Raw genomic sequence first — 72089 nt, forward strand, 5'->3', positions numbered from 1 at the left:
CGAGGTATGTGAACTTAAAGATCCAGTGACAAATAATATATATATATATATATATATATATATATATATATATATATATATATATATATATATATATATATGTATCGTGAGGGGAAATCAAGGCACTGGACGTGCAAGAAGGGTAAGACAGCACAACATAAACACAGACGTGTGCGTTGTTGAACGATGAAAGAGAAACCAAATATTAGATTAATTGAATACATAAAGGATATAAACCAGCTGAGAGAGAGAGAGAGAGAGAGAGAGAGAGAGAGAGAGAGAGAGAGAGAGAGGTCCAATAACCACGAACTCTGAAAGCGAAGTAAATTCCGCTCAGATAAAACCAGTTCTTCTCGGTAAGTAATCAGTATGACGGAAACATGGCTCAACGAGAAATTGAAAGATGAAACATGAAACCCACACGACGACCGGGCAATCACAGATAATGAGATATTGGAAGACAATATTGAATACCAAGTAATGAACTTGGCGAAGCCTAGGGCCGATCCGGGAACGGTCGAACTAAAGACCATCTTCTTGAACGGGATGAACACACCGAAACTAATGATGTTTCTGGTGAGGCAAAATATGGATTAAAGCGAAATGGAAAACATCCACAAAATGGCAAATGTGACACCAAACATACAGAAGGAAGGACATAATGTAATACCGAAGCAACAGCAGCAGTATAGGGAAGTCTGGTTGGCCTCAGACGCTGCACTAGTTTCTGAAAGAGCCATAAAGGCACATATATCAGAAAACCTGATCAAGAAAACTTCAAGAGGGAAGTCGTACATGGCTATGTACTAAGAGACAGGACGCGGAGCCATTAAATAGTTCATTACAACACCATATATCAAACGTTGCTGCCAGGAAAGAAAATGTAGTCTTTCATCATACTACTACGATATCTGACGCTGCCTATAACAGAATTTTACTGGAAAAAATACCGAAACAAAACAGTAAGTGTAAAACAAGACGTTAAAATAAGATGTATTAATGTTGTTAACTAAAAGATAATTCAAATTAATAGAAAATGCTGATGGAAATCTTCTATCGGGACTAATAAAAATATTAAGCTTTAATTCTTTTTACAATAATGATGTCAGATATCTACAGAGAACGTACAGGTGATGTGTGTGCTCAGCGGTTGGAAATGGAGGGAGGGAAATGATATCAAAGAGATAACAAGAAATAGATACAAGTCTACAAACGGGCAGAAGAGAAGCCGATGAATTCAAAGATAAATCTGAGCAAATGATTCATGAAAAGATCAATAATTACTGGCAATGTAAACGTCCAATATCAGTGTTATGATAATCACAACTTTCACTAAAAGAAAAGTGAAACATAATAAAAATGTTCAATATAAACGTTAGCAAAGTTGAATACCGCTGTGACGTATGGCCGGCCACCAGCCCAATGGGCTCCCAGGCAGAACAAAATCTAGGGTTCGGAACCCGTGAACGATCAGGATAGACTGACAGAACTCGAATTTTACAAAATAAAAAGAAATTTTCGATACATTTTATTCTGAGCACAACAACAAATCAGAAGGATAAAGGACATTATTGTGAGATGAAAAGGGTCTCAAACAATAAGAATGACCAAGTTGGCAAGAATGCCATGTCGTATACCAAAAATTCATAAATAATAATATTAATAATAATAATAATAATAATAATAATAATAATAATAATAATGATACGACAGCCTGGAAGTAAATAGAAACATTCACGGAACAACTGCTTGAAGTCGGTCCTACTTGAATCCAAAACTGGCAGTTGTGTTATAACATGGCAGCTAAAACAGCGTAATTCATCAAGCTAGACGCCAGCTAAGCGTTACCCGGTACTCCTGCCTCTTATAAGTTAATGTCTGTAAATAACGCCACATTTCCTGGCTCATCCCCTCACGCTGCGTTAACCATCATTACACTTTCTTCATTACCCCTGACATCATTACGGGATCCTTATTTACCTCCACCATTAAGCCAAAAACGTAAAATAAAAAGAAAAACAATTCAACACAGTCAAGCTGACTGCGACAAAAAACTTATTCGAAGCTTAAATTTTGTTGAATATGTTGTGCCATCCACCATCCAAGCTGAACACAAACATAAAAAATATATTCACTATTCATAACTCGGTTAATGCACGAGTACAATGTACGTGAGTACAATGCATATATAAATTGCACACCGCATTGTAAGAGTAGTACACTGCATTGTAAGAGTTTGTACACTGCGTTTTAAAAGTTAGTATACTGCATTGTAAGAGTTCTACATTGCATTGTAAAAGTTAGTACACTGCATTGTAAGAGTTAGTACATGCAATGTAAAAGTTAGTACACAATTATTACCTCTACGTCCCAGCTCCCGGCCCGGCGTACAATGTAAATATTTAACATGACAGTATATTGACGCCATACTACATAATCCTAACTGTGATGCAATGACCGGGACGAGTTACCAGCTAGCAATAAATGAATGACCCACCCCCTCGAACCACAGCTGGGGCTGTATTGTACGTTCTCGCCACATTATTAATTATCAGTTACTGTGAATACCGTTGCCAGGAGACATGACCTTTGTGTGTGATAGCGTAATCAGTTATCAGTTATTGTTCAAAATTAGTACATGGCGTCCTGACCTCCTAGCGGCCGATGATTCAACTATCACTCACAGGCTAGGCTTTCGAGAGGACAAAGCCGACCCCATTAGCCTAATTTTTGTGAGCCATAACTCCAATAAAACCAATGCATAACTTTAATAAAACCAGTTCATAACTTTAATAAAACCAGTTCATAACTCCAATAAAACCAATGTTTTCCTGTACATCAGTAAAGTCAAAAAATGCCTGATACCTCAGTACTGGCGTCTTGATTACTATGACAACAATGGTCCCTCATACCACTTGCAGCACCGGACTTGTGGTTCTGAATACTAATGCCATCAATCCACTGAAGTTCAATATACCACTAGAGAGACAACAGTGGTCCATAAACATCACTGAAGTTAAGGCAATGACCACTTAGGAAAAAGTAATTGTTTTTTAAACGTATTCTGCACCGAGAGAGAGAGAGAGAGAGAGAGAGAGAGAGAGAGAGAGAGAGAGAGAGAGAGAGAGAGAGAGAGAGAGAGAGAGAGACCCACCACCATCACCGCAGTGGTCACAAACACCACCACTGGGGCGTATGATAACTCTTTCAATCAGTGGTCTCTAACACCACATGATCACCACCACCAGTCAACTCTAACACTACCACCACCACAGCACATGACCACTACCACACCACTATTTATGACCACTAACCCTTGGCTTCACAGCAACATGTCACATTAACTAACAACACTATCATCAGTTAAAGGGCATTTGACACCAACGCCACCACAAGTCAGTCCCTTGCTCCACTGAAAACGAGGTCAGTGGTCCTGCACAGCGTAATACACCACAGCAGTGGTGCCTGACCCCAGCAGTGCCCCATATCCACTGGTACAACACCTCTACCACTACATAAGCAGTCCCTAACACCAGTAGCACCACATAAGCAGTCCCTAACACCAGTAGCACCACATAAGCAGTCCCTAACACCAGTAGCACCACATAAGCAGTCCCTAACACCATTAGCACCACATAAGTAATCCCTAACACCACTGCAAAGGTTCCCACCACTAAAAGCACTATGGTAGTGGTCCTTAACACTGGTTGCACTTTAGCAGTGGTCCCTAACACCACTGGCACAACAACAGCGGTCCCCAACACCAATGGCATAAAAGCAATCGTCCCTAACACCAATGACCAGTGGTCCCTAACACCAGTGGTAACACAGCAGTGGCGCATAACACTACTGGCACTAAGGCAATGGCTCCTAACACCAATAGCACCATTGCAATGACCCCTAAATCTTAGCACCACAACAATGGCTTCTAACACCAGTGGCATTATTACAACATCTCCTAACACCAGTGGCACCACAGCAGTAACTTCTAACACCAGTGGCATTATTACAATATCTCCTAACACCAGTGGCACCACAGCAGTGACTTCTAACACCAGTGGCATTATTACAACATCTCCTAACACCAGTGGCACCACAGCAGTGACTTCTAACACCAGTGGCATTATTACAATATCTCCTAACACCAGTGGCACCACAGCAGTGACTTCTAACAACAGTGGCATTATTACAACATCTCCTAACACCAGTGGCACCACAGCAGTGACTTCTAACACCAGTGGCATTATTACAACATCTCCTAACACCAGTGGCACCACAGCAGTGATTTCTAACACCTGTGGCATTATTACAACATCTCCTAACACCAGTGGCACCACAGCAGTGACTTCTAACACCAGTGGCACCTCAGCAGTGACTTCTAACACCAGTGGCACCATTGTGGTGCTTCTTAACATCAGTTGTACCACTGCAGTGACTGCTAACACTAGTGGCACCTGTATGGAGACCACTGCGGCACCAGTTACAGCTGGACTACACCACAAAAACAGAAGTTTATTGATCTGCAGGTGTGAGTCAGAGCAAGCGGCCCCCGGCATCTTGACGCCAGCACCACCTGGGCCACACACCCACCTGGGCCACACACCTATGTGAGCCACACCCACCTGGGCCACACACCTATGTGAGCCACACCCACCTGGGCCACACACCTATGTGAGCCACACCCACCTGGGCCACACACCTATGTGAGCCACACCCACCTGGGCCACACACCTATGTGAGCCACACCCACCTGGGCCACACACCTATGTGAGCCACACCCACCTGGGCCACACACCTATGTGAGCCACACCCACCTGGGCCACACACCTATGTGAGCCACACCCACCTGGGCCACACACCTATGTGAGCCACACCCACCTGGGCCACACACCTATGTGAGCCACACCCACCTCACCAGGGCCACACATCCATGTGAGCCACACCCATCAGGGCCACACACCCAAGTGAGCCACACCCACCTGGACCACACATCTATGTAAGCCACACCCAACCCACCAGGGCCACACACCCATGTAAGCCACATCCACCTGGGCCACACACTCATGTAAGCCACACCCACCGGGGCCACACAGCCACCCGGGCCACACGCTCTGCTGAGCCACACCCACCTGGGCCACATCCTGCTGAGCCACACCCACCCGGGTCATGCACCCACCCGGGCCACACACTCCTGCTGATCATACCCACCCGGGCCACATACCTGCTGTGCCACAATCACCTGGGCCACACCCTGCTGAGCCACACCCACCTGGGCCACACAGTTGAACCATAACCACCTGGGCCACACACTTGAATCATAACCACCTGGGCCACACTATGGCGGATCAGACATCCAGATGGACCGAAAACACACACAGGTGGGCCACTTACCCAGATGGGCCAAACACATGTGAACCACTCATCCAGGTGGGCCACACATAGGTGGGCCACACATAATTGTGTGTGTGTGTGTGTGTGTGTGTGTGTGTGTGTGTGTGTGTGTTGCACGGGTAGCTACACACACACACAAGGTACAGGTTTCTCGTATAACTGGAAAAACAGGATCCAGGAGATTGACCTTGACAATGACCCTAGCAGCTGGTGGACCTGACCCCAGGACATGACACCTGTTGACCCTGGGCTGTCAGGGAGGGCCGGGGGTCCTCCCCAGCTGGTGGACAGCTATACCTGGTCTTCATACAGCACCAGCAGCTGTACCTGGTCTTCATACAGCACCAGCAGCTGTACCTGAGTGGAGCTGTCATTAAATCGTCCGTTATTTATGGTAATAACCTGTTCAATGTTTTTAAGAAACAGATCATTTTCAAAATCGTCCATTAATGACATTCTAGATTTTCCGAGCAACTGGGCAGATGTTCACGTTGATCCAGATGTTCAGCAACAGGAAGTGTACACATCAATGGTTAATTTCTCCGTTGAATTATTGGAACTGTTCTGTGATTTGTTCTCTACCACAACGGTGAACACGTTCCGTTCTGATTTGTTCTCTACCACAGCAGTGAACAACTGTACCGTTGATTTGTTCTCTGCCACAGCTGAGAACAACTGTTCCGTTGTGAATTGTTCTCTGCCAGTCCTGTGAACAATTGTTCAGTACACATACTAAGCAAGAACTCAAGGAGGTTCACAGGTGCTGTTCTCTACAAGATTAAACTTGAAATCCTGGAGTCAGTTTGAATATATATATATATATATATATATATATATATATATACATAATCTTTCACTTCATGAACCTACGTATTGTAATCTTTCCTCTTATATATTTCAGATGCAGGATCTTATGTAATTTCGTGGTGAAATAATAATAATAATAACAATACTATTGGCAATAACAATAATGATAATAATGATTATAATAATAATAATTGTCAATGAGAACAATGGAGAAAAAAAAATATCAAATAGAACAATACAATAACATGGCCCTTCAGTCACAAACTGACTTTATATTTTTCATTAATATTTTCTATCTTATTCCATGGACACCTAATGTATATATATATATATATATATATATATATATATATATATATTTTTCTGTCTCCCGCGTTTGCGAGGTAGCGCAAGGAAACAGACGAAAGAAATGGCCCAACCCACCCCCATACACATGTATATGCATACACGTCCACATACGCAAATATACATACCTACACAGCTTTCCATGGTTTACCCCAGACGCTTCACATGCCCTGATTCAATCCACTGACAGCACGTCAACCCCGGTATACCACATCGATCCAATTCACTCTATTCCTTGCCCTCCTTTCACCCTCCTGCATGCTCAGGCCCCGATCACACAAAATCTTTTTCACTCTATCTTTCCACCTCCAATATGGTCTCCCACTTCTCCTCGTTCCCTCCACCTCCGACACATATATCCTCTTGGTCAATCTTTCCTCACTCATTCTCTCCATGTGCCCAAACCATTTCAAAACACCCTATTCTGCTCTCTCAACCACGCTCTTTCTATTTCCACACATCTCTCTTACCCTTACGTTACTTACTCGATCAAACCACCTCACACCACACATTGTCCTCAAACATCTCATTTCCAGCACATCCACCCTCCTGCGCACAACTCTATCCATAGCCCACGCCTCGCAACCATACAACATTGTTGGAACCACTATTCCTTCAAACATACCCATTTTTGCTTTCCGAGATAATGTTCTCGACTTATATATATATATATATATATATATATATATATATATATATATATATATATATATATATATATATATATATATATATATATGATGGAATTATAGTTATTCTAAACCTTAATAACAGATTCAAGATAATGGTACAAGATAACAATTTAGCGGTTTTTATTGAAATAAATAATACAATATACTTACGACCTTATACAGCCAAAATACAGTGTCCCAGAGCGGGACGCCCAACCAGATTATGATGAGCTTGTTAAGTAATCTCTTGTTGTCCAGTTCTCATCCACTGTCTCCTTCATTCTCTCAGATACACGAACAAGTTCTACATATCATCATTGTTTTACAAAAGACAAATTATATATCCATGTTTTATTCAGTGTGGTACAGAAGTCCTGTTGTATACACAAGGTCTCAGGGGTGACAAAATAGACATAAAATTACTCTAATCACTGGGGTGCCCGCCCGCAGCGCCCCTGTGGTCATGCAGGAAAGTAGGTGTAGAAGGACGCTCAACTCAACAGTATATCAACTGGTAAGTATATTGACTTACAAGTATGCTACTAACAATTTGGAAAAATTATTAATGGACATGCTGTCGAGCTGTTATCAAGCGTGTTCCTTTTTGGAGCACATCAGTTGATTAGAACGTTAACTACAGAATATATTGGTTAACGAGGCTGCTATTATTCAAAATAAACGTCAGCTAACGAAAATGTTAACTACCAATCATGTTAACCAGCGAATATATCAGGCAGTAAGCGTGTTAACAGTTAGTAAGGAAATTAACTAACATGCAAGTAACCATATTCATTAGCAGGCAGGTAACACAACAATCATGTCATACAGCCGGTATGTTCAGCGAGCATGTTCTATGACGAACATAATTGCTAGGAAGCATATCAACTAGCGAACAAGAAAGCATATCAACTAGCAAACAGATCATTAGCGAGAACATTATCCAACGCATGCATCAACCAGCGAGCATGCACCCAGCGAATATTTCACTCAGTGCACAAATTAACCAGCATCTAACCCTAACGAGCATATATTAGTTGACTGACGCCTGCTCTTACCTGAACATCTCTCAGACGCCCGGCCGGCCGCCACCTCTGTGATAAGAAATCAATTAAATTCACATTAACATTGTGGCGATCACGTACATAACTATCACGTACCAACTCTGACTATCGTGACCACGTACACACACCCACTAGGTACACACGGTATGACCATGTACACACATTATGTACCATGACCATGTCGTCTCCTATGATATCGAACCACAGATCTACAAAGCCAGTGTTGGCGTCTAATTGATGAGAGAGAGAGAGAGAGAGAGAGAGAGAGAGAGAGAGAGAGAGAGAGAGAGAGAGAGAGAGAGAGAGAGAGTAATTAAAAAAAAAAGGTTCTTTTAACATCTGGTCACATACCAAACAACCATCTGGTAAGTTGGCCTTACTGGTCGTACTCTAAAAAGTACGGTACAGCCTTTGAGCACTATGGTACAGTCCGTGAGCACTACGGTACAGTCCGTGAGCACTACGGTACAGCCTTTGAGCATTACGGTACAGTCCGTGAGACTACGGTACAGTCCGTGAGCACTACGGTACAGCCTTTGAGCATTACGGTACAGTCCGTGAGCACTACGGTGCAGTCTTTGAGCACTACGGTGCAGTCTTTGAGCACTACGGTGCAGTCTGTGAGCACTACGGTACAGTCCATGAGCATGACGGTACAACAGTGGCTTTATGACCTGACCTTTAATTGTGTTAGGTGGGAGGCCAGATCATCGTACCCAAGTGTTGTACCGTCAGACTGGTGGACCGTACCCGGACCGTACCGTGATGTTCAAGGAACGTACCGTCGAATTCAAGAGATCGCCGCAGTCCTGAGAGAGCGTACCGTCTTGCTCAAGTGGTTAACAAAACTTCAAACTCATTTATCTGTACGAAAACAAAAGTTATCGTTCGCATGACGGCATGCACTTAAATAAACCCTTCTTCAACAATACCGATGCCAACAAACAAGTCTCAAAACACAAAATATGTGTGGTCTTCCAGAGAAAATTTCTGGACGAGTCTACAAAGAAGTTAAACTTACCATTAATCAAGCTGTTGTCTAGTTGGCCGCAAGCAGGTAATCCGTAATTCACTAAATGTATCAAAATTATACTAAAGTATTTATTTTCAACACTAATGAAGGTTCACTTAAACGGTCACAGCCCATGGCTCCCCGTCATGTTCAAATTTTCCGTGCACTTTGTTTCTCTCACGAAATAACGCTTACAAAACCGCTGGAGCACGATATTATTGGTCGCCTGAGACTCCCTCAGGGCTGCTGGGGTTATAATATTGCCTGGCAGGTGAGGTAGGAGAGCCAGGAAGGGGGAGGAAGGTGAGAGTGATGGGGTGAGGGGTTGTGTCAGCAGCGGCGGGGGCGGATCTCTGATACCCGAGTCCCACGGCTGGCCCGCTCTTGCCATCTGCTGGGCACTGTTTATTTCCCTCAGGTCAGGAAGGTGTGTGTACCTGGAATTTCAATTTATGGATGAAATAGACGAATATAATTACTCTTCCAACTTACTGAGTGCAGTAGAATTACCACATGTTAATCTCACTCTGCTTAAAAATGTTTCAATAGACCTGTTGCTATGAATTATATAAGTATACTGATACTAAGCTTCACTACAGCCATTTAAAAACATTTCCTGTTTCATCCATGAGTCAAATATAGTGAAATCTAGCCCAACATTAGTCAAATTGATGTAAATACAAAGACAACTGTTTTTTTCCAAACAGTTTTGGCAACTTGTCTCCCTCCAAGCGTGGCAGCCCACCATCCTGGGAAAATCAAGGAAGTCGTAATTCTCTCTATTGTTAACGGAACAGACTCGCACGAGCGTTGTGGGCCGCCCCAACATTATGATAAAATACTATGTTTTGATAAACTTTATCGTACATACATACTACATAATACTAATGCCTCGATTGGCATTTTTTTTTTCTAAATATTTCATAGTCATTTCAAAACTAAACATTTAGTATATAAATGATTGTGGAGTAAAGGAAAGTTGCAGAAGCACTACACAACAATGTTGCGCTGATATGTCCAGGGCAGTGCACCTTACGGGTCAGCTGCTGCTACTGCCGGTGCAGGAAATGGGCAGGTGAGGCAAGAGTCCCGTTGTACTGCTGCAGGAGTGGAGGAGCTGTTGCCCTAGATCTCGTGATTATCCTGCGGCAAGGAGGCGTTGTGAGGCCCTGTAGTGTTGCGTTGCAGGATCAGAGGCGTTGACGAGGTTACGTGATTCTGCTTCAGGAGGAGGCGTTGACGAGGTCCCATAATGCAGCTGCTACAGGAGAAAGAAGGCATGAACAAAGTTACAAGGCTGGACACGTTCTTAAATACAGTTGTCCGCACCTGATGTTAGTAGCCTAGCAAACAATTTCGCGGGCGGCCGCGTACAGTCTGTCAGAACCGATGGCACTTGAGAGATGTGAAAAATGAAGGCGTCCGGGAAGGGGCTGTTAGGGGACGCGATAATTTCCCCATCTGAGCCGTGAATTATTCACAATGCGGCTCTAAAAGCCTTTGTAGTGAGGCCAGGGAGGAGGAGAGGGGGCAGTGGTAGCGTCATGCAGTTCCAGGTCCTGACGCCAGGTGACCCTCATCACGAAGGCTCCATCAAGGACCTTGGCTCCGGCCCAGTGGAACTCTCCAGCGACGTCGAGAGAACCTGGGGCAAACGGAAATGAATATTTATGGAATTTATATAGAAATATTTCTTTGATCCATAGATACTCACAATACGATACTATTTACACAGTTAATCCTAAGCATTGGTCACGGCCGATGTAACAGACACATTCCTATCAATAACCGAGCAACATTTTCTCCAGCATAACGTTACGAACGTCAGGTTTAGTGTAGAAGCATAACTGAACGTCAGGGTCAGTGTAAAGGCATTACTGAACGTCAGGGTCAGTGTAGAGGCATTAGTGAACGTCAGATGCAGTGTAAAGGCATTAGTGAACGTCAGGGTCAGTGTAGAGGCATTACTGAACGTCAGGGTCAGTGTAGGGGCATCACTGAACGTAGGGAGGTAGTAGAGTCACTTCTGAACGTTTGGAGCAGTGGAGAGACATCACTAGACACCAGGGAGGGTGCAGAGGTAATACTTAAGAGGGAGGACAACAGAGGGAGGTGGGAGTGAACCTTGTCATCAGTGGCCAGACAGGAGTGAGCACCCCAACCTCAGAAGCACTGCTGAGAAGCACTGCTCAGAAGGAAAGTGTAGAGACAGTAGTGAACATTGTACAGACAGTAACGACCCACAGGGACATTGTGCAGACAGTAACGACCCGCATGGACACTGTACAGTAATGAACCACAAGAATATTGGACTGATTGTAGAGACAGTAGCGAACCACACGAATATTGTAGAGCAGTAACGAACCACAGTGACATTAGAGGCATTAACGAACCGCAGGGACTGTATAAAGACAGTAACGAACCACATGGATATTGTCAGACAGTGACTGAGAGGCAGTAACGAAGTACAAGGATATTTTTGAGGCAGTAACGAGCTAAAGGGACATTGTAGAGGCAGTATCGAGCCGCGGGTATTGTAGAGGCAGTGGCGAACAAGAGAGGCAATGTAGGGGCAGTAACGAAACACGGGAACATAAACGGAGCAATTCAGAAGTTATCGTTAATCCCTGGGACGGTGGTAAACAACGCAGAAGCAAGACGACGCTGTGTGACTACAGTATTCCACTGACGTTCCTGGACAGGAGAGACATGTGGGGCAATAGTGTCAGTGGCGTACCCCAAGGACAGGGGAGAGGCGTCTGTACCCGAGGCAGAAATGACCGGACCCCAAAGATAGAGTTTGGACCCCAGAGGCAGTGTGGTGACTGTGGCAGCGAAGCACATGATGATAGCCACAAGGAGAACCACATTAGAGGCTCACTCTGTCTACTTATCTGCTAAATGTTACGAAGATTTGTCACGGACTGTTCTCTCTCTCTCTCTCTCTCTCTCTCTCTCTCTCTCTCTCTCTCTCTCTCTCTCTCCACTAGGTAGAAGGTGGTAGGTAGCCATCGACCAGGGAGATATGTTACCGGTACTACCCCCACTTGGGTATCTGGAGGGTTGGTGAGCCAGCACTCCAGTGGTTGTCAGCTTTCACTCCTTTGGTCCAAGTAGCTGTCTCCATTCTGCCTCACTCACACATGAGCCTCTGGCTTTCACGGTCCGCAGACATGATCATTCCACCTCACGTACCTCACGACTCGTTCTTACTAAATTTGTCGTAAATAAGTTTGTCCTGAATTATAGCATTTTCGAGCAGTTTTACTGCAATTAACAACACGTAGCAGGAAACGTCAGTCGAGATTGTGACATTATTTGGCCTTTGGCCACCTATTAATTACTTTCAAATCTGTTCCTAAATATTTGATGCGATGTTCCTCGCTACCAACTCCCCTGGCTTGGTCAAGTGCGTCCAGTTCCTCAGTCTGAGAGACAGCCATAATGTACAGTATACTCAGGGCAGACAGTCTGGTCTGGTGTGGCAGAGTAACTATGGCGCTGTGCTTCTTGCCTTTGTCAATAGCGTCAGGCACGACTCCTACCTACACTGGAGGCCACAGGTGCATCTTTTAAGGGAATTAAACTTGCAGGATGGCGGGGTCCACGACATCATGGGGTCACAAGGGCAATGCAGTCTAATTTTCGGACGCAGTCGTGCTAACAGTCGTGTGTTGTCTGAAGGTGTAAAGTCAAGTGTGTGGTAGTGTCACGCCCGGTACTAATGTGTGGACGAGGCTGTACGTTACTTGCGTCAACAATAACATCCAGAAGGATATTATCAATTGTTTTTTTTTTCTTCACAGTAGATGCTATTGACGTATCTTTGTGTCTTCATCATATCCGTATTCGCTTTGAAAGTACGATAACGACTAATTATAAGTTGAGTTCCTCCGCTAATATCTGTACGTGAAGACACGGCCGATAACAAATTGGAAAAATAATTAAGGGATTACGTAGCGGGTCACGAAGACCAAAGAAAAATTGACTTTTGTAGTATTCGCCTCATGATTCAGGTTATATTTTTCTTCTGGGGGGTTGCAAACCCCTTAATATCAATAATGAAGTTTTTTTACTTTTGCGAAATACGTTGTCGAGCAATTTTGTACGATAATGGGCTATTTTGTGAGATTTCTAATTATTGTTAATATATAATAAGGTGATCCATGGGCAATGACAAGACCAGGCCACATTTGTCAAGTAATGATACCTCATACCCTAACAGGTCGGGCACTGATACCTCATACCCCCCAGGGCGGTCACTGGTACTTCATAACCCCCAGATCGGGCACTGGTGCCTCATATCCCCCAGGTTGGGCACTGGTACATCATAACCCCCAGATCAAGCACTGGTACCTCATACGCACCAGGTCGGGCACTGGTACCTCATACCCCCCAGGTCAGGCACTGATACTTCATACCCCCTAGAGCGGGCGCTGGTACCTTCATACCCCTCCAGGTCAGGCACTGTTGCCTCATACCTCACAGGTCGGGCACTGATACCTCATACCCACCAGGTCAGGCACTGATACTTCATACCCCCTAGGGCGGGTACTGGTACCTCATACGCACCAGGTCGGGCACTGATACCTCATAACCCCCAGATCGGGCACTGGTAACTCATACCCCCCAGATCGAGCACTGGTACCTCATACCCCCTAGGTCGGGCACTGGTACCTCATACCCCCCAAATCGGGCACTGGTACCTCATACCCCCCAGGTCGGGCAGATACCTCATACCCCCCCCCCCCAGGTCTGGCACTGGTACCTCATACCCCCAAATGAAAACAACTTGCCGCTGCCTATCGTTGGCCTTATGTAAACAATTCATATTAATCGTTTAGTGGAAAATTGAAGGCCAAAATTTGATAAAACCATCAATTGAATATTTTTTTTTACAAATTTAGGTTTTCATTTTTTGGAAACCGAAATTACAGTGGGATTTTTAGTGCCAGAAGGAACTAGAAGAAATCATGTGATTATCAATTACTGTCTATCAGTTCATATTCTTACCACCAACATATCTCTTAAACAAAATAAAAAAATTATCTAAATTTCTTAAAGATTGATTAGTTTGTTGAAGAATGGTTTCTGAAACATATTGCCACCTTCCTTCTTTTACTACAGGTCACTTTCACTATCTTTCCTTCATCGTCGCCTCTGGTTTTGTAATCCACTAAAGAATGGCCCAACCCACCCACATACACATGTGTATACATACACATCCACACACGCACATAAACATACCTATACATTTCAACATATACATACACAGACATATACATATATACACATATACATAATTCATACTAGCTGCCTTTATTCATTCCCGTCGCCACCCCTCCACACATGAAATGACAACCCCCTCCCCCTCGCATGCGCGCGAGGTAGCGCTAGGAAAAGACAACAAAGGCCACATTCGTTCACACTCAGTCTCTAGCTGTCGTGTATAATGCATCGAAACCACAGCTCCCTTTCCACATCCAGGCCCCACGAAACTTTCCATGGTTTACTCCAGACGCTTCACATTTATTCATCATACTTAGTTGCTGTCTCCCGCGTTAGCGAGGTAGTACAAGGAAACAGATGAAAGAATGGCCCAACCCACCTACATATACGTGTATGTACATAAACTCCCACACACGCACGTATACATACCTATACATTTCAATGTGTACATATGTATACATACACAGACATATATATATATTTTTTTTTTTTTTTGCTTTGTCGCTGTCTCCCGCGTTTGCGAGGTAGCGCAAGGAAACAGACGAAAGAATATATATATATATATATATATATATATATATATATATATATTATGTAACAACTAATTCATTATCGAAAATCCAAATTGTAAACATTTATCATCTCTACATTATCTATAGCATCTTGCAACCATATAAAGTTGATATAGCAAATGCCTACTCTCGGACAAGGTATAATTAAGAATTTATGTGTGTTGCATGGAATTGTAAATCCACTCGTTTTAAAACTTCTTTAATATCTGAGACTACTTAACATGTTGTTATCGTGTAGAATAAGAAGGGAAAGAATTTTATTGGTTCTATCAGTAATTGTAGTGATTTGCATCTACAGTGCATTGTATTTTTCATACCCATGTTTCTATGATAAATTTTTTAATGAATTTGAATAGTGGACAGGTAAATGCAATTAATTTAATTAATAAGAGGAATGTATAATTTGTTGGGATGAATAGCATTGAAGGATACAGTGTATTGTATCGCTGCAAGATAACAGCTTCTTAAGTGTCATGCTTCATTGTTTTCTAAAGAACTGCAATAAACGAATAGAAGGTGCTGGTGAACTGAGTTTGGAAAAGTGTGTGGAAGAAGAAAGTTAAGAGTAAATGTGAATAAGAGCAAGGTTATTAGGTACAGTAGGGTTGAGGGTCAAGTCAATTGGGAGGTGAGTTTGAATGGAGAAAAACTGGAGGAAGTGAAGTGTTTTAGATATCTGGGAGTGGATCTGGCAGCGGATGGAACCATGGAAGCGGAAGTGGATCATAGGGTGGGGGAGGGGGCGAAAATCCTGGGGGCCTTGAAAAATGTGTGGAAGTCGAGAACATTATCTCGGAAAGCAAAAATGGGTATGTTTGAAGGAATAGTGGTTCCAACAATGTTGTATGGTTGCGAGGCGTGGGCTATGGATAGAGTTGTGCGCAGGAGGATGGATGTGCTGGAAATGAGATGTTTGAGGACAATGTGTGGTGTGAGGTGGTTTGATCGAGTGAGTAACGTAAGGGTAAGAGAGATGTGTGGAAATAAAAAGAGCGTGGTTGAGAGAGCAGAAGAGGGTGTTTTGAAGTGGTTTGGGCACATGGAGAGGATGAGTGAGGAAAGATTGACCAAGAGGATATATGTGTCGGAGGTGGAGGGAACAAGGAGAAGAGGGAGACCAAATTGGAGGTGGAAAGATGGAGTGAAAAAGATTTTGTGTGATCGGGGCCTGAACATGCAGGAGGGTGAAAGGAGGGCAAGGAATAGAGTGAATTGGAGCGATATGGTATACCGGGGTTGATGTGCTGTCAGTGGATTGAAGCAAGGCATGTGAAGCGTCTGGGGTAAACCATGGAAAGCTGTGTAGGTATGTATATTTGTGTGTGTGGACGTATGTATATACATGTGTATGGGGGGGGGTTGGGCCATTTCTTTCGTCTGTTTCCTTGCGCTACCTCGCAAACGCGGGAGACAGCGACAAAGTATAATAATATAATATATATATATATATACACACACATGTAACATCCATGCTTGCTGCCTTCATCCATTCCCAACGCCACCCCACTACACATGAAATGGCAACCCCCTCCCCCTGCGCGCACACGTGAGGTAGCGCTAGGAAAATACAACAAAGGCCACATTCATTTACACTCAGTCTCTTGCTGTCATGTGTAATGCATCGAAACCATACTTCCCTTTCCACATTCTGGGCCCACAAAACTTTCCATGGTTTACTCCAGATGCTTCACATGCCCTGGTTCAATCCACTGACAGTACGTTGACCCCAGAATACCACATCGTTCAAATTCACTTGATTCCTTGCACGCCTTTCATCCTCCTGTATGTTCAGGCCCTGATCGCTCAAAATCTTTTTCACTATATTTCCACCTCCAATTTGGTCTCCCACTTCTCCTCGTTCCCTCCTCTGACACATATATCCTCTTCGTCAATCTTTCCTCACCCATTCTCTCCATGTGACCAAACCATTTCAATACACCCTCTTCTGCTCTCTCAACCACACTCTTTTTTATTACCACACTTCTCTCTTACCATTTCATTACTCGATCAAACCACCTCACACCACATTTTGTCCTCAAACATTTCATCCATCCTCCTCCACACAACCTTATCTATAGCCCATGCCTTGCAACCATATAACATTGTTGGATCCACTAGTTCTTCAAACATGCCCATTTTTACTCTCCGAGACAACATTCTTGCCTTCCGCATATTCTTCAATACTCCAAGAACCTTTGCCCCCTCCCCCACCCTGTGACTCGCTTCCACTTCCATGGTTCCATCCACTGCTAAATCCACTCCGATATCTACAACACTTCTTTAGATATCTGAGTACTCTACTCTCATACCATGTCTGAAATACATATTCCTTTCTCATGTGATAGAATTTCAAGGAAGTGGTAAAAAAGAAATTTCTATATGGTTCCCTAATTTTTCAGTTAATTGTAGATGATTATGAATAAAACAATAATCTAACAGTGCATTGTATTTGTTCATACAGGCTTTACAATAAAGTTTCTACTGACCTAACAAGCAATTTCTTTAACGTAATTTGAATAAGAAATGCAAAACAGAACAGGTAACAGACTAATTAATTTAAAATTAATAAGAGATATGTATAACTTTTAGATTCAGTGAATCACACACCGAAAACATTTGAAGACTACAGTGTATTCAGTATCCCAGACCTAGTCACCCAAGGCATCCAACAGCTTCATTCCAATAGTGCTTCTAATTTTGCTTCATTTCGTTTTTTCCTAAAGAACATGTCTAAAATACTTAAAAGTCGAAATAAGCAAATGGTGTACATAGTCACAACTTGTGTGCAAGCTTGACTTACAATATCAAACTGACAGTGAACTACACAAGGTCCTCAACAACTACACTGACATATGGCTGACTCTTTCCAGTATACTGAGATTCAGGTTCAACATGAGTAAATCTTTCATATAGAATGTTGAATATCCTATGTTACAAATCTCTTTCAGTTAACTCCCACTGCTTATACTTCTGTGATTCCAATTCATACAAGTTTGTTGTTTCTGGCAATAATGTGTTTACAGTGTGTGCACGTTTCTCTATACCAGACACAAGAGGAACCAATGAAAGGTATAAACAGAACGAGGTATTCTATTTAAAACCGAGACCCTGGGTTTACATGTCACCTAAAACTATACTAGTTATAAAGCTTCCTTCTCTAAATGATCTTTCATCAAAAAAATTACTCTTATCAGAGCTAATGTAATGATTAATATTTTGATTCATGCCATCCAATTTGGATGGACAGCAGTGGGTTCTTATTGGGGGTCCTGTGATATCGCTGCATAAGGTTAGGGCTCATTACTCCATCTTTAAAAAAAAAAAGACTAAACATATCCGATAACTGCATCTTCACACTTGAAAACTCAGGCTAATATTCACAGGCACAAAACCACCAGCAGGCTGAAGTAGGGAATTAGAATGCCTAACCTCTGCTGAATGCTAAACTAGCATCAGTGTCAGCCATGCACTTAAGCTGAAGGTTTAACATCTGGACCATGTGGATTAGCTGGAGTTTTAGATGTTTCAGTTTTACAATAATTGAGGCTACTTTAAAGTCTAACATCCACAAAAAATCTGTTCAGTCACCATTACACATTTCAAATTCGAGTGCTGAATTTTTCTTAGAAGCAAGTCAGAGAATATGAACACCAAGTGGATGCCTAAAAGAATTGTGCAGAAGGTGAAGCATAAAAAACTTGAGAAGCCTTAGCAGCTCACAGAACTTGTGCAACTTTGGAATGTGAAGCAAAAATAGCACCTAAATCTAGTAAAACTTAAGTAGTATGTGAAGCTTTTAAGACTGCAAGACATGAAGCTTGAGCAGCATAAAAACTGAAGTTTTAAGTTTCTGCAACTTGCAAAGCTTGGTTCATATAACATTTGAAGCTTGAAAAAGTAACAAAACTCAAAACCTGTAAAACTTATGTGTCTTTTTTCTTTTTGATATTTCAATTTTTCAAGGCTTACCACATTACTTGGACTTGAAAAATTCATGGTCTTTAATCACATCAAAAATAATGTGAATATTCTTCTCCATGTAGAATAAAGAAACTACCCACACTCATCATACACTTGACAATTTCAAGTATCAACTCCGGTACCACAAACATATTAACTCCAAAAAGAGTCAGGTCTAACTGAAGGGCTGCTTGGTTTGCTACCAACGGTTATGTGGGCTGCCATGCATGGTAGTGTGGGATCAAATTCCAGTAATCCAAGAAAATATGTCTGACATCAAGATGATTCAAGTCAACTTCTAAGCAGTGAGCTTTTAGTGCCCACCTGTGTTGGGGTTTCCCAATAAGCTCTGCATTCCAACTTACAATGTCTAAGATATACTTTCTGACAGGTCACGGGTCTATGTCTCTATGGTTTGCTGTCTAGTAAAGCAAGTGAAAATAAAGATAAAACATTCTGTGGCAGTGCTAAATTCACCACTGACCTTCTGGACAGTGGTTTATCTTATAAATTGCTCTGAACCCCATAAAGTTATGGACAAATTCATGATATATGGTAACAGATACCTGGAGGCTGACCACAGCATCAGATAAAAATAAATAAATATCCTATTATGGTATATATTGCACAGCAAAATCAAGATGTCTTATATTTGTGCTTGTCCAGGTACAAACTGCACAACAAAATCCATGTCATATACTTGTGCTTGCTATTTACAATACATCAAATCAATATCGACGCTTTTTGCTAAGTTTTGAGCCATAAAACAGGTATTACAGAATGGTTGTGCATTAATGCATTTTCGCACAATGATTTTTCGTCATCACAGTGTGCAAAAGCACTCGCAAAATTCAAGTTAACACAAGACACAACACAATGCATTCCCAAAGAAAAATAACCAAATCTGTTCACAAGTTTAAATATACCAAGGTGACCTGGACATCTCTCTCTCTCCTAGTCTTCCCTTCCTAGAACCATAAACATCTTTGGAAGAAAAGGTCAAAATCATGGACAACTTAGGTCTTGGTGTTACAAACCTTGCATACCAGCATGATGTAAAAGAAAGCATCAAACACATCATCAGAGATAATGTGGCTAAGATTTGGGAAGCACATACCACACCATTGGTCTTATAGTTCAGAACCTTTTTAAAAGTTTAATAGTTACTGAGCTCTTTTTCCATCTATTTTTTGGCCTTTGGTTCCTTCATCCCCTCTTAAGAGCTAAACATAATGTACATGTTTACATGGATCACATTTAACCTTAAACAGCAGGCATGGTCCAGAAAGGCCACCACACAATGAAAAAGGAAACTAAAATGATCAATCAGCATAAAAAATTCTGAAAATACACAGAAAGTCATGCTAGGTGATTACACAGAGGGGGTATGTATGATATGCTTAACAAATCCTGATAAGTGAGGAAGACGTGAAGAAGACATTTCTTTCTTTCTATTTAACTTTTCTGACAGTACTCTTCCTTCATAAACAGGCACAGTGTCGGTGGTAAATTTAAGAATAAATTCTGAAATAACATACCTTTCACACGAACATTTAATGTCAGGGAGACTGGCTAACAAAGGGTGGGGACAATAGAAAAGTATTTGTTTCATTATTTACACTAATCCCTTTACTCTTATTCTTTTTCTTTCATACTATTCGCCATTTCCCGACTCAGCGAGGTAGCATTAAGAACAGAGGACTGGGCCTCTGAGGGAATATCCTCACCCGGCCCCCTTCTCTGTTCCTTCCTTTGGGGGGTTAACAAAAAAAAAAAAATTCAGTGTTTGTGGTTAATAATAAATATTCCTTTTTCTTTCATATTTGGCTGCCATTTCCTGCATTTGCAAGACAGGACCAGGAACAGATGAAGACGGCCACATTCACTCACATCCATTCTAAGCTGAATTCGCAACCTAGCCACACAGACTTTAATATGGTTTACCCCAGTTGCTTCACATGCCCTGGTTTAATCTACTAACAATACATCAATCCCTGTATACCACACTGCTCCAATTTAATCTGTCCTATGCACACCTTTCACCCTCCTGCATGTTCAGGCCCTGATCACTCAAAATCTTTTTCACTCCTTCCTTCCATCTCCAATTTGGTCTCCCTCTTCTTTCGTTCACCCTACTTCTGATAAATATACTCTTTGTTATCTTCTCTTCATCACTCTTTCCACATGTCCCAGCTATTTCAGCACACACTCTTCAGCGCTCTCAACCACACCCCTTTTATTACTACACCTCTCTCTTACCACTTTATTATTTACTCAATCAAACCACCTTACACCACATATTGCCCTCAAACATTTCATTTCCAACACATCCTCATCTATAGCCCATGCCTCACAACCATATAATACTGATGGGACTACTACACCTTCAAACATTCCCATTTTTGCCCTCCTAGATAATGATCTCTCTTTCCACACATTCTACAATGCTCCCAGAACCTCCGCCCCCCTAAACACTCCAAGACTCGCTTCTAATTCCATGGTTCCATTAGCTGCCAAGTCCTTTCTCAGCTATCTAAAACACTTCACTTTCTCCATTTTTCTCCATTCACACTCATATCCTAACTGATTTGTCCCTCAACCATGGTGAACCTAATTTAATTGCTTTTACTCATATCTACTTCCAACTTCCTCCCTTCACACACACTTCGGAACTGTCCCCAACTTCAGTAGCTTTTCTGCCACCAGTGCTTTACCATCAACAAACAACTGACACTTCTCAGGCCCTCTCATCCCCTACAAACTGCATACTTGCCCCTTTCTCTAACACTCTCATTTACCATCCTCACAACCCATCCATAAACAAATGAAACAGCCATGATGACAACAAACACCCCTGCTGCAGATGTACCTTCCCTTAGAACCACAACACACACCCCTGCTGCTTCTTCTGTCTGATGCTCTGTACATGCCTTCACTCTTTCAATCACTCCTCTCCCATACAACTTATCAGATACACTCTACTGGCTTATACCTCTGAAGTTTGAACACTCACCGTTATACCAGTTGTCTTAATGCAATGGCACTATACATGCATTCTGCTAATCTTCAGGCCTCACCAAGATCCATACATAATGAAAATCCTAAGTAACCAATCTTAAATTCAACAATAACACCATCCTCTCCTTGCTACAATCCATCTTACATAAAGCGATTTCACTACCTCTTCCCTCCTCACAAAACCACTCTCCATGATTCTCAATTCACTTACCAACCTGATCCAAACAGTCAACATCTACCACACTACCATCAAAAATATTCAACAGGCCTTCAAAAGACTTACTCCACTTCCTCACTGTCAGAATATTACAACCTTCACAATACATACGTGTAAAACAAAGTAGGTGGCTTGCATGAGTGAGGAGGATACTGGATGTGTTTTATCATTTGAAAAAGTTCAAGCTCTATACTTATCATATGTTACCCTAAAATTACCTAAAGAGAAATTAAACACATTTGTTTACATAATTTCTTCCACAAATGTACATTCAGTGTGGATGCCGTCCCTACATCTTTCATAATCTCAATAAAATTACTCTCTAAGTCGCTTATTTCTTCAAATTTCTCAAGTGGTTCTTCTCTGTCCTCACCAATCAATGCATAAGGGTTTCTCCTACTAACATATGTCACCCAACAATCTACGTATTTTTTGAGGTCATCTAATACACATGACCTTCAGGCGGGTGGCCATACACTTACAATATTAGTAGTACAGGCACGGAGGAAAGCAGATCTATTTCAGTCTTCTTAGCTATGGAAAAGACCTCTACAGGCCACTAGCGGTACAGTAAGTCAACTGGATATATACACAAGGGCAGAAATAGGTAGAACTATCTGTTGTTGGCTGCCATCCTCTAAGAGCACCTCATTAATTGTTGGCCACTGTTTAAGGGTTAACACACTCTGCAGTGATCCCCTATCTTGTGTTAATGTACAAACCTGCTGTACTTTGCTTCTATATCCTATGCGTAAAATATTCATGAAACTAGCACATTTTACTTTGAGAAAACTGAAGATAAAATTAATTCTCCTTAACTGCCATATTTGAAAGTAAACTATCCAAAAACTGACACTTCACAATATTTTGCCCCGCCTGTGTATCAGCTGGGAAGCAGTCTGTATGACAACTGTACAGAGAATATGGCAAAATGAACATAAAATTAAAAATATAATGAATAGTATCTATAAGTACTTGAGTTGCCTACTACAATAACTGAGGGTATCTAAAATTCGTTCTTAGACTTTGACCATTTGTGCATTTATTGTAAAACTGTTTCAATGGCAAATCATGTGAATGGTATTATCATTATGTAACTATAGGAACCCTTTTATTGGATTCCTACAATTTTGATACTGGTCCATGTGGGAGCAAGATAAGGTGGGCTCCTTCAGGCAAAGAAGATCCTCAAAAACACTGTACCTTTTTCAGTCTGCTGATGATGGTACAGCCTCACTAAAAATGGCTGCTCTCTGATGGTGTTACAACTTGCAGGTGAAGTCTATCAACAACTAAATACCAGAACAAAACTAACCTAATGGACTGGGAAAGGGGTGAACATACTACAGAGTCTGCAAAAGACCTTGTCTGCCTCCCCCTTACATTTTCAAAGGCTTGCGTTACATTTCTTTGACATGTCATCTCTGGCCTTGATTACCATCTGAAGACATATGAAAATGGAATTACCATGGTTCCTGAGGTATTCTATGTCCATGTTTTGGGTACAGAGGGTTTTGATCTGAATGAGCTAGACACTGATGAGGTGTTGCAGGAAGCAGCCACCTAATTATACATTCCGAGCACCCAGTGCACGTAGAAATCTCATGTATAACCAAATTTTCTTGCACCCAGATGAGAATTCCAGCTTGCTTCTCCTCAGAAAGGTAGGAGCCAACCATCTCGAAGCACAGTTGGAAGAAATACAGTGCCCAGAAGTGAAATTCTTAAAATGAAGTGACAGCCTGAAAGGTTAAAGAACATCTTTCCCTTAAGGTAACCTGAGGCATACTGAGGTGGGTTGCTGGCACTCACAACATCAGAAATGCAAGTCTCAGCAACTATGTGTACAATAATTTCATCCTGAGAACATCATATGCTTGTACTCACAATAAACCTTAACTGTGTTGCCTCTGAAAATATATGGGTGGCAGACAGTCTTATGGGCACTCTATGTTTAGCAATATTTTCTTAAACACTACACAGGTTCTTAAAGCACTTTTTGCAAAGCAATGATTGCCAAATCTGTCAGTTATTTCATTTGATCTGCATACCATATAAGCTTATACATAAATACAGCATTAATCATTTTTCTATACCCAGTTGCTGCTGTCACTGAAGTGGGGTACAGCCAAGAACAAATGAATAACCACATTTGCATACATTCACTGTATAATATACTTAAACTGGAGCCTACCATCCACATTGTAATAAATCATAATGAAAATGTATATCATACTACATAATTATCGTACTATAACAAAAAGTATGTATGAGAGAAATGAAGAGGGTGTGCTGAAATGTCTAAACATCTGGAGAGGATGAGCAACAAAAGGCTGACTAAGAGGTCATACAGTACATGTTGGATGTGGAAGGAACAAGGATAAAGGAGAAACCGAGGAGGAGATGGAAGGAAGGAATAAAAGATGCCCTGAGTGACTGAAATCTAGGCATGGAGGGAGGTGTGAGGCATGCAAGGGGCAGAGAAAACTGGAGCTACGTGGGAAGCAGAAGCTCACATATTGTCACTGGGCTGAACTGTGGCAAAACATGGGGACTGGGGAAACTACAGGAAAGTCTGTAAGGTATAGATGTTGATAGGAAGATGTGAGCAAATGAGGCCATTCTTTGTCAGTTCCTAGTGTTCTCTCTCTATGGAGGAGGCAGTAAACAAGTATGTAAAATAAAACTAATAAATAACTTACCTTCACATGTTTTTTCATCTATCTGAAGACTAGAATAAACACCTAATCAATAATGTCATCAAGTTCTTCCCATGCAGAAATACAGTCAACAATGTCACATTACCATAATTTGTCATTTCAAAAAATTACAATCTTTACTCACAGAATTCATTAAATGTCAATGAGTCATCAATTGTATCACAAAGTTCAATCGGTAGACCACAGATGCCAAGTAGGACCTCAATGGTAAGTACAGTACAATTACCTGTAATGTGTGTGTTGATAGTATAATTAGAGTAGGTGTCAGTGGTGGAGTGAATGGTGATGATATTGGTAGGGAAGTTATTGTTAATAATACTTAAGGTGTAGCTGTGGTAATGTTGGAGGTGGAGTTAGTGTTAATGATGGAGTATGCAGAGATGATGGAGGTGGAGTGGAATTTTTCCACATCATTAGGGAAATATCATATGATGCGAATCTATTCACCGTCACATGATAGGGAATTAACTTACATTCGTATATAAATTTTAAAAACAATTAATGTACAACAAAAACAGCATACAAAATTATGTAAGCTTGCATGCTCTGCACCTTGAACCTGTATCTGTCTGATTTGCTTTGGGGTGGATAAAGAGTGCAAACCCTTTGAAAGAGTGTTAAGAACTACTTACTCCTGCAGAGCATTTCACTTCCACAATATTTTCTTCATACAGGACTTTGACATTTCCTGCTTCAGCATTGAAGCATCAGGAACATATAAAAGAAATACCTTATTTGATCACATCCCTTATCTAGCTATCACATATAATGCACAAAAATTAGAGTCCATCAACCACAGCCAATCACCACACACTATTCCATGGCTTTGTTTCTAATGACTTCATATTACTAATAATAAACCTAAAATATCAAAAGACTACATTCGAAAAACAAATTTCTACACTTGTTTGCCATCTTCTGCATGGCAAGATGGCACCAGGAACAGATGAAGAATGACATAAGTTTCTTATATTTAATCTCTAGCTCTCATTTATAATGAATCAAAACCTAAGCTCCTTATCTACAGCAAAACTACAATTATCTAGATTCTCTACCTGCTTGACAGCTGCACAAGGAGATTCAAATTCAATCCTATACTTTTTGTTGCATGTACAAGAGATGTATTAAATGCCTCGATAGTAGTGAAATGCACTACTGCCACTTACAAATGATCAGTGACCATTGTGGATCACTGAAACTTCTCTGTACATGCACAAATGACAGGTTATTTAAAATCATCTACCAAGTCAATAGCATACACACATTATCTTCTTCACATCATATGCACTGCATTCTGTCATTTCATATGATAAGCACAGCCTTTATGCACATAAACAGCACCCACCTATGGAAATATTTTGCAAGTCACTAATCTCAGACTCCTGAAAACACCAAAAATAACACCTGAAATCTAGAATATTGTCACATCCATTAAATAAATCCTAATGAGTCAAAATACTTTCTGCAAAGCTTCTAAGTGATAATAATATCCACAATGGTATCTTTCTCAATACAGTTACTGCACCAAGGCACTGGACTGCAAATTTAATTTTTCAGCTTGCAGAAATGTTTATCAACTTATATCCATTCTTGCCAATGGAAGGAGCTGCACAGTCTGTAAGCCCTAGTTCTTTAGTACTTTAATCCCAAGATTATGAAGTACGTAAAGTTTCCCACAGCTAGACACTGACCCAGTCTGTATAAAGTAGAACATGCTTATCAATTAACATTTCAGTGATGAACTGGCAAGATAAAGCTGATCCACATAATTCTTACTACTGATCTACAATTGGACATCTGGCTCATAGTACATGAAGGTAATTCTAAATATATTATTCTAAAATATATTATTACATATCCTAAACACCCCTTTCATGAAGATCTGGCAGTTTTAAGGCTGCACTACACCCATAAGCAGGGAAATGATGGACTCCTTTAGAATGAGGAATTCCTTCAAGAGACTGTACCTCTTTTCATCCAAAGACAATGATACAACCTCACTGATGGTGGCTCTTCCTTTACGGTCTAACCTCATGCAAGTGGAGTCCAGTAACATCACAAGATACATTCAGCGACTAAGATGATCTTTATGAAGAATGAAGTAAATGGTTAAATTCCTTTGGGATAAAATGATGCATCTGGTGGTATCATCTACTCTACCATGGCAAATTATGAAGTAAATGAGTGATTCATGAAAATGATCTGAGCTAAAGTTGATCATCTACTCTGAAACTAACACAAACATCAAATTTATATATTATTCAGGGAAATTGTTTATACATTTTTATACAATTATTACCTTCTATCAAAAGGCACTGATTTAAGGTAAAAAAATATATATACATAAGCAACAATGAAATATATGGAACACCATTCTATAACAACTTCATGATATTTACAAGATAATGAACAACGATAAATTTCTTAGAGCTTATCTGAAATTCATTAATGACATTCATACTTTCATTAAAAGATTAATATACATCTTTTTAAAATGGCTAAGCAGTGACAGTAACATCACTGATACCTTTAACAACAAATATAAAAAAGTGTACAATGTACAGTATCACGTAAACATTAATAAAATGAATCTTTGTATGACATGGAGACGTTCTTTTACAAGTGTTTCACTACTTGTTTTTTGTTTTTTTCTAAAGCCCTTATTTTCTTGCAAGTGTGTACAGGCTCCCTACAAACACTCACAGAAAATTAGAGCTTTTGAAAAAAACACAAATGAGTAACAAAAATTTCTTCCAACTGTTTTATGAAAAATTTATAACATGAAATCTATGAACCATTTACAGATAAAGCTTCTTTCTCCCTTACACTATCACTGGATGTGGAAGAGTTACTAGGAGGAATATTCACAGCATTTTGAGCCTTGGCAGCTTGTAAAATCTTGTCTGCTCCACGACCTAGCAGTGTCTGAGCAAGAGATATACCAAGCTGGTATGCCTCGGCCATGAGGCCCTTGTGACCTGGAAGAGGAACTATCCCACAGAAGGTGGATGAAGTCTTAGCTACCTTAGTAAGGGGTGGAGTGGAGTCTGAAGAAGCACTTTGTTCCTCTGATGCAGTTGACATAGTGTGAAGGAGTTCCTCTGAACCATCAAGGCTCCACACTCCACCTTTCAAAGTCACACTGTTCTCAGTCACCTGCAATGTCAATCACAACTATTGGTTCCTAACCAGGAAAACAACTGCATTATCATCATAACATCTGCATGGTACTCATGAACATCCCCTACAGAAAGAGAAAATATGACTATGATAAAATAAACTTGAGAGATTCCTTACCTAAATGGTGATAAACTTCTAGAAGACTTACTATGCTTAGAACTTTTTCATGACAGGATAACCAGTTTTAACAATATCAAAACTAGGGCAACAACTTTTAAGGCAAAAAAAAATCTGAAATACATTAAAAAAAATTACCTTATCCGAGTCTACAAAAGAAGCAAAAGTATTTCTTTTTTTCACAATGGAGGTTCCAGTCACGGACAAAAGTCCACATCAAGGTAAGACCTCAATCAAAATATAGAGAGAAGTTAATAAAAGGGAAAGAGAAGAGACAAGGGAAAGAATTTAAGAATTCTGGAGGAAGTGAAAAATCTATTTTAAAAAGTGACAGGTCATAGTTACTGAGAAAGACATGTGAGGGAAGAGAATTCCAACGCTTCGAGGTGTGTTAATAAAAGGTAAAAAGAAGAGACAAGGGAAAGTATTTAAGAATTCTGGAGGAACAAGGGAAAGTATTTAAGACTTCTGGAGGAAGTGAAAAACCTGTCTTTTAAAAAGGTGACAGGTCATAGTTACTGAGAAAGACATGTGAGGGAAGAGAATTCCAACACTTCGAGGTGTTATCAAAATGGCACACCCTTGAGTTTCCAACAGCCACACATTAATATGACACAGCTGCTTACCAAGTACTGTGTGGTCTAGCTAGTGGTAGGGCACAAAAGCAGCCAGCTCTCAGAAGCAAACACCAAAGTAATACCTGCTATAGAAGGGGAATGTAAACCAACATTGCGGTGTAGGGCAAGCGGGTAAAGTTTTGAAGTTAGCCTATAAGAGGTGATAAGTTAGCCCACTTTCAACTCGACTGTCAAGTATGGAGGTATGGCTAGAAGCACTACAGATGTGACAGCAGTACTCTATACAAGGACGGATCAATCTCTTATATAAATGGAGCGACTGTCCAGAAGAAAAGGAATTTCGACATCTCAACAGAACTCCCAGTTTCTTTTGGGGCAGACTTAGCTATTTCTGTAACATGGGGTTCCCAAGATACAGTGAATGTTACAGTAATACATCAGGTTATGAGGAGGAATTGCAAAACATTGATACAGAGAGTTGAGAGGAATCTTCAATAGAGAGATGAACAGAAACTGGGACTTAGAGGCATTAAACCTGACCATACTTCATTCATCCCACTGGAGATATCCTATCCAAGTCTGAGTTTATTACAGGAGATGTGTTGAGACAATATGTTGATGAGTGAGAAGGAGCAGAACTGAAGAATGTGGAGGAATGTAGTGATAACTCCTCTGCATATCAGTGCATTTGGTTATTTGTAAGAATGGTAAACTATGATAAAAAGGAGAAAAAGTGTAGGAGACATGACAAAACATTGGGGGACACTGCTGCTGATGGCAAGAAAGGGGAGAGGCTAAACCATCAACAACCACAGAGACAGATTACCCACAGAGAAAGCTAGATATAAAGAAACAAAGAGAGAGAGGGAAGCCAAAAGAGGGGAGCAAAGAGATTAGAGCCCAATGCCATACTGTAAAAAGCTTTGGAAGTACCATGGGCAACTACAAAGGATTCCCTAAAATCTTTCAGGGATAATGACCAGACATTACTAAGATCAAAAAGATCAGACAGAAGACTGCGAGATTAAAGATATCTTATGAAAAGGGGGTTGAGGGATTCAAAGACTTTGGAAATGATAAATATCAGACAATATTTAGCGGGGTTAAAATGGTCACCCTTCTTTGGGATGGGTTGCATTAATGTATGCTTCTAGGAAGAAGGAAAAGTTCTGGTATTCAAACAAAAAAATAACAGACAAACAAGCACAAGTGCATGTTCAGAGGCACACACTTTCAATACATGGGGATGGATACCATCAGGACCAGAAGCCTTGCTTGTGTCCATAGAGAAAAACTTTCTTTGGACGATTCAAAAGTAAATTAAGGGAAGAGGCATTGGATAAGTAAGAGGAGCATCAGGATGTGAAGGAATATTAGATTCAACCAAGGTAGAGTTCGAGGAGAAAATAGAATGAAATAGAGCTGCTCTGTCTACAAGAGAGACAACTATAGTACCATTAGAACAGAAAAGTTAAGAAAAGGTAGTATGATAGAAGTTTCTATTGATGCCATCAGCAAAAGACCAGAAAGACCTATCAGTGGATGAAGAGGAGAGGTTATTACACTTCCTTTGAATACCTATCTGTTTTTATTTAATTCGTGTTTGCCATTTCCTGCATGAGCAAGGTAGCTTCAAGAACAGATGACAGAGTTTAAGAGGGAAAATTATATCTATCTGTGGCAGCAGTCTCCATGACTAGTGAACTCCAGGGCCACTTCTTAGCCTCACCCTCAGCAGGCCACAGGAATAAGGCAACTCTAGTGCAGTGTTTGCAGAGACTCCTATCAAATGTTCCTACTGACTACTTCTACCTAATGATCCTGCCTTCAGTTCCTATCTACTACTTCTACCTAATGTCTCTACCTAAAGCTCCTGCCTAAATGTTCCTACCTACTACTTCTATCTATTGATCCTAAGATTCTGCCAAAGGCAGGGCAAGTGTATAGTGCTCACTGCAGGAAAATCTAGTTACAAAGAATGAATCTGTGTGAGTTACGAGTTGCCAAGTGATATATATATATGACAAGTTGAGACTGTATGTTTGTGGTCAGAATGCCAGTAGTCTGTGTGTGTGTGAAGCACAAAAAGACAGCTCCTGGGGGCAAAAGTACAACTTGACAACCACTACATAGGCATCAATAACCCTCCCAATAGCCAAGCAGGTAGTTGTGGTAATATACCTCCATGGTTGTTGGCTACCCACCACCACTCTTTTTCGTGCTCCTCCTGATCATTCACAATCCTTCCATGCAGCTACCATCTAAACACCTCCCTTTTCTTTTTCACTAGTAATTCAACTTCCTCATTCCACACTCACTTACCCTTCCTCTTATGTCCATGTCTCACTTCCACTTGCCACATATCTGACCCAAACACTCAAGAACTTCTTTCCTGAAAACATTCATTCTTCTTCTACTCCTTAAGTTTTATTTACTCTAACCCTATGCCATTCTTCACTTAATCTTTCTTAGTGTCTCTTCATAAAGGCCACTCACTCAAGATTTCTCATTTTCACCAGTTCTTTCACATGTACGTCCTTTCCTCTTTTTTAATCCACCATCAGCTTTCACACTTGGCTCCAACAAGATATGATAAAGTATTCAGTCTTCTGCCCCTCTCAATATATTCACATCCAAAAGTTCTTTGTATAACAATCTGAAAACAATGCACTAAAACTGCCCTCTGCCAGTGGTCTGTTAAGGATGATAACTTATCTCAAAATATTATCAACTGAATACATCATTAACCCTGGGGACAGGAAAAAGAAGACTGCCCATGTATCTATTGTGTGTCACAGACTGCAACTGCAAGGGGTGGGACCAGGGAAATAGAAACCCTATCTTCCTGTATCTTTTTCCAAAAAAGGAACATAAGGGGGGGTCAAAGGAGTATATTTTCTCCATGGCTGAGTCATCTGTTCTTGAAATTACTTCACTTGGGCAGGAAACAGTGAACACACACAGAAGAATTTTTTTTATTGCAGACAACTCTCTTATGAAGTAGCAACAATACATTTATTTTTAACCTTTAAAATGTTATCCATGACTGGAATCTTATTACACTAAACATTCACTGTTGGTATGATTGTGTCTACCAATCTAAATAACTGTCTAACTTTACAATAGTTTCCAATTCAAGTCACTGGCCCAGTTTACCATACTCCCTATGTACTGCCAGGCCTTTATCATCTTTCATGATAGACTACATTATTTTCTGGCATTTTCCTAATAAAATGAAGAGAAAATCAAATGATTTGTGGAAGAATCTGTAAGAAAGAGAGTGGTAATTAAAATCCACTGCTGTGCTGTGACATGCAATAACAATTAAGGGAAGAAGAATGGTTGGATGAACCGTGTTTTCAGATATACAGTACCTTGGTGTGAATAGCCACAGGAGCAGAGCATCCTCCCTCTAATGTGCGCATGAAAGCCCTCTCAGCAACAGCAGCAACAGTGGTAGTGGGGTCAGCTACCTGAGCAAGCAGATCCAACGTAGCAGAGTCTCCCTCTCGACACTCTACTGCTAATGCTCCTTGGCCTACTGCATACATGCAAAGGTCATCATTTAGATACTGCAAAGAAACAAAGCAATTGTAGAATAGGTACAAAATGTACTTAATCATATCATAAACTTAGCAGTGATTTAGAATAGACCTCATGTATTTCAAAAATTTTTGAGAACAGAGATTATATCTGCTTATCTCTGAAGTTAAGTAAACTATTCTTACACTTACTCTATAGTAGCCAATTTTGTCTGCTATCTTTATATCAAAAATGTCTACTTTCAAGTTTTATGCCTTAATAGACATGCTACTCATATAATTAATAATCAAAACTGTCTTGTTACCCAGTGCACCTTTACCCCATACAATAGGGATATCAAAGCAGAATATCTTCAAAATGCTTCTATCTCAGCTATCAAAAAGTCTTTCATACTTGCATATACTTGCTACCATACTCCCTCTATTTTTTCCCCTTATTTTCAATCTTCATATTTTTTTCTGTACCTGATTACTTTTCCTGTTTCAGTGAGGCAATGTCATGGACAAATGATAGCCTCTTTGTGATATTTCATTCACCAAAATGCCACTACTTCATCCACTTCCATGTACTGAAAGCACTACTCCTTAAATATCATCCCCATATAAACTTAAACTCAAAACATCCTATCTCAACCCAGTGTTGCACCTAGTTACCATACTTTTGTTTATATTCATCTTGAGCTCTCTTCTTTCACACACTCACACAAACTTTGTCACCAACTCCTGGTTTCTCTCAATAGCCTGACCCTGCCATCACAGCCAGGATAGCTAGACTATTTATATGAGTAGGAGAGGATGAGGGAGAGTGGTTCCTGGTAAAAATGGGTCTGCATCAATGATGCGTAATATGGCAGCAGATGAAAATCACAGGAGCTGAAATGAGTCACATGGTGGGAGTCAGTCTTAAGGTCCTAGGTGCATTAAGTGCATGGATGGAAAGGTCATTGTCTGTAAAGGCAAAGATGGGTCATGAATGCAAAAGAAGGGAAGGATATCACTGATTTGAAATGCCTAAAGATATACAGTGCAAATTAGACCAATTATGTACGAAATGATATTGTCAGAGAGAGGTGTGGAAGTCAGTGTTGTCAATCTGAAAGAGCCAACCTAGGTGTACTAAAATGGTTCTAGGTGTACTAAAATGGTTCAAGCATATGGAAAGGATGAGTGCAAAGATACAGACAATGAAAGCACATGTGTGTCAAAGGTATTGGGAGCAAAAGGGACCTGAATAAAGAGAGGAATATGGGAGGATGAAGTAAAGGCTTTGGAATAATGAGGCCTTAACATACAGGTGGATAACAGGATTATACTTAAAAGAAAGAACTGGAGAATGTATTCTGGGATCTGGGTTGAACCAAGGCATGCAATGCAACCAAGGTAAACCACAGAGTAATCTGTGGTACATGGATGTGGATGAGACTGTGGTTATGCAGCATTATAAATGACAGGCAGAGACTGGATGTGCGAACATGAAATCACCTGTTTGTGTATTCCTGATGTAACCTTGCAAAGATAGGAAAGGCATGCAAGTTCAAAAACTTGTATATGTGCACAAATTAGAAGTCAAGAGTTTCTCATTAAAAACACTGGAAATTTCCTAATATCTCAATAAGTAATCACTATCAAATTTGTATAACTTACATCTCTCAACAAATAATCAGTAGCAAAGTTTTATCAAAGATTACTATCAAAAAACAGAAATGCAGGCTCAGATCTCTACTAATGCATTGTCTTGCCTCCATAAGAGATGTCAAGTATGATCCTCCCATCCATAAGAATGGGTAGGGAAAGAGGGTTATGTCATAGTCGAAGAAGATGAATCACTAACTGGGTTTATCTAAATCACACAAGTGGGATGGTATTATGAGACACTGTCCACAAGAGGTATGACCTAAGATATATAATCTTATCAATATATAAAGTAATAATATGAAGCCAAATTTTAGGCAAGCCCTATTCAATGCAATCTATGAGCATCTTAAATCTCCAAGGTTTTTCAGCAATTTTTGTATATTACCCACTTAACTTTTTTCTTTTTTTTTTTCCCCCAAAAGAAGGAACAGAGGGGGGCCAGGTGAGGATATTCCACAAAGGCCCAGTCCTCTGTTCTTAGCGCTACCTCGCTAACGCGGGAAATAGCGAATAGTTTAAAAGAAAAAGAAAGAAAAACTTCTGCAAGTATAGTTTTATGTTAACACAACTACGGCAACCATCCTTTTACATGTTGCCTCTTCCCTCTCTCATTTAAAGTCAAAGACACACTTTTTCACAAAGCAAAGATGCCATATGTGACTGGAAACTGCAAGTAGCGATCTTTGCTGCCTGACATGCTGTGCCATTTATCCATGTAACACACAGGGAGAAGGTATGGCCCTGACCCTTCCATGCATGTTCGCTTGTTGATTTCCCTAAGTTACTGTGCAGCCATGTGTGTTCAGTCTGGCAAATTAGTGATTTTCCCTGGGATGCTAATGAGAGTGATGCTGATTAAAGGATCCTGAATGTGATTTTAACCATAACAAGAAAGTGATCTTGACTGTGACATAAAGCATATAAGAGCAGTGTTCTAGAACAAGTGATGACAGGCATTTATGTAAATGCTTAGGACATTATGCAGTGAACAATAAAACTGTGCATGAAGCTATGAATAATGTACACATCTGAAAGCTATGTAAATCTAACATAATCAATAAAAGATATCCTAGAAAATTATATAAATAAGACACAGGCAAAAAACTCTACGGTGTGAAGCAAACCATCTTACATAATCATTACCTATTATTCACAGGGTATCGTGATTCTGAAGGTATGAAGTATGTTACTATCATTAGATGAAAACAAATACATGCAAGAATTATGTAATCTGTGTGTGTTTGTAGTCAGGTACCAAGGTGATGACATACTCTGCACTATTAGCAGTGATAAAGCAGCTAAAGCATCACTGATAAACATGCAAACTTTATGCCTATACAGCGCCAAACAAGCTAAGTTTGCTTGATTGCTTGGTTTTTCCTAAACTTTTCTTGATACTCCTTTCATAACAGGGGCATCCCTATAACCTAAGGGTTTCATAGCGTGAGGGTTAAACAGACCAGTGGCGCATCAATCAGCATCAGTTTGTATGATCATTACTTTCAAAGTGTTATGTGGTGCACCAGTGCTTGTTATCATCCTACAGAGGTTTAAGGTTCCATCAACAATAATTGCATGTAAATAGAACAAGGATCTTTTGCTAACCTGAGAGATTCTGTTCTTCCATCCCATCCTGACTACCCCAGCAGCAGCAAGAATTAGGGCAGCATAGTCATCTGCACTGTCCAGTTTCCGGAAACGTGTGTTCAGATTTCCCCGTACACTTTCAAACATCAGATCAGGAAACCTTCGTTTTAACTGCGCACTGCGTCTTAAGGAGCTAGTACCTGTAGATACAGAGGTAATAAGTTTGCTCATAAGTGGATAAGTGGATATGAGGCTATGTAATTTTCTTCGGGAAAAAAAATAATCAATTAAAATTTACATGATAAAAACTTACAGCCACCAGTCTATAAATTATTAAATGAAAGCTGTGTTCTTAAGAAAAATGTTGTGGAGTCTTGTTATATATCAGGTACATTTAACAAAATACATGAATACGGGCTGTGGACACTTAAAGTGCGATATATCGATTCCAGAGTACTCGGAGACAACTTTTTCTCTAACTCTTCCTCTCCTACCCACTTGTTGTGTAACAATCAATAAAATGGGTGGAGACTTTCCCACGTTACATAATATGATCTTACTTTTGACATGTGTGCACTCCCCATATACATTTCACTTGAAATTTTTTTTTCGTAGAACTATGTTTGAGGCAGCGTTAGGAAAAGACAAAAAAAAGTACAATCATTCACACCCAGTCTCTAGCTGTCATGTGTAATGCATTGATACCACAGCTCCCTATCCACATCCAGGCCCCACAGATCTTTCCAAGGTTTACCCCCAGACATTTCACATGCCCTGGTTCAGTCCATTGACAGCACGCCGACCCCGATATACCACATCAGTCCAATTCACTCTATTCATCGCACATCTTCCACCCTCCTGTATGTTCAGGCCCCGATCACTCAAAATCTTTTTCACTCCATCCTTCCACCTCCAATTTAGTCTCCTGCTTCTCCTTGTTCCCTCCATCTCTGACACATATATCCTTTTTGTCAATCTTTCCTCACTCATTCTCTCCACATGTCCAAACTATTTCAACACACTCTCTTCCGTTCGCTCAACCACAAACTTTTTATTTCCACACATCTCTCTTACCCTTTCATTACTTACTCAATCCAACCACCTCACACCACATACTGTCCTCAAACATCTTGTTTCCGACACATCCACCCTTCTCCATACAACCCTATCTACAGCCCATGCCTCACAACCATATAACTTTGCTGGAACTACTGTTCCTTCAAACATACCAAATTTTGGAAAAGATCACAACTGAGTGCGTGATCAAGTAAATTCCTTCTCATCCACATGGAAATGAAACATAAGTTCCATAGTGCACTTTTGTGTAATGATCACATCATCAAGGGAGATAAAATGAAAAAATTTATATCAGTTGATAAACAGGGAAGAGATATAGCTAGGATGCCATTTGATAAACAAGTGACCACCCAAATGGAGGTCAGGTGAGTTCAAATCTGGTAAGATGTGTATCACAGAATTTGTAATGTGGACAAGAAAGGGAATTGTTTACAAATCTCATCAACAATAAGGCTATCCAATTTGTATAGACCTTCATTAATGTTACAATTCTTTGTGTATCTAATAATAGAAGATTCAATGACATTTCTTGTGGTTCAGGGGTTAGAGTTATCAACTGAGATGGCATTACTCAAGTCAATACCATAGTTTTCCTCCCACACCATATATCTGTAACACCTTCTACATGCATCTCTATCAAACCTATCATACACTTTCCCTAGAGGCATAACTGCCATACACAAGTCCCTCTGTTTTTCTTTCTCAAACACATTCTTCAAAGCAAACACCTGCTACACACACCCCCTACCATCCCTGAAGCCACACTGTTCTACCTCAATCTGAAACTCTGTGCATAACACATATGGGGTAACCTCAGGTTTTAAGTCTACTGTAGGAAATGGGTTAAATACTCATGCTCGGCACTTTCTATTATCAAATAATTTGTCTGAAACTATCAAAATGTTAAACTTCCTTAATTTGCACAGATGATCATGTCTTTATAGTATTCACATGAAAATAGTAATTAGTTAAACAATAAAATCAACCAGTAATTGAATATAAACAATATCTCTACAATAACCTTATTCACAAAACACAAAACTGAATAATATCTAAAGACATTAGTTTCTGAAATTTTTATAATAATTATACTTGATCACCATTTCCCACATCAGCAAGATAGTGCCAGGAAACAGACAGAGAAAGACCAATCCACTTATCTATGCACATATATATCTTTCTTTCATACTACTCGCCATTTCCCACGATAGCGAGGTAGTTAAGAACAGAGGACTGGGCCTTTGAGGGAATATCCTCACCTGGCCCCCTTCTCTGTTCCATCTTTTGGAAAATTATAAAAAAAAAAAAAAAAAAAAAAAAAACGAGAGGGGAGGATTTCCAGCCCCCCGCTCCCTTCCCTTTTAGTCGCCTTCTACGACATGCAGGGAATACGTGGGAAGTATTCTTTCTCCCCTATCCCCAGGGATATATTATCTTATCATTTTTTTTTATTATGCTTTGTCGCTGTCTCCCGCATTTGCAAGGTAGCGCAAGGAAACAGACGAAAGAAATGGCCCAACCCACCCCCATACACATGTATATACATACACGTCCACACACGCAAATATACATACCTATACATCTCAATGTACACATATATATACACACACAGACACATACATATACCCATGCACACAATTCACACTGTCTGCCTTTATTCATTCCCATTGCCACCTCGCCACACATGGAATACCATCCCCCTCCCCCCTCATGTGTGCGAGGTAGCGCTAGGAAAAGACAAAAAAGGCCCAATTCGTTCACACTCAGTCTCTTACTGTCATGCAATAATGCCCGAAACCACAGCTCCCTTTCCACATCCAGGCCCCACACAACTTTCCATGGTTTACCCCAGACACTTCACATGCCCTGATTCAATCCACTGACAGCACGTCAACCCCTGTATACCACATCGATCCAATTCACTCTATTCCTTGCACGCCTTTCACCCTCCCGCATGTTCAGGCCCCGATCACTCAAAATCTTTTTCACTCCATCTTTCCACCTCCAATTTGGTCTCCCACTTCTCGCTCCCTCCACCTCCGACACATATATCCTCTTGGTCAATCTTTCCTCACTCATTCTCTCCATGTGCCCAAACCATTTCAAAACACCCTCTTCTGCTCTCTCAACCACGCTCTTTTTATTTCCACACATCTCTCTTACCCTTACATTATTTACTCAATCAAACCACCTCACACCACACATTGTCCTCAAACATCTCATTTCCAGCACATCCACCCTCCTGCGCAGAACTCTATCCATAGCCCACGCCTCGCAGCCATACAACATTGTTGGAACCACTATTCCTTCAAACATACCCATTTTTGCTTTCCGAGATAATGTTCTCGACTTCCAAACATTCTTCAATGCTCCCAGGATTTTCGCCCCCTCCCCCACCCTATGATTCACTTCCGCTTCCATGGTTCCATCCGCTGCCAGATCCACTCCCAGATATCTAAAACACTTTACTTCCTCCAGTTTTTCTCCATTCAAACTTACCTCCCAACTGACTTGACCCTCAACCCTACTGTACCTAATAACCTTGCTCTTATTCACATTTACTCTTAACTTTCTTCTTTCACACACTTTACCAAACTCAGTCACCAGCTTCTGCAGTTTCTCACAAGAATCAGCCACCAGCGCTGTATCATCAGCGAACAACAACTGACTCACTTCCCAAGATCTCTCATCCCCAACAGACTTCATACTTGCCCCTCTTTCCAAAACTCTTGCATTCACCTCCCTAACAACCCCATCCATAAACAAATTAAACAACCATACACATACATATACATTTTTTTTTTTTTTTTATACTTTGTCGCTGTCTCCCGCGTTTGCGAGGTAGCGCAAGGAAACAGACGAAAGAAATGGCCCAACCCCCTCCCCCATACACATGTACATACACACGTCCACACACGCAAATATACATACCTACACAGCTTTCCATGGTTTACCCCAGACGCTTCACATGCCTTGATTCACTCCACTGACAGCACGTCAACCCCTGTATACCACATCGCTCCAATTCACTCTATTCCTTGCCCTCCTTACACCCTCCTGCATGTTCAGGCCCCGATCACACAAAATCTTTTTCACTCCATCTTTCCACCTCCAATTTGGTCTCCCTCTTCTCCTCGTTCCCTCCACCTCCGACACATATATCCTCTTGGTCAATCTTTCCTCACTCATTCTCTCCATGTGCCCAAACCATTTCAAAACACCCTCTTCTGCTCTCTCAACCACGCTCTTTTTATTTCCACACATCTCTCTTACCCTTACGTTACTTACTCGATCAAACCACCTCACACCACACATTGTCCTCAAACATCTCATTTCCAGCACATCCATCCTCCTGCGCACAACTCTATCCATAGCCCACGCCTCGCAACCATACAACATTGTTGGAACCACTATTCCTTCAAACATACCCATTTTTGCTTTCCGAGATAATGTTCTCGACTTCCACACATTTTTCAAGGCTCCCAAAATTTTCGCCCCCTCCCCCACCCTATGATCCACTTCCGCTTCCATGGTTCCATCCGCTGACAGATCCACTCCCAGATATCTAAAACACTTCACTTCCTCCAGTTTTTCTCCATTCAAACTCACCTCCCAATTGACTTGACCCTCAACCCTACTGTACCTAATAACCTTGCTCTTATTCACATTTACTCTTAACTTTCTTCTTTCACACACTTTACCAAACTCAGTCACCAGCTTCTGCAGTTTCTCACAAGAATCAGCCACCAGCGCTGTATCATCAGCGAACAACAACTGACTCACTTCCCAAGCTCTCTCATCCCCAACAGACTTCATACTTGCCCCTCTTTCCAGGACTCTTGCATTTACCTCCCTAACAACCCCATCCATAAACAAATCAAACAACCATGGAGACATCGCACACCCCTGCCGCAAACCTACATTCACTGAGAACCAATCACTTTCCTCTCTTCCTACACGTACACATGCCTTACATCCTCGATAAAAACTTTTCACTGCTTCTAACAACTTGCCTCCCACACCATATATTCTTAATACCTTCCACAGAGCATCTCTATCAACCCTATCATATGCCTTCTCCAGATCCATAAATGCTACATACAAATCCATTTGCTTTTCTAAGTATTTCTCACATACATTCTTCAAAGCAAACACCTGATCCACACATCCTCTACCACTTCTGAAACCGCACTGCTCTTCCCCAATCTGATGCTCTGTACATGCCTTCACTCTCTCAATCAATACCCTCCCATATAATTTACCAGGAATACTCAACAAACTTATACCTCTGTAATTTGAGCACTCACTCTTATCCCCTTTGCCTTTGTACAATGGCACTATGCACGCATTCCGCCAATCCTCAGGCACCTCACCATGAGTCATACATACATTAAATAACCTTACCAACCAGTCAACAATACAGTCACCCCCTTTTTTAATAAATTCCACTGCAATACCATCCAAATATACTTAAACGTACATATATACACATGTACATATTCATACTTTCTCGCCTTCATTCATTTTTGGCACCACCCCGCACCTAAGGAAACAGCCTTGCCACCCCCTGCGTCATTGAGGTAGCACCTGGTAACAAACAAAGAAAGTCCACATCCGCTCACACTCAGTCTCTAACTGTCATGTGTAATGCAGTAAAACCACAGCTCCCTATCCACCTACAGGCCCAACAGACCTTTTCATGGTTTACCCTAGACATTTCACATGCCCAGGTTCAGTCCATTGATAGCATGTTGACCACAGTATAGCACATCATTCCAATTCACTCTATTCCATTTATGCCTTTCACCCTCCTGCATGTTCAGGCCCCAATCACTCAAAATCTTTTTCACTCCATCTTTCCACCTCCAACGTGGTCTCTGTTTCTCCTTGTTCCCTCCATCTCTAGCTCATATATCCTTTTTGTCAACCATTCCTCACTGATTATTTAATAATAATTCAATAAAACCCACCAAATAAACACCTGTAAATAAAATACAGTATACATATTGTGTACAGCTTCCCCACATACCCTATGGACATGCAATACTTAATCTAAGCCTAAAAAAATTATCATAATGCAGAGGGCTTTAGTCATAATGGTAACAATATGCTAACAACTAACAAGAGGCCTTACCAATAACAGAACCCTTAGGGAGGGTCGCCAGGGTACAGTCTGCATACTTGGGGTGCATAATTACAGCATCTCGAGGGTCCTCACGCTCCGACACTGCCCCAATTACCATGCCCTCAGGTAAAGTCGTGGGAAGGTCCTACAAAAATACTTTACATGTAAATTTATGAGCAGAGCAGCAGATATTTCTGATTTGAGGGACTTTGATTTAAAAAGACAATACTATTACCTTTAAATCTTTGTCCTGGCATCATTTGGACAATGCAATTTACTGAATATTTCACATATGAATTACAATGAATCAACCACCACTGACAATTAGATAACTGACATTAGCAACAAGTCATATAACCTTAATTTCATCAAACTAGTTAAGTTTGGAATGAAAGATCATTCTGTTCCTCCTCGAAGCTTTCTATTCCTAGTAGCAAACTGCATAGCATTTTCCTGATCATGTTACTTAATCAAGAGCAAGTGAGATAGTATTCACATCCTCAGGTTACCTTTGAGCATCAGATGTGAGTGTCCTAAACTTGTAACTTATTTTCCAAGTATAATAATGAGCCAAGGATACTTCTGCCTTAATTATACTGTCAAATGGTATACTAAAAGGTTGAAGACCACCCACATCCTCTACCTATGCAGTAGTGCCTTTCAGGTACTACAAAGACAAACATGATAAATATTATGCTAGTATCATTACATATTATCCCTGGGGATAGGGGAGAAAGAATACCTCCCACATATTCCCTGCGTATCGTAGAAGGTGACTAAAAGGGGTGGGAACAACAGAGGGAAGGTGACTTACTTTTCAAACAAAAACCTTTTAGCCAAGCTCTGCTACAGTGGTTTGTCCCAATTAGATTCACTGTCCAGTAATCATCCCTGACACTAATGAATGTGGTGGTACAGCATAACACTCACTTTATCTCTGTATTTGCCTTCTATCTTAACATGATTCACTTCTAAAAATCATTGATAACACCTATCTATCTCATTTGCCAAGGTAAGATTATGAAATACTGTTCTCTTATCTTTCTCAACTTTGCTCACTCCTTCACAAGCTTCTTAAGCTTCTATTTGAATTAATCCCCTCTTATTTAATCAAATGGTCTTCCCCTTATCATCTCCATAAACAAGTTTCCAAGATTTTAACTCAAATTCTACATGAACAATATATTTCCTACACTCACTGGTATAGTTTTATAATCTAACCAGTAATATGAAACTAAAACCAAATATCTTACCAAAAGAAATAATAGAAATAAACTTTACAAAATGTCTAATAACAATCCCTTATAAATATTACAAAATCCACTTAATTTAACATATCACCATGTTGTGGAACAAAGCAAACAATAAAGAAAGGCTACACTCTAGAGAAACAATGGGTACCAGATCAATTCAGATGATATTCCATCAGTGACTGACCTTCAGAGAATGCACCACTATGTCTACACATCCCTCCTCAAGAGCTATTTCCAACTCCTTTGTGAAGAGGCTCTTGCTCCCAATCTTTGATAAAGCTAAGTTCAAGATCTTATCTCCTTTGGTCTTCATTGTCACTAGAAAGTATAAAAAAGGGAAAATATAAACACAACAAAAGGTAGGTTAGAGTATAATCAGGTACCAAGTTCAAAGTCATTCCTCCTACATGGTCACTAAAGACTGAATAAATGTAATTCAAACAAAAATACACAGCACATCAAACAAAGTGTGCACCAGTCTACTCCTCTATAAAGTATATGTTTTAAGAAAAATTCAGAGTATCCAGGTAAAGTTACATCATCTAGCCAGCACAGTATTTCATTCCAAAGTTTGTACAGTACTTGCAGGAACTCAAAGTTACTTACCAATTTCAAACTTCAGCTTTGGATGTAATTTTTGTAGGGCATCTCGCACCAAGTAGGTCTGCTTCATGGCCAACTGAAGATAAGTACAAGAACAATAACCATATTAACAAGTGAATATAAATGATGAGAAGAAACAGAAAACAATTATCTTAATGAATTCTTCTTCACTAATGATTTCCCACCAACAGAAGGTTCCAATTAAAACCTGCAGATACTGAGGGAGATACGAATTTTGAAGAGTGGAAAAGGGAATGCAGAATGTATGAAATATATCAAAATAAGAGACTTAATGTGAACGAATGTGGCCTTTGTTGTCTTTTCCTAGCACTACCTCACGCACATGCAGGGGAGGGGGTTGTTATTTCATGTGTGACGGGGTGGCGACGGGAATGAATAAGGGCAGACAATATGAATTATGTACATGTAAATTTTTTGATTTTTGATTTATGCTTTGTCGCTGTCTCCCGCGTTTGCGAGGTAGCGCAAGGAAACAGACGAAAGAAATGGCCCAACCCACCCCCATACACATGTATATACATACACGTCCACACACGCAAAATACATATCTACACAGCTTTTCATGGTTTACCCCAGATGCTTCACATGCCCTGATTCAATCCACTGACAGCACGTCAACCCCGGTATACCACATCGATCCAATTCACTCTATTCCTTGCCCTCCTTTCACCCTCCTGCATGTTCAGGCCCCGATCACACAAAATCTTTTTCACTCCATCTTTCCACCTCCAATTTGGTCTCCCACTTCTCCTCGTTCCCTCGACCTCCAACACATATATCCTCTTGGTCAATCTTTCCTCACTCATTCTCTCCATGTGCCCAAACCATTTCAAAACACCCTCTTCTGCTCTCTCAACCACGTTCTTTTTATTTCCACACATCTCTCTTACCCTTACGTTACTTACTCGATCAAACCACCTCACACCACACATTGTCAAACATCTCATTTCCAGCACATCCACCCTCCTGCACAAAACTCTATCCATAGCCCATGCCTCGCAACCATACAACATTGTTGGAACCACTATTCCTTCAAACATACCCATTTTTGCTTTCCGAGATAATGTTCTCGACTTCCACACATTCTTCAAGGCTCCCAGGATTTTCACCTCCTCCCCCACCCTATGATCCACTTCCGCTTCCATGGTTCCATCCGCTGCCAGATCCACTCCCAGATATCTAAAACACTTTACTTCCTCCAGTTCTTCTCCATTCAAACTTACCTCCCAATTGACTTGACCCTCAACCCTACTGTACCTAATAACCTTGATCTTATTCACATTTACACTTAACTTTCTTCTTTCACACACTTTACCAAACTCAGTCACCAGCTTCTGCAGTTTCTCACATGAATCAGCCACCAGCGCTGTATCATCAGCGAAAAACAACTGACTCACTTCCCAAGCTCTCTCATCCACAACAGACTTCATACTTGCCCCTCTTTCCAAAACTCTTGCATTCACCTCCCTAACAACCCCATCCATAAACAAATTAAACAACCATAGAGACATCACACACCCCTGCCGCAAACCTACATTCACTGAGAACCAATCACTTTCCTCTCTTCCTACACGTACACATGCCTTACATACTCGAGAAAAACTTTTCACTGCTTCTAACAACTTGCCTCCCACACCATATATTCTTAATACCTTCCACAGAGCATCTCTATCAACTCTATCATATGCGTTCTCCAGATCCATAAATGCTACATACAAATCCATTTGCTTTTCTAAGTATTTCTCACATACATTCTTCAAAGCAAACACCTGATCCACACATCCTATACCACTTCTGAAACCACCCTGCTCTTCCCCAATCTGATGCTCTTTACATGCCTTCACCCTCTCAATCAATACCCTCCCATATAATTTACCAGGAATACTCAACAAACTTATACCTCTGAAATTTGAGCACTCACTCTTATCCCCTTTGCCTTTGTACAATGGCACTATGCACGCATTCCGCCAATCCTCAGGCACCTCACCATGAGTCATACAAACATTAAATAACCTTACCAACCAGTCAATAATACAGTCACCCCCTTTTTTAATATCCACTGCAATACCATCCAAACCTGCTGCCTTGCCGGCTTTCATCTTCCGCAAAGCTTTTACTACCTCTTCTCTATATATATATATGTATATATATATGTATATCTTCCATTGTTCTCACCTTTTTCCTTTCTGTACTCAGTCTCTCCTGGTACTTCCTCACACAAGTCACCTTCCCAAGCTCACTTACTCTCACCACCCTCTTCACCCCAACATTCACTCTTCTTTTCTGAAAACCCATACAAATCTTCACCTTAGCCTCCACAAGATAATGATCAGACATCCCTCCAGTTGCACCTCTCAGCACATTAACATCCAAAAGTCTCTCTTTTGCGCGCCTGTCAATTAACACGTAATCCAATAACGCTCTCTGGCCATCTCTCCTACTTACATAAGTATACTTATGTATATCTCGCTTTTTAAACCAGGTATTCCCAATCATCAGTCCTTTTTCAGCACATAAATCTACAAGCTCTTCACCATTTCCATTTACAACACTGAACACCCCATGTATACCAATTATTCCCTCAACTGCCACATTACTCACCTTTGCATTCAAATCACCCAACACTATAACCCGGTCTCGTGCATCAAAACCACTAACACACTCATTCAGCTGCTCCCAAAACACTTGCCTCTCATGATCTTTCTTCTCATGCCCAGGTGCATATGCACCAATAATCACCCATCTCTCTCCATCAACTTTCAGTTTTACCCATATCAATCGAGAATTTACTTTCTTACATTCTATCACATACTTCCACAACTCCTGTTTCAGGAGTACTGCTACTCCTTCCCTTGCTCTTGTCCTCTCACTAACCCCTGACTTTACTCCCAAGACATTCCCAAACCACTCTTCCCCTTTACCCTTGAGCTTCGTTTCACTCAGAGCCAAAACGTCCAGGTTCTTTTCCTCAAACATACTACCTATCTTTCCTTTTTTCACATCTTGGTTACATCCACACACATTTAGGCACCCCAATCTGAGCCTTCGAGGAGGATGAGCACTCCCCGCGTGACGCCTTCTTCTGTTTCCCATTTTAGAAAGTTAAAAAAAATACAAGGAGGGGAGGATTTCTGGCCCCCCGCTCCCGTCCCCTCTAGTCACTTTCTACGACACGCGAGGAATGCGTGGGAAGTATTCTTTCACCCCTATCCCCAGGGATAATATACATATATATAAACACATACACACACATACACACACACACGCACATATACACACACACACACATACATATATATACATGTGAAAAATGTAAGAAACAATTTAGAAGTAAGGGGAGTGGGGGAGGAATGGGATGTATTTAGGGAATCAGTGATGGATTGCGCAAAAGATGCTTGTGGCATGAGAAGAGTGGGAGGTGGGTTGATTAGAAAGGGTAGTGAGTGGTGGGCTGAAGAAGTAAGAGTATTAGTGAAAGAGAAGAGAGAGGCATTTGGACGATTTTTGCAGGGAAAAAATGCAATTGAGTGGGAGACGTATAAAAGAAAGAGACAGGAGGTCAAGAGAAAGGTGCAAGAGGTGAAAAAAAGGGCAAATGAGAGTTGGGGTGAGAAAGTATCATTAAATTTTAGGGAGAATAAAAAGATGTTCTGGAAGGAGGTAAATAAAGTGCGTAAGACAAGGGAGCAAACAGAACTTCAGTGAAGGGTGCAAATGGGGAGGTGATAACAAGTAGTGGTGATGTGAGAAGGAGATGGAGTGAGTATCTTGAAGGTTTGTTGAATGTGTTTGATGATAGAGTGGCAGATATAGGGTGTTTTGGTCGAGGTGGTGTGCAAAGTGCGAGGGTTAGGGAAAATGATTTGGTAAACAGAGAAGAGGTAGTAAAAGCTTTGCGGAAGATGAAAGCCGGCAAGGCAGCAGGTTTGGATGGTATTGCAGTGGAATTTATTAAAAAAGGGGGTGACTGTATTGTTGACTGGTTGGTAAGGTTATTTAATGTATGTATGACTCATGGTGAGGTGCCTGAGGATTGGCGGAATGCGTGCATAGTGCCATTGTACAAAGGCAAAGGGGATAAAAGTGAGTGCTCAAATTACAGAGGTATAAGTCTGTTGGGGATGAGAGAGCTTGGGAAGTGAGTCAGTTGTTGTTCGCTGATGATACAGCACTGGTGGCTGATTCATGTGAGAAACTGCAGAAGCTGGTGACTGAGTTTGGTTAAGTGTGTGAAAGAAGAAAGTTAAGAGTAAATGTGAATAAGAGCAAGGTTATTAGGTACAGTAGGGTTGAGGGTCAAGTCAATTGGGAGGTGAGTTTGAATGGAGAAAAACTGGAGGAAGTGAAGTGTTTTAGATATCTGGGAGTGGATCTGGCAGCGGATGGAAACATGGAAGCGGAAGTGGATCATAGGGTGGGGGAGGGGGCGAAAATTCTGGGAGCCTTGAAGAATGTGTAGAAGTCGAGAACAGTATCTCGGAAAGCAAAAATGGGTATGTTTGAAGGAATAGTGGTTCCAACAATGTTGTATGGTTGCGAGGCGTGGACTATGGATAGAGTTGTGTGCAGGAGGATGGATGTGCTGGAAATGAGATGTTTGAGGACAATGTGTGGTGTGAGGTGGTTTGATCGAGTAAGTAACGTAAGGGTAAGAGAGATGTGTGGAAATAAAAAGAGCGTGGTTGAGAGAGCAGAAGAGGGTGTTTTGAAATGGTTTGGTCACATGGAGAGAATGAGTGAGGAAAGCTTGACCAAGAGGATATATGTGTCGGAGGTGGAGGGAACGAGGAGAAAAGGGAGACCAAATTGGAGGTGGAAAGATGGAGTGAAAAAGATTTTGTGTGATCAGGGCCTGAACATGCAGGAGGGTGAAAGGAGGGTAAGGAATAGAGTGAATTGGAGCGATGTGGTATACCGGGGTTGATGTGCTGTCAGTGGATTGAATCAAGGCATGTGAAGCGTCTGGGGTAAACCATGGAAAGCTGTGTAGGTATGTATATTTGCGTGTGTGGACGTATGTATATACATGTGTATGGGGGTAGGTTGGGCCATTTCTTTCGTCTGTTTCCTTGTGCTACCTCGCAAACGCGGGAGACAGCGACAAAAAAAAAAAAAAAAAAAAAAAAAAAATATATGTATATGTATATATATATATATATATATATATATATATATATATATATATATATATATATGTATATGTCTGTGTGTGTATATATATGTACATGTCTGTGTGTGTATATATATGTAAACGTTGAGATGTATAGATATGTGTATGTGCATGTGTGGGCGAGCATGTATATACATGTGTATGTGGGTGGGTTGGGCAATTCTTTCATCTGTTTCCTTATGCTACCTCGCTAACGCAGGAGACAGTGACAAAGTATAATCAATAAATAAATATATCAAAATAAGCTAAGTCTACTTTCATTCTGAAGTTCTTTCCTTTCAACATTCTGTTGAATCTACTAGATTAGGTAAGAATAAGGAGCGGGTAATCATATTTGAATTCTTTCAATCTTATTACTACAGAATACAAGCTGTCTCTAGAAAAGAAAATTGCCTAACTATTCCCCTCTGCCCAGAAACTGAAACCAAATTCTCCTGCTTATTAATGATGACTACTAAACACTATGCTACAGTGCCTCCTAAAAAAGGACAAAGAAATCTAAAACATAATAATTTTCATCATTATTTCAAAAAATAAATTTGTTACGCAAGATCATTACTTTTCCCTGAAGCTGCTTGTCAAAATTTAGATAGAAATAGGTACTGGTACTGTTCATTCAACATTCTCATTTAGAGACCATGATGTGCAGATGGCTTCACCTAGAAAACAGCCTTTACAGGTCACTCCATAACCACAGATGTCATATACATATGAATTTACAAAGATTTCATTTCTTAAATACCATAAAATTTCACAAAAAATAATTGTACTCTTAAACATAAACCTTTTCCTTATTCCATGTGCACGTGGGGTTCATAACTGCACAGAACAAGAATGGAGCTCTATCACAATTTATCATTACTTTTATAAAACCTTTTAAATTTCTGGATTCTGCCTATGTTCTCACTCATCATTTAGTTTATTACATTCGCTGTATACTGTATCCTTCACCACACCTTTTCTAATATCTTTTTTTTTGTATACAAAACCTTGAATTTTTCAATATTCTACGTTCAGTATTCCACATAGTCTGTTCCATTCCACGACATCTGCCTACAGACTCTTGATTAATTTCATACTATGTTCTTTAGGTGATCAGCCCCTCCCTATTTCAAGTAACTGATTAACAGCAGCATTACAAGTGAGTGAGGAACTTGATAGCTATAATCTCGTCTCCCCTTGTCCTCTCTTCTTATATGGGCAAGTCTATGGCTTCAATCCTCTCCCTGTACCTCAGCTCATGCACTTTGGATACAATTTTTGTTGCTCAACATAGGATCTACTCAAGCAAATCCGTCTCCTCAAATGAGTTGATCAAACTGGTAATGAACACATGGACAAATCCTTTTGAACATCTCCCTATCCTAACCATTGCAGGCATCTCAGACCTTGGATAGAATTATATAGCAAATATCCCTTCCAACTCCCCTGATGTTATTTTCTGGTGACAAGCAGATTTTCAGTCAAGATGATGACTTAGCACATTAAAATGTCACCATGACTCATCACCTCTTGCAACTGGGTGAAAGGAGGTGACTGGGTATACAGTGCAGCATCTCTGAAACAGTAACAGGAGGCTTTACATACACAAACTTCTTTTTTTTTTTAAGTATGTTTATCTTCAATCACTTATCCTACATCAACATCTGTGTAATTTCTTGTGGAAATCAGACTCATAGATGACAGAAAGTTTCATCCATTGCCACACTAAATTTACTTAGATACAGGAAATGGAGATACAGGAGGCTGGGACCTCTCTTTGACTCTGCCACGATAAGATTATTGAAAGCCGTGTAAAAGAGTGGAAACAATATAAACAACAAATAGGAGATGCTATATAAACTGGGGATACAAGAAAGTGAAGCCATGTCAAGACCATTACTTTACAGGAAGCAAATTACTGCAATTTACATTTAAGAGGGACTAAGAGGGGTTGAATAAGGGCCAGTTTGTCATAACAAAACAACATTAAGAGATCTGTAAGTGAGGTAAATAATATACTGGCTTTTCTGTTCCATGTTGGTACTATACATGCAGGCCTATAAACCATAAAAACCAACATAAAATGGCAGGTCCTTAAACGACTTGAGATATATAGATCAACAACCACCTTACATATTTATGAGGCGAAGTGCACTCATCATCCACACAAGAACACACACACAGCAGGTTTGGGCTGATATGATGGATGGGGTAAAAAGTTGTGGTGGGTCCACACAAAAGACACTACAGGTTGGACAATGGAGAAGATAAACCCCTCAAGCCAAATAATATTTTCTATTAATTGTCCAATCATATTAAGGTTATTTACTGCAGACAATCACAAAGGTATCACAGTAAAGTGTCAAAGTGAATGTGTGACAAAGGAAGTGAAAGTGTGTTATTTCACACAGCTTGAAAACTCAGAGGGGAGCTAAAGTAGTGCGTACAGGTCATTAAATTCAATGATGAGATCACATGAGTGGTACACTGATAACTACTGAGTCTCATGAATATGTCTGTGGATAATGTAAAACCCCTGAGACATGTATGGAGTGTCTAAGATTGCAACCTTTCTAGTCAGATACAGTAAAAAAAAAAAATTAAGACTAACCAAATGCTAAATAGTAAAGACGAGGGACAGCAAAAGGAACTCAAGTTCAGCCCCTAGACTAACAAGAACCATATTTCATGAATCTATTTGTGAGAGGGACATAACGGTTGACCCAATTCCATATCAGTCACATAGAAGATCAGTAATCAAGGTAAATAACATGCTGGTCAATTTCAAAACCATCCTCAAGTATACTGGCAAAACAAAGAAATAACTGCAACCTTTTAGATTGTGAATTGGACCATCCCACTTATATGGAGAAGTGAACAACCAAACATTTGCCATTCTATAAGACAGAATGAGAGCCATGGTTACAACTTTCAATTTCCTCATTGAATCTGATTATGTTAGCATTAAGCAGTTCTATAAAACAAGAATGAAAATCATCCACAGGGAATAAGAAGTAACTAAGCACAAGAAGAGTAAGAAGTGAAGCAGCAATGAATGTTGAGAGCATTAAAAGTACAGAAAACTGTAGAATATCTAAAGAATTGGTAAATTAATTATAAGACAGAGAAGTTAGAGGACACCCCATAAATGTAAAAACTTCTCACATAAGCAAGCAGGTAATCCCTTACATCTCTTTAAGAATGTAAAGAAATAAGGTGCATCTAAAGCTACCTAGTCATAAATGAATGGAATAAGCTAAATGAAGAGACTGAATGCAGAAAGGAAACCGAAGTGTAAAAGGTGAATAACAAACTGTAATGAAACCATACATATTATAATCATAACCAACCGCATGTCTTTGAATATCTGTAATTGTTACTGATAACACATGTTTTCTAGAGAAATTTCACTGAAAAAGGAAACATTCTAAGATACATCAGATCATCATGAATTTGCAAATTTATCTTAACCAAACAGGCTTGATGGCTACTTAACAGCATGTCAAGAGTGGAAAATCATGAAGGCAAAAATGACCTAAAGAAAGTTTGATATTTTCATTTTCAGGGCCACTAAACTCTTAAGCTTTGAGGTCTTTTTCTTTCATACTTTCGCCATTTTCCGCATTAGTGAGGTAGCGTTAAGAACAGAGGACTGGGCCTTTGATGGAATATCCTCACCTAGCCCCCTTCTCTGTTCCTTCTTTTGGAAAATTTAAAAAAAACGAGAGGGGAGGATTTTCAGCCCCCACTCCCTTCCCTTTTAGTCGCCTTCTACAACACGCAGGGAATATGTGGGAAGTATTCTTTCTCCCCTATCCCTAGGGATGAAGGTATTTCAAGAAAAACTTGAATCCTCCCATTTTCAATTCTCCCAAGCCTATCAAGCCTGGGATAGTTTACAAAAAGTAGGATCTTCTCATTTTCAGAGCCCTCAGGTTATTTGATCTGATGAAAATTTAAGGAAATCAAATTTTCTTATTTTTGGAGCCCCAACCCTTAATACAACACTAGATAGGGGTGAAAGGATACTACCCAGGTATCTCCTTCATGTAAAAGGCAACTTGGGTGAAGGATTTGGGGTTGAAAATCCTCCCACCCTCTGTTATCACTTTCAGATGAAAGAACAGAAAAGGCTGCTAAACGAAGATTTTTTTTCTCTCGGCCTTGGTCATATGTTCCTGGCACTACCTTACTGGGGCAGGAAGATGTGAATGGGTACAGCAGAAAGACCACGACATGTATGGCTACAATAGTGAGGCTTATGAAGATCAGGGTAAATGTAAGATTAATGTAAAACTATAATGTAAAACTAAGTGAAACACTTGCAGAAATAAAAAGAACCTATAAAAACTTTACCTAACCTCCCCTAACAGTAGAATTGTTTCTCAATGTTAACTGAAAAAATATGTGAATGTTAGAGCTTCTGTTTACATTAAATTGTTGGCTATTTCTTGCTTTAGTATGATGCAGACACTAAAAAAGAGCCAATGACCACCTGCTAGCATGCTGAATGTTCAGCACCATGGGCCTAGCCACAACACAGGAAAACTTTGTTGATAATTACTATGTACAGTACTACATAACAAGTACAGTGAAGTCAAGATAAATTTCTGCTATTAGGGGTTGCTAAGTGAGGACTTCTGTTGACTTTAAAAAAAGTTTCATTTAAAATTAATCAGTGATCTTCATAAACCTCATCAGTGTTGCCTTTTTCATCACTGGATAAGTAAAAGAACATTCCCAATCACATGGCATCACTCAATTTCAACCTATCAATATTGAACACTGCAAAACATTACCACTCACATGCCAAAGGTAATGGGGTGACTTTCCTATACTACTGTATTTTACTAATGAAAGCAAATGAGCAACAGGTTAATTGTACTTACGCTGCTGTAACTTTTACTTAAAATCTATCATCTAAGCCCTTCCCACTTTTCTCAGTTTGCAAGAAGGAAGGTTAACACGTGAACATTCCTAATAACATACAGCAACATTCTAACACCATAAGATGCATCATCCACTTATCAGTACATCCAAAATACATCTTTGCATCGTTTAGTGTGTATGTAAGAAATCATAAATACACAGAAATACTTAAGAAAATCAAAGAAGTTTCTACATGTCTATTGTGGTAATCTACAAGCTCACCACATTACACAGAATATCATTTATAACTTTATAGTGCCTCTTTGGAAGTTGAAATTATATCTTTCAATAGTTCTTGATGTGGTATGCATGACTTCGACCCTCATTTCTCCTGCAAATGACCATCTTATCAGATTTACGCTCCCTTTATCCAAACGTAATTGGGGTTCCACAGAGAACTGGGGTTTTGAATGGTCCAATTTACAAGAAATGGTGATTTGTCATAGAAATGAAGGTCAAATTCATTCAAAAGACATAAAAAACCATGGTCAAACAAATTCAACATAACCAAACCTAAGGAAGGAGACTGGCTTCAAACATATGTATGTAAATAAGATTTTTTTTTTTTTTAAACTATTCGCCATTTCCCGCGTTAGCGAGGTAGCGTTAAGAACAGAGGACTGGGCCTTTGTGGGATATCCTCACCTGGCCCCCCCTCTGTTCCTCCTTTTGGAAAATTAAAAAAAAACGAGAGGGGAGGATTTCCAGCCCCCCGCTCCCTCCCCTTTTAGTCGCCTTCTACGACACGCAGGGAATACGTGTATTCTTAATCCCCTAAATAAATAAGATATATAACCAAAAATAATATGCAAGAAAAATTTTACTTCATTAGTGCTTTAGATTCACTCTATGATTATAGTACTAACATATTGTAGAACATATGCATCTGAGAAAACAGTTAAGGAATAACGATAAAAGGGGAAAAAAAGGCATTAAAATTGTAAATATTTATAGTATGGTTAGTGCCAAGCCCGGGGTAGCCAGGGTGGGCCAAGGGTTGGGATCAATAGGATTACAAGAGACGAAGTCATAGCTTCTACCAAGCGCGTTTCTGGGAAAACCACCAATGCAGTCATACAGGTTTTTGCTTTTGCAAAGTATTAATTTAAATACCGAGGAACATACACTACATCTTCACTCAAGGCACAACAGCTGACACCGGAACCCATGCAAGACCCATCTCTGTTATGTCTGTGGTAGGACTACCGGCAGGCCTTATGCTCCTACATCTGTTATGATCAGTGAACAGATACACGTTGCAGTTTGCTCAACATACATACGTCCTCTGGCCAAACCTCCCCGGGAATTTCCCAATCAGTACAAGCCACTTGTACAATTTTTTTGTACTATTGTACACCTCTCACAATGTACTCACCTCACTATCCCTAGACCCAATTCTAATGTTGGTGAGGGGCTTGGAGTGTCCATTAGACTCCATCCTTCACAAATTGAACGTACTAGTAGGGCCAACCAACTGGAACTTTCACCACCACCACCTTGTGTGTCACCTCACGTCGTCTGCTGGGTCGGCACTGGCCACCTACCCCCCAGCAAACCCTAACATCAAGCCGGATGGATCAGCTGCTCCTCCAGGCACATTCCGATCTATATCCTTAATTTCGATTCTCAACAAGTTATATATATATATATATATATATATATATATATATATATATATATATATATATATAAATATATATATACGTATGTGGTCATCTATCTCTCAATGTCTCTATCATCGTCAAATCCACCCACAGTTTGTATGGTGCATCAAATATATAAAGACTCTAAACTGGCTCGTGTGCACCTTAACCCAATCAGTGAAATCACATCTATTTCCATGAAAAAATCTTTTTGCTTTTCTTCAACAGTCAAGGATGTGTGTTCAATGTACAATGATATTTCTTTATTCAAGTAATACATCTAAATATTCTTTTTACAGATTTGAATACAGATAACCTTGAACACAGAGCTTTACAATACATGGGATTCCCCGTAACTTCCCCAATCCATATGTTTCCGACGATTCTAGGATAACGTTAATGGGAAATACACAGTACATAAACATACTGTCATCTTTAAAGGTCAATGCTTTTCGTTAACCTTTGGCTATTTTTGTTGCTTTTAGTGTAATCTCAGTAAAATAGTTCAAAGTAAAGCGAGGCTGCCCACCAATCAGAGCCCAACTTTGAAATCTAATTTTGCATCGCATTTCAGCCAGAACCGACTTTTTACATAACTCTACGTTGATATTTCGTCTGATTCACCCATTCATAACTAATTTAGCTTTTTCGTATGTTTAAGAAGAAAGAAAAGTATTGTTACGTCTCTAAACATTGGCTAACTAAAATGAACCTGTTGTTGTACGATTGCATCATGAGACTTGATTTACTCGACATGAAAATTAATTCTTTCAGAAAGTCTTTTCTCATATCACATAACTTGTGTGATAAAAGAATATTATAAAACTAAAAAATGGCCTACGAACTGCATCTGTCTCATCATGACAAGGTTTTAAATAATTTCTTTTCGCAGAGATGATCGTTCCTGTTCCGTTCCATATCCCATTCACATTTGTGAAAGGAAACGGTAAATATATTCCGTAATTAAAATATTAAAATTCTTCCTAGCTTCTTCATGCTATTAATATTCTTATTAGAATTTATTTTAATCTGAGGCATAGAAGATCTTTTCCTTCATATATTTATGCCACAATTCCTTAAAATTTTTGTGCTGAAACTGTGGATAATTGCTTCGTATAAACACAAAATAACTAAGAATAATAAAACGATGACCATTTCCATTACGTTCATACCGTGACTGATTTTCATTCTATTCTTTTTACGTGATAATTTCCAAGTAATGAGAGGACAGCATAAACGTGGTACTGCGAGGCAAGTATAACAAAAAATATGATAAACAAACCAATGTTAATGGCAATCATCTTGATACGGTTGCATGTCAGTCATACATTCCCCTTGTAAGAATGATAAAAGACTTTAACCTAAGACTTTGAAAGAGGTAATACACCAGCTACGTTTAAAATGAGTAAATTGCACAATAGAATTGTGTAAATACTCTACACAGTAACAATCAGTAATTGCATGTAATTGGAATAAAACAATATTTCACACTTTACCCAGTACACACATCCACGTAGGAGACCAATACATCACAGTTATATATGGGTCGTCCTAAGCCAGTAATGCTACCTTGATCACACACACCCGACCTGTGCCAGTAATGGCACCCTGATCACACACACACCCGACTTGTGTCACTGACAAGATCACGTGACAAGCTTAATCTTATCACACACACACACACACACCACAATTGAAAGAAAATAGAGTGAGCTTACAAAATGATATTCTCATAAGGACTATAATTCAGATTATCCGTGAATTGGCCTGAAATGCTGCGTGTCTAATACTTCTCACTTCCTGCATTAAATCACACAAATATAGCTACTTCCTCTGGCGCTCTAGAGACAAATTATATGGGAGCATAACACAATCTATGAATCCGGTCCGATACAACCAGCAGATTTTATGGACAATAAGGAATGAAAAGATTTTCATCAAAACCAATAAGACGAGACGTTTACAGAATGTTCTGGTCATCTTGTTTACAACTCGTCCGCATCAATGAAAGTAAGAAATTTGCATTTAATGCAGACTGTCAAAATGTGACATGCAAAACAGGAGGGAGGATTTACTAACACTGACGCAGATTTTTCAATTACCGGAATGTGGTAACAGGTCATATATCACGAAGCATATGCATTGACCTATGAATATTACATATACTAAAAAAAACATCAGGATAATATACAAATCATACATTTACTTCCGTATGTAACGACGTTGTTTATCAGTGTCGCTTAAAGGTCTACTATATAATGCGCCATTTGCATGTTGTGTCCTTATTTAACTCTGTGATCTTCGTGGACTCCTGCACACGGTGCTCATCCACCACTGTCATCTACGGTCGACTTGACACCTGTTGACTTCTACAAATCTACTCATACAGGAAGTGAAGATTTGCGCATCGTATGCGTCGAGTTCCTTAATATTTTACCATAAAGTCAAGGTGTTGGACATGTGAGATTCTATTTGTATTTAAAGTATGAGCTGTTCTTAGCCCTGCCTCACGGTGGATGCTGCCACTTTCCTCACATAGTATCATTACCCGCTGGTTCCAGATGTTCCTCCCTAACAGAGTCTCTATGAGGCTAACAAGTGTAGAGACTAGATTACTAGTTTGTTTATACGTCTGGCGGCGGCGCTGTGAATTTGCTGGTAATGGCGTCCTTATAAATATGAAATAAGTAGATAAATGTAAGTCTGTACACGAGCGTTAGCAAGACGCCTAAGCATGGTTGTGGCTAAGGCTAATAAAGTGACTGTAACCATCGCCATTCAACCAGTCAAGTTACTGGAATCATTGGCGTTCATCCAGTAGTTAGGGCATGCAGCCAATCAGGAGATAGGATTCATCTATCAACATCGATTGTCTCAATAATTGACCAGACCACACGGCCTGATCTCGGCCAGACATTTCTGCTTCTGGACTGTGTATCTGGCCGTCTCCCAGGAAATTGAAGAACGCGAAAGTATTTCACTTTTGGAGACATTGAGCATCAATGTCCCATGCATTAAAATTACTACCAGTAAGGTGTAAGACTGCATTAAAATTACTACCAGGAAGGTGTATGACTACATATTACTGTCGTAATGCATTGCCTTCGTCGATGACAAAGGCTCTATGCAATTTTGAGCTTTTGTTAATTGTTTGTTGTGACTCGTAAAACATGTCCAACCACACCCAAGCGTTACTCATATAATTTCCACTATTTTCATATATGAACGTCCAAAACAGTATATCATAACCGTACTTTTATTGAGGTTTTTGCATTATGAAATGACGGTAGTTTGTTATGATATTGACTCAACAACAAGAACAACAGTAGAACTGGTCATTATACCATGAATCGCCATATATATTGGCGTTCAGTCCAAGATTATACGATACTGTTAAACATTTGGTATTGTTATGACAAACGAAGCAATAGGAAAATAGTTTGACTAATTTCGGGAGTTTCTCTGAATCGCTGTTGACTTTTGTTTATTCTTTTTTTCTCCCAACTGCATATTGACCATTGCCGAAATTCTCTCTCTCTCTCTCTCTCTCTCTCTCTCTCTCTCTCTCTCTCTCTCTCTCTCTCTCTCTCTCTATATATATATATGGATCATAGGGTGGGGGAGGGGGCGAAAATTTTGGGAGCCTTGAAAAATGTGTGGAAGTCGAGAACATTATCTCGGAAAGCAAAAATGGGTATGTTTGAGGGAATAGTGGTTCCAACAATGTTGTATGGTTGCGAGGCGTGGGCTATGGATAGAGATGTGCGCAGGAGGATGGATGTGCTGGAAATGAGATGTTTGAGGACAATGTGTGGTGTAAGGTGGTTTGATCGAGTAAGTAACGTAAGGGTGAGAGAGATGTGTGGAAATAAAAAGAGCGTGGTTGAGAGAGCAGAAGAGGGTGTTTTGAAATGGTTTGGGCACATGGAGAGAATGAGTGAGGAGAGATTGACCAAGAGGATATATGTGTCGGAGGTGGAGGGAACGAGGAGAAGAGGGAGACCAAATTGGAGGTGGAAAGATGGAGTGAAAAAGATTTTGTGTGATCGGGGCCTGAACATGCAGGAGGGTGAAAGGAGGGCAAGAAATAGAGTGAATTGGAGTCTCTCTCTCTCTCTCTCTCTCTCTATATATATATATATATATATATATATATATATATATATATATATATATATATATTCCACTATGCACCAGGGAGGTGGGTTGGCAGTAGCCAACTGCTACATAGCGAGGCAGTTGGCAAAACTTTTTTTTATCAATAGACGTATTCCTGTATGCTGGGGGGGGGGGGTCTTTCATTCTAAAGAACATGGCTCTGTCTTCTTTTTCATGTATGTTAATTATCACTTGAAAATATGTATTTTCCTATAATTATTACTTGAAAATATGTATTTCTCCTATTATTATTAAAGAAAAATATGTATATTTCTTCTTACCTGCACACCTGTGTTAGGAGTAGTGGCGCTACTGGTTTACCGAACGTGTTCGTGTTCACCTCAGCTATCTCACCTCCTGGTAACAATATTTTTGTATTATTGTTCTCATAAGATGTCCAGCTTATACCTCAGGATGTATGAGGACACATAATGCGAGCCAGCCACCTGTCTTGCCATGAGCCGATTCCCCTATTGTATTCTCAACATTTCTGTAGCCTATCCAACAGAATCCATTTCCCCCGATTTTGTTCAGAATTCATTCACTGTTTTCCCTTGTGAACACAGACTTACAGCCAGGGCCTCTGAGACGTGGGTGTAGGGCGTACGTACACCGTATCCGGATCCGAAAGGGGGTCCGGGAATTTCCTGTGATCTCGGGAAACTGTAGAATATCAACAGAGTGGAGGCTCCATTCCACCCCTCTCTCATTTTCCATGCTCTTTTTCGGCCTGACAGTTCATGGCATAAAACCGTAGTGGATAAAAACAGGGCGACTAATGAAGAAGAGAAGGGGACCCGAAAGAAACTTTGTGCCCCCTAGTAAAATTCCTCTCATGGGCTCTGTCTAGAGCCATACAGACTAGGATTGACATGAAATCTGGCCCACTTCCATGACTTGTAAACAATCCTCGCTCACGTGTGGGTGAAGATATAGCTTTGCTTGATTGCCTCTCGTTACTGCGCTTAGAAATTCATTGGAGAAAGCTGTAGATACAATGTCTAGTGGAACTTTGTTGACGCTATTTGTTGTTTATAATAGTGTCGCAGAATGAAGGTCGTGTGTAAACAGTGGATTAAATCATACTAAACTGTTTAGTTCAGTAAACATATGCGCTTTGCTCAAGTTGATGTGACAGCGACAGAATTAGTGTATGAAGAAAATAAAATATTACGTATGTCGAGTTGCATTGACATGCCCCTGTTAAGGATCATGGCGAAAACAAATGACTAACGTGTAAATCAACTATTCGAAAAATGAAATACATTCCCGTCTGTAGGTACAGTCGAGTGGGGAAAAGAAAAAAAAAATCTAATATCATAGTCCATGTCAAATTGTAGCGGGCAAGGCAGGGATCCCGTGATGGCAACGCTGGATTATACAGGCCGGGATCACGTCATGGCAACACTGGTTTGTACACCTGTGGTATAGGGTCCGTGTGTGTGTGTGTGTGTGTGTGTTCCGTGTGGCGCCTGACGCCAACATGCATCGCCCCCGGAACTTCTCATCTTTTTCCTTTGCAGTCACAATTCACATGAGTTTAGATTACCCGAATGCCAGGAAAAAAACCTTTAGGGTCGCTTCACAGCCTGACTTCAAGGTTATATACTGTCTTCCTTCACACACCAGTGAGAGCAACACACACATCCCGCGAAGCCTAGCAGACCATGCATGGCCGCCATGACGTCAGGCAATCAGTTGAAAAAAAAAGAAACAAAAACTTCTCGATCCAAGTGACTTTCAGTCATGTCTCGTCCTCCATGAAGCACAACTACGAGATCTCAATGACGCCTCCCTCCTGCAGCAGAGCCACAGGAAGTTGAGAACGCCCCATTCCTCCTGCAGCAGAGCCACAGCACCTTGGTATCGCCTCTCCTCCTGCACCAGAACCATGGGACCTTATAACGCCTCCTTCCTCCGGCAGAGTCACGGGAGCTTGATAACGCCTCCTTTCTCCTGCAGCACAGCCACAGGACCCTGGTAACGCCTCTTTCCCCCTGCAGCAGAGCCATGGGACCTTATAACGCCTCCTTCCTCCTGGATAGAGCCACAGGACCTTGGTAACGCCTCCTTCCTCCTGCAGTAGAGTCACGAGACCTTGATAACGCTCGTTGTATGTTTTGGACAATCACGTTTACCAAATGGCGTCCTAGCTTCGTCTCTTCGATATATATCAACTGACTTATATTTCTCTCTTGTGTCTCCCCTGATGATGTGATTATTACACGAAAGTGCACTTGGGAACTTATCGTGTTTCATTTTTCCCGTGGACTCATAGGAATATCTTGATCACGCGCAAAATTGTGATCCTTTCCAATATATATATATATATATATATATATATATATATATATATATATATATATATATATATATATATATATTTCTTTTCTTTCGTACTATTCGCCATTTCCCGCGTTAGCTAGGTAGCGTTAAGAACAGAGGACTGGGCCTTTGAGGGAATATCCTCACCTGGACCCCTTCTCTGTTCCTTCTTTTGGAAAATTGAAAAAAACGAGAGGGGAGGATTTCCAGCCCCCCGCTCCCTCCCCTTTTAGTCGCCTTCTACGACACGCAGGGAATACGTGGGAAGTATTCTTTCTCCCCTATCCCCAGGGATATATATATATATATATATATATATATATATATATATATATATATATATATATATATATATATAAGTAACGTAAGGGTAAGAGAGATGTGTGGAAATAAAAAGAGAGTGGTTGAGAGAGCAGAAGAGGGTGTTTTGAAATGGTTTGGGCACATGGAAAGAATGAGTGAGGAAAGATTGACCAAGAGGATATATGTGTCGGAGGTGGAGGGAACGAGGAGAAGTGGGAGACCAAATTGGAGGTGGAAAGATGGAGTGAAAAAGATTTTGTGTGATCGGGGCCTGAACATGCAGGAGGGTGAAAGGAGGGCAAGGAATGGAGTGAATTGGATCGATGTGGTATACCGGGGTTGACGTGCTGTCAGTGGGTTGAATCAGGGCATGTGAAGCGTCTGGGGTAAACCATGGAAAGCTGTGTAGGTATGTATATTTGCGTGTGTGGACGTATGTATATACATGTGTATGGGGGTGGGTTGGGCCATTTCTTTCGTCTGTTTCCTTGCGCTACCTCGCAAACGCGGGAGACAGCGACAAAGCAAAAAAGAAAAAAAAAAAAAAAAAATATATATATATATATATATATATATATATATATATATATATATATATATATATATATATATGCCGAATAACCCCGAGGAAAAATGTAACACAAGTCCTTCATGCACATTCGTGTAAAAGTCAGTATTTTTATACACACGAGAGGTGGAGCTAAGACGCCCTTGGCAAACAAGTGTTTGTTGGAGAGAGAGAGAGAGAGAGAGAGAGAGAGAGAGAGAGAGAGAGAGAGAGAGAGAGAGAGAGAGAGAGATGGAGAGAGAGAGAGAGAGAGAGAGAGAGAGAGAGAGAGAGAGAGAGAGAGAGAGAGAGAGAGAGAGAGAGAGAGAGAGAGAGAGGTATACATCTGTTGAACCATTTCATCTGCCAATTAGAATCAAAATAATGCATACATTCGATATCGTGAGGAATTTACATAAAAGTTCGAAGTCAGGAGAATATAGAACGAATGAGAAGTAATCTCGGCTGATGGGCCACACTGGCCACATTGAATAGGTCTGGTAGTGGGTCACAGTATTCCCCCGTGAGCGGTTCTTGCAAGAGTAACGCTTGGCCACAAGCAAGAAGCAAACGCTGCGGTGCAGGACAAGGTCACAGGGTAAGCCTGGTGGCCCTGGGAAGTAACTCTGGGGAGTGTACTCAGCTAGCAGCCATCACAACAGGAACACTGTTAGTGTTTCCGACCCCCTTACGTGACCCCCAGACAATGGCTTCATTCGGATCCCCGTACGAGGCTTAACATGTGTTCATTAAATTTCCAGCATGGGGATTCCCTGTGAATTCATCCTTAACCCCTCTCTGAACACGATATATTTTTTTTTTCTCTCTCTCTCTCGTCAGTTTTACTTACGGCTTTCATAAGTCGCAGTAGCAGTTTGTAAGTATAAGAGAAAGTCATAGAATGCGAGAGAGAAAGTTGGAGGACGCAAGAAGCCTAGCCATTACTGGGTCGGATCTTAACTTTCATTATCTACGTTTAACTTTGTTAAGATGATGTATTTGTGAGGTAAATGTATAAAAAATGAGTTTCTCTTTCTATCATATGTTTAATCCAAACCTACAGGTGAGGTGCTTTGATAAAATCATTTATTTCATTAGAGATTTACTTTACAGACATCGTGTTCATCTGATCTAACAGACATCGGCGTAATCTATTTATCTATCTATCTATCTATCTATCTATCTATCTATCTATCTATCTATATATATATATATATATATATATATATATATATATATATATATATATATATATCCCTAATCGTTTCGTATTGGAAGTAAAAGTATGCACTGATGAAAAGAGTATCTATTAGATTATTAGTCATTATAAGAGAGAGAGAGAGAGAGAGAGAGAGAGAGAGAGAGAGAGAGAGAGAGAGAGAGAGAGAGAGAGAGAGAGCGGATATACTTATTAAACATTGAAATATAATGAGAAGGTTGATGTGACTCGTTTGATTACATTTTATTTTAATTGCAATGACTGTCTTGATTAAGACGGTCTTGAGCACTTCGCCACGGTACGACCATTGAGCACGACGGTACGACCCTTGAGCACGACGGTACGACCCTTGAGCACGACGGTACGGCCCTTGAGCACGACGGTACGACTCTTGAGCACAACGGTACAACCCTTGAGCACGATGGTACGACCCTTGAGCACGACGGTACGACCCTTGAGCACGACGGTATGACCCTTGAGCACGACCGGCTGACCATCATCGTCTGAAGGGTCGTACCTCCCAGCCCACAAGACATAAGTAGGGCAAGGCTGGGTACATATTGTAGACTAGGGAGATGCGAGATGGGTGATGTTCTAACCAACTTTTGACACCTCTGGATATACACCCTGGATTACACCGTCCATATTTACCTCGCTTGATGAAAACCAAGAAATCTAGATCGTCTTGTGGTCGGTTGGTTAGGTGTTTGGTTGGTTATGTGGTTGATAGGTTGGTTGGCCGGTTGAGTGGTTGGTTGGTTTTGTTGGTTGGTTATTGGTTAGGTTGTGGTAGATTCCGTGGTTGTTTGATTAGGTGCGATAGGTTGGGTAGTTGGTTGGTTGTCTGGTTAGGTGATTGGTAGGTGGTTGGTAGGTTGGTTTGTTGAACTTTAAGCTTGTCAACCGTCATCAAGGCCACCACTGTCAAATTATAACCAAGAGCCGGAAATTTTTGAACAACTTCAGGTAAACCAGGTCATGATACAGGCATACAGAGGAAGTCAACTACCCTGGCACCAGAATTACGATAACCACATTACAGGGAAAGGTTACAGGCCTGAGATTTAAGTAGGATGGAAGAGAGAAAACTAAGTTGTGACTTGGCCGCAGGTAAGTTTTTTTAAAACCAGTTTCATGAAGTTTACAGAGAACAGTTCTTCGAAAGATGCAAGGACAGAACAACCAGAGGATATAACACGACATTAAGAAAGAAATTTGTTTGGTAAAAGATGTAAATATGTACAATTAATGAATATGAGTGGTGGATGAATGAACCTAATTTACTATTGAAACAGTGTATGCAGACACAATGTTAAAATAAAAAAAAAGATGTTTGATGGAGAAAGTACAATAGATGGGGCCCCACGAGTGAAGAACCCCTTCCCCGTACAGTACAAGAGATGGTAGAGGGGGAGGGAAGGGGGCCTCAAAATAAGACCCTACATACCTTAGGATCAGATTAGCTGACGGGCCTGAAAATTCCTGTCCCTCCTTCCAAGGGAATAGCAAAAATATCATGGCTCAAGGACCGCACAAAATCTTGAATATGTCACAATGTTGATATATAGTTTTATTTTTTCATGCTATTCGCCATTTCCCGTGTTAGCGAGGTAGCATTTAGAACAGAGGACTGACCCTTTGAGGGAATATACTCACTAGGGCCCCTTCTCCGTTCCTTCTTTTGGAAAATTGAAAACGAGAGAGAAGGATTTACTGTTGTATTACGTGCATCTCTGTGCCTCAGTTCCCATACACCTGTTATCATACACCGTGACAGATGTTACAGGAAAAAACATGAGATACAGATATACTCTTCATGGTATCATCTGACTTCTCAGTATCTGCATTAGAAAACGGATTGAAAGGAAAATTCAGTTATTACACGGAGCAAATACAAAAGTAGGTAATAATAGTTTAAAAAGCATCAAAAGTCCATATATATATGTATATATATATATATATATATATATATATATATATATATATATATATATATATATATATATATATATATATATATATATATATATATATGTTCTGGAAGGAGGTAAATAAAGTGCGTAAGACAAGGGAGCAAATGGGAACTTCAGTGAAGGGCGCAAATGGGGAGGTGATAACAAGTAGTGGTGATGTGAGGAGATGGAGTGAGTATTTTGAAGGTTTGTTGAATGTGCTTGATGACAGAGTGGCAGATATAGGGTGTTTTGGTCGAGGTGGTGTGCAAAGTGAGAGGGTTAGGGAAAATGATTTGGTAAACAGAGAAGAGGTAGTAAAAGCTTTGCGGAAGATGAAAGCCGGCAAGGCAGCAGGTTTGGATGGTATTGCAGTGGAATTTATTAAAAAAAGGGGGTGACTGTATTATTGACTGGTTGGTAAGGTTATTTAATGTATGTATGACTCATGGTGAGGTGCCTGAGGATTGGCGGAATGCTTGCATAGTGCCGTTGTACAAAGGCAAAGGGGATAAGAGTGAGTGCTCAAATTACAGAGGTATAAGTTTGTTGAGTATTCCTGGTAAATTATATGGGAGGGTATTGATTGAGAGGGTGAAGGCATGTACAGAGCATCAGACTGGGGAAGAGCAGTTTGGTTTCAGAAGTGGTATAGGATGTGTGGATCAGGTGTTTGCTTTGAAGAATGTATGTGAGAAATACTTAGAAAAGCAAATGGATTTGTATGTAGCATTTATGGATCTGGAGAAGGCATATGATAGAGTTGATAGAGATGCTCTGTGGAAGGTATTAAGAATATGTGGTGTGGGAGGCAAGTTGTTAGAAGCAGTGAAAAGTTTTTATCGAGGATGTAAGGCATGTGTACGTGTAGGAAGAGAGGAAAGTGATTGGTTCTCAGTGAATGTAGGTTTGCGGCAGGGGTGTGTGATGTCTCCATGGTTGTTTAATTTGTTTATGGATGGGGTTGTTAGGGAGGTGAATGCAAGAGTTTTGGAAAGAGGGGCAAGTATGAAGTCTGTTGGGGATGAGAGAGCTTGGGAAGTGAGTCAGTTGTTGTTCGCTGATGATACAGCGCTGGTGGCTGATTCATGTGAGAAACTGCAGAAGCTGGTGACTGAGTTTGGTAAAGTGTGTGAAAGAAGAAAGTTAAGAGTAAATGTGAATAAGAGCAAGGTTATTAGGTACAGTAGGGTTGAGGGTCAAGTCAATTGGGAGGTAAGTTTGAATGGAGAAAAACTGGAGGAAGTAAAGTGTTTTAGATATCTGGGAGTGGCTCTGGCAGCGGATGGAACCATGGAAGCGGAAGTGGATCATAGGGTGGGGGAGGGGGCGAAAATCCTGGGAGCCTTGAAGAATGTGTGGAAGTCGAGAACATTATCTCGGAAAGCAAGAATGGGTATGTTTGAAGGAATAGTGGTTCCAACAATGTTGTATGGTTGCGAGGCGTGGGCTATGGATAGAGCTGTGCGCAGGAGGATGGATGTGCTGGAAATGAGATGTTTGAGGACAATGTGTGGTGTGAGGTGGTTTGATCGAGTAAGTAACGTAAGGGTAAGAGAGATGTGTGGAAATAAAAAGAGCGTGGTTGAGAGAGCAGAAGAGGGTGTTTTGAAATGGTTTGGGCACATGGAGAGAATGAGTGAGGAAAGATTGACCAAGAGGATATATGTGTCGGAGGTGGAGGGAGCAAGGAGAAGAGGGAGACCAAATTGGAGGTGGAAAGATAGAGTGAAAAAGATTTTGTGTGATCGGGGCCTGAACATGCAGGAGAGTGAAAGGAGGGCAAGGAATAGAGTGAATTGGATCGATGTGGTATACCGGGGTTGACGTGCTGTCAGTGGATTGAATCAGGGTATGTGAAGCGTCTGGGGTAAACCATGGAAAGCTGTGTAGGTATGTATATTTGCGTGTGTGGACGTATGTATATACATGTGTATGGGGGGGGTTGGGCCATTTCTTTCGTCTGTTTCCTTGCGCTACCTCGCAAACGCGGGAGACAGCGACAAAGTATAAAATATATATATATATATATATATATATATATATATATATATATATATATATATATATATATATATATATATATATCTTCTTTTTTCTTTTAAACTATTCGCCATTTCCCGCGTTTGCGAGGTAGCATTAAGAACAGAGGACTGGGCCTTTGAGGGAATACCCTCACCTGGCCCAATTCTCTGTTCCTTCTTTTGGAAAATAAAAAAAAAAAAAAACGAGAGGGGAGGATTTCCAGCCCCCCGCCCCCTCCCCTTTTAGTCGCCTTCTACGACACGCAGGGAATACGTGGGAAGTATTCTTAATCCCTTATCCCCAGGGATATATATATATATATATATATATATATATATATATATATATATATATATATATATATATATATATATATATATATATATATATATATATATATACAGGTTCCTCAGTAGTTATCAGTAGTATATGAAAAACAGCCACTTGACTGATCTTTAAATAATATACTGATGTTATGAATTGATGGACTATGATAGTTATTTTACTCAAAATATGTGAACCTAGTATCGTTAGATGAATGGCTGATCTTATAATTATCATTCACATATGTAATAGGAAATCTGAAATCGCCGAGTTGATTTTTATCATCATATTCCCTTCGCAAGAAGTAATAACTAATAGACAGACAGAAAAATATATCTACATATCTACATTGATAATTAGATATAAAATTAGTCAATTTTCTGAATCCTTAACCTAATTTCTTTTATACTACCAAAAGAAGAATAAGGATAGACGCTGTTCCGTTCCTAATAATTCCGGCTGAACATGTTCCATTCTGTGGCAAGGAACATCGTGGACGTTGATACCGCTAAAACGTGTTATGGTGTTACTTGCATGTAAGGTGCAGAAAGAATTGTGTTAATAGCAAACGACAGGCAGCATGGGTAGACCAGGTGAGTATGTTTATCAACAATCCTCCTAAGGAAGTGAGAAAATATATACAAAAGACAAGGTATGATGTGTAATGTTTTGAATCTTGTTGCATGGTCGTCAACGTGTTTATGTCAACGTGCTCCACATAAACATTTGTATTTTTTGCAAGATGTACGATAGATTAATGAGACATGACTGCACACTTAACCAAGAAATATTATTTTTGTTCTTCCTAAAGGTATTGTAGTTAGTTTTAGATTGGTTAGGTGTCCTCCAGGCTCAGACCATTGCATTTTGACTATGCGGTTCCAGCTTAGGGGGTTCATAGATGCATCTCAAGTATCTGAAAGTAACGGAATTTCGTGGATTCTATGTATTTGAAAGTGATTTAGACCAGGGAGTAAAATTTGGAGTTTTGAATATGTATTACAAGTAATATATAAACGAATGGGGATGGCTGTGAACAAAGTTAATGTGAAACAGAGTTATGACTTTTTGTAGCATATTAACAGAATAAATGAAAACAACTTTACTCAAGCACCCAAACGTGCTAAGACTTTGCGTATTTTTCAAAACTGTAGTCGAATTACACTTCTGATTGTCATCATTATGTTCTTGTATTAGTAGCATGTAGTGGAAGGAAGACAACTCGCTTGTAATACAAAGCACAGACAGTGAACCAATTGCCTTGGGATAGATAAATACACACCAGAATAATTGCGTTTTTTCTAAAATAACTCTGAAAAAGAGGTGAATCAAGATTGTTTAAATGAAGTTGAGGGTGATATTCAAAGGATGTCATTATTTTTTAAGATTAGAACAGAAGTGAGGACACTCCAAGGGGCCTGTTGGCCCATGCTAGGCAGGTTCTGAGTCTGTCCATCCTACAACCAACCGTCTGAACCCATAAACACATCCATCCATCATTTAAAGCTATAGACCTTGCTTTCACTACTGTACTTGGCAGTTTGTTCCACAAATCTACTGTCCTATTTCTGAACCAGTATTTACCCACATCCGACCTGAATCAATATTTTTCCAATTTAAATCCACTACTTGCCCTATCTTTTGGTGCCATTATAAGAACTTTATTCATGTTACCTTTATTGATGCATTTCACCCATGTAAAGACTTAAATCTTATCCACTCTAACCCTCCTTCATAAGTGAGGGTTCTAATTACAGGGATCAATTTTGTTATTCGCCTTTACACTCTAAACAATCTACATCAACTGTATAGTATGGAGTCTGAAACTGTACTGCATAATCCAGGTGTGGTCTCACCAATGCAAGATAAAGTTGCAATAATACTTTAGGAGTTTTATTTATAACAGTCCTCTTAATGAACCTTAGCATCCTGTTATCCTTATTACACACTTTAATACATTGCTGCTGCGACTTGATATCCTTGCTCACCAGTACTCCTAAATCTTTTTTGCATTCTGGTTTACTAATAGAATTATTGTCCAGTTTGTAATTAGTGTCCGTGTCTTTATCCACACTAAGTGTTCTCCATTTATCTGCGTTGAATTCCATTTTCCATATACCACTCCATTCTGATAATCTATTTAAGTCCCTCTGCAAATTCACTGAATTTTCATTTGCGTCAATTATGGCCCCTATTTTTGTTCCATTTGCAAATTTACTTAAGTCACTGGTTATTCCTGTATCCATATCGTTGTTATATATATAAAACCACATTTTCTTTAATCCTAATTTAAAAATATTAATGTAGTCTAAAGAATGATGATGCAAATCATGTTTCTTTAATCTAAATCACTTTCACTTATTTTTAAGAGTCCTTTGATATGCTTCTTATGAGTCCATGTTACTTCGTTGGTGGCCCTAAACTGGAACTTTATCCTGATGATAACCCATGTACAGAATGTCTATTCTTCCTCAGGTTTCTCACCACGTGGAGGAGGAGGAGGCTTCCGAGGGGGCCGAGGTGGAGGCCGTAGTGGCTTTTCTTCAGGAGGACGTGGAGGATTTTCCCCTGGAGGTCGTGGAGGATTTTCCCCTGGAGGTCGTGGTGGTTTTCGAGGCAGAGGTCGGGGTGGTGGTGGACGTGGAAGAGGTAAATATAGTAGTCATATTACTGAAGTATACATCATAACATGAAAGATAACAGTAAGTCTTAAAGGTAAGCTGTCAAGTGCCTGTCAGTTTAAAGTTTTTGTAGGGCAACTTTTGTTTAGAGGTGACCATATGAGGTGGGGGATTTGTTAAGGAATGGTAAATATTAGTAGATAAAGGCTTAGATAGGTTTACTGGGATATTTTTTTTCTCAAATTATGTGAGCAATGGCATGGCTTTGAAGATCGGTGAAATTGATTATGGGGCTGATTATTATTAAAGTTGAAAAGTATTTAGGAATAGAACCTATGGGAACCACTCATTTCTCCAAGCTCAACTTTTAATGTTTAAAAAAGTATGATTGTTTTTGTTCCATGTTTATAAAAAGTTGCTCAGTGGTTTGTTCGATGGAAATGGTTGTCTCTAATGGAAGGAAGTGCTGTAAACACAACAAAAAAACTCCAAGCATCGTAATAAAAGCATAAGAGCAAAACAACATTATTTAGATAACATCAAAAATAAGGCTGATTTCAGTCACAAGGGAAGTTAGGTGGGATGTTCATAGGTTCTGCTCATTTGTAAAAGTTTGTCACTTATTTTTGCAATGATTAACCCCTGCCTCTGGCATCTTTCTTGTTGGATAAAATGATAATGATCGTATTCTTGTTCCCAATGCAAAGGAGATAGTTTTGGAATCATATCATAGTAGAGTGTATTTATATAACATAAGTTTTGGAATCATATCATAGTAGAGTGTATTCATATAACATAATTTACAAAGCAAATGTCTAGTTGGTGAGACTGATGTAAAGATAACATCTGAGGGCTGTAAATGAGCAAGATAAAATTGACCAGTCAAAAGAGCTATTTAACAAGGTATATGGTAAAGGATTCTGTCTTTTCTATTCTTAAAATCAAAGCTTTTAAATTTTGGGGAACTTTTGGGAATCATTATGTACAGTGACATAACTGAGAGGCCCAGGATTATATACATTTCGGGAATATATTTTAAGATTGTTTTCTTTATCTACATATATGAAATGCTGAAGAATAGAGGAGAAAGTGTGATAGACGATGCATTTGATATGTTAATTTAGCATGGAAACATAGGTTGTTCCTAAGGATTGGGTGAAAGCTATTATT

General features: G+C 40.1%; 3 protein-coding genes across 4 annotated transcripts in view; 1 reads left to right on the plus strand and 2 right to left on the minus strand.

Moving 5' to 3' along the window:
• LOC139755150 (phosphatidylinositol 3,4,5-trisphosphate 3-phosphatase TPTE2-like) overlaps positions 1-9642 on the minus strand; it is a 150198-nt gene extending 140556 nt beyond the window's left edge. Inside the window, exons 1-2 of the mRNA XM_071673302.1 lie at positions 9297-9642; positions 8270-8305 (exon numbers count right to left, since the gene is read on the minus strand). Coding sequence (XP_071529403.1) covers positions 8270-8277 — 8 coding nt within the window. The 5' untranslated portion in view covers positions 8278-8305; positions 9297-9642. The remainder of the gene's footprint in view (positions 1-8269; positions 8306-9296) is intronic.
• A 7879-nt stretch (positions 9643-17521) lies between these two features.
• On the minus strand, positions 17522-57079 carry Hmbs (porphobilinogen deaminase-like protein l(3)02640). Of its 2 annotated transcripts, none has more exons than XM_071673304.1 (7): positions 56942-57079; positions 43704-43776; positions 43282-43415; positions 41854-41989; positions 35661-35842; positions 32253-32450; positions 17522-28159 (listed from the first exon to the last, which is right to left on the minus strand). In XM_071673304.1, exons 2-7 carry the CDS (start codon positions 43768-43770, stop codon positions 27791-27793), a joined length of 1086 nt encoding a protein of 361 aa, XP_071529405.1. In that variant the 5' UTR covers positions 43771-43776; positions 56942-57079; the 3' UTR covers positions 17522-27790. The 2 variants fall into 2 exon arrangements, with proteins under 2 accessions (XP_071529405.1, XP_071529404.1); XM_071673303.1 differs by lacking the exon at positions 56942-57079 and adding an exon at positions 55178-55349.
• An 11653-nt stretch (positions 57080-68732) lies between these two features.
• Positions 68733-72089, plus strand: part of Fib (rRNA 2'-O-methyltransferase fibrillarin) — a 13171-nt gene continuing 9814 nt past the window's right edge. The window contains exons 1-2 of the mRNA XM_071673306.1: positions 68733-68891; positions 70774-70947. Coding sequence (XP_071529407.1) covers positions 68879-68891; positions 70774-70947 — 187 coding nt within the window. The 5' untranslated portion in view covers positions 68733-68878. The remainder of the gene's footprint in view (positions 68892-70773; positions 70948-72089) is intronic.

The sequence above is a fragment of the Panulirus ornatus genome, chromosome 18 (assembly GCF_036320965.1).
Source record: "Panulirus ornatus isolate Po-2019 chromosome 18, ASM3632096v1, whole genome shotgun sequence".
Classification (NCBI taxonomy): Eukaryota; Metazoa; Arthropoda; class Malacostraca; order Decapoda; family Palinuridae; genus Panulirus; species Panulirus ornatus.

Bases quoted from the DNA above. Each gene is read 5' to 3' on its own strand.
- Hmbs (XM_071673303.1), bottom strand. From the start codon at position 55,240: ATGGAGTCTAATGGACACTCCAAGCCCCTCACCAACATTAGAATTGGG. The intron at 41,990-43,281 runs GTCAGTCACTGA...GTATTTTTGTAG, and splicing joins TAGTGGTGCATTCTCTGAAG to GACCTTCCCACGACTTTACC. The intron at 32,451-35,660 runs GTTAGCAAAAGA...GTTTCTTTGCAG, and splicing joins GGAAGAACAGAATCTCTCAG to TATCTAAATGATGACCTTTG.